Below are 58298 nucleotides of genomic sequence, written 5' to 3' on the forward strand. Positions count from 1 at the left end.
ACTCAAGCCATCAACTCTCCTTACTACAGGTAAAGTGAAGTTCAATGTTCATTTATTTAATTTATTCCATTTATTCATTGTGTTTCTTGTTCGATCTCCAGGGTACCACTTTACCCAAAGAACCAAAGAGTATGGGCCGGGATTACTTTGTTGACGAGGGGGTGTGACGTCACAGGCACATCGAGCGAGACGTCGCACGCGTCACGCCGTCCGCGTCAACGGCGCGCGCGCGGTGACGTCACGACGCGTTAGGGGGCGTGACGTCATCGCGCAAGCCGTGCCGTGAGGGTGGGGGGTGTTTGCGAGGGATCCTCCCACTCGAGTGACGTCACCGGGGAGTGACGTCACGCAGGTGGGCCAAGCCACCTGGGCGCTATGCGACCGCTAGTTCCCGGGGCTCGGTGCGACGCGAATTTATTTTATTTTATTTTTGTGTCTTCTCAAAAAAAGAATCCAGCACCCCCCCCTCTGCCCCTTCACAGGGTTCCTCAACTTTTCTTAAAGTAAATTAAAGTCGCGTCAAGTGAGGGTGGGGTGGGTCGTGAACGGGTGAAAGCAAGGTGAGTTGAGTGTAACACGCGGTTTGTGTCTTTGTGTTGTGTGCACGCTGAACACGTGCGCGAGTTACATTGCCGGCAGGTCGTGGTGTACACGTTGCGTTATACACATGCAGATACACGTGCGCGTTGTGTGTACGTACACAAGTATAATCAATAGCACGTACTATTCACACGCACTCTGTCTCACACACAGCATGTACTATACACACACACTGCACTGTGTGTGTGTACTCTGGTATACGTGTATGTACACATGCCTATATACTATACACATACTACATACACGTGTTGTGTAACATGTGTACAGTACACACGCTGCACAACACGTGTACTCTGGTACAAATGTATATACAGTGTACACCATGCATGTACTGTGCACATTCTACAGTACACGTGCTATAATAGTATGTCTACACAAGTGTATGTATAACACGTCCTGTGTAAGCACTCACGTTTATACCACAGAGTAAATGGTGTACAAACGGAACAGTGTATACGAGTGTTACGGTGTGTGTGTATTCTCGATATGCAGGTACAAGGTACAATCTATGCCAATTCGTAATGTGCCGAATACACGCGCTGTCTCTACGCTTAGGGGCCGTGTACGATGCGTGGCTTGCCCTCGGAATGGTTCACAAGAACAACTTGAGATCGGTGGAAGATCTCTCTTCAAACTTTGATATCACTCGATGCACCCTCAATAATCACTCTCGAATCGCTTTCGGCGTGGCATATCTATAAATAGATCATCACACTGTCCTGCTGTGGTGTTTTTTTTATTATAAATAAACAGCAGTCACCAGTGGGTTTGCGTTCACAAGCGAATTGGTCCCACAACGTCGTCAGAACGTGGAAGTTCCACAACCGGCGGCGGATCGCGATTTGCCAACGGAGATTTACAATTCCGTGGAACATTTTGTGCCTGGGCGAGAGACAACGTCTTCGTCGTCCTCGTCACATCGAGCACACCGGCATGCAGCAGCTGCTGTAACGGTGCACGGTGCACGTGGAGTTGAACTTCTTACGCGCCGTACGTAGTAGCCAACAGCGCTAATCGGATATGCGTTGGAAGTGTGGTCCTCCGTACGTGCATGTAAGTGTTGAGTGTACCCTGTACGTATACGTGTTGAGTGTATCCTGTGTGTTTGTGTTGAGTGTATCCCGTGTGTGCACTTATGGGACCTGTATTTGATCTCCCCCATGCAGTTTACGCACCCAAAGGCACATGGGTGCGGGTTTTCAGTACAGGACCGTACTTGGATTAATGTAATAATCTTGAAATGATAGGTTGTTGACGAGGGAGTTGTAGTTGGGGTAATAAAGTGACCGAATATACTCTTTATTACCTTACTGTATAGGCCGCGGGATGGTATATAATTGCATCGGATGCATTCTCAGCATTCCTGTAATTCCTTTGTTCTAAGTAAAAAATATCACCACTTTGCAACATTCTTTGGTTGGTGCCGATTGATAATTATCGCTGTGAATCGGTGATGGAAATTCCACGTTCCTATAGCAGGGATGGTATTCTCTCTACTGGACAACCGCTGTCAGATTTTTTTTGTCTCGACTAGAATTGTCCCCAATTGTTGGGTTCCAGTGGTCCTAAAATATCTGAAAATCTTAGCTGCATACGAAATTTAGGATGATCCCCCCCTAAAAAGTGCCATCATTGTTCGGATAAATAGGAAGTGGCATCCGCTTACATAGAGTCACTTATGGTATTTTTTCCATGCCATCACTCGTGAATTTGAAGATACGCAACATATTTTTTGCATAAATTGCTAAAATATAAAAACGTTTGCATTCAATTACAGTTTAACAGATGCAAATGTATGTTAATAAATACAATGATTAATTTTTTAAATAATAGAATTACTTTGTGCGTCAATTAACAAAGATGTTACAAGTTAATAGATTAAAATTCCGACATACGATGTAAAATCCAAATTTGAGCCTAAAAAGTAAAAATGCTCAGATGTAATACATAACTAACCCCTCGCATACAACACTGCACATTCTCGAGGAACCTCATAACAGCATTACTCTGAAATCAATCATTTGAAGAGCCCTTTACTGTAGTCCAGTAAATAGCAAGTGAACTTTGAATTCCTCACTTGAGCAACGTAATCGTTTGCATACAATCTTGAGGCAGCTGGTGTAAGGTCACGCCTGTCATTCTGTCGTGTCCTCTGGGGCTTGTCTGGAGGTCAACTTTTCACACCTATCAAGTAATGTCAGTGCTGGGGCACTAATGCTGTAATTAAATACCACTTTGCTTAGTTTCACATTTTTGGTGGAATCCCATCGACAGCTGCAACAATTCTCTACAAATTCCCGTGTATACATTTTGTGTGTGTGTGTATGGTTGTTTTCGGGTGTGTAATGTGTGGACGCGGTGTTGCACGGGTAAGCGTGCTGTGCCGTGATCCCAGCGACCATGCTTTGATTCCTTTTCCATGGTTCTCATCAACATCCAAATGTAGCCTGGGCCGTTCGTCAGTTGACTCAGGGTGCAGTGAACATCAGCACTGGATGGAGAAAGGTAACCATTTGTAGTGCTGGCCTCTCCAATCCCTCGCACGCCTGGCCAGGCCTCATCGATTACAGTATTGCAAAGAGCACCCGTCCCTATAGTCTGTAGGCTGAAGTTGAGGATCTTGGTCTTTGTATATATTTAAGTGGCCGGGTAGCTAATTCATCAATGTTGCTCACAACAATTGTTTCTTATTAAAGTCAACGGGTTTTGATTCCTGTTGCAGCCTGCCACAATTTTTTCAGGGAATAATTAAAGTGTTTGGCTTGCTGTAAAATGGGCAATAGAGGCCCACGTGACATCACTGCCAAGAGAAACTCAGATCCTGAATCGGTAATTGTAAAATGGTAAAACTGTATGAAATGCATAGCTGACCAATTTCGCCATAGTTACTCAAGGGTTCCTTTGCATAAGCTATCATCTCAGTGGCTTCCCATACTAATCAGTGGGCATGTTTTGACCAATCCAACCTCTTTGTGGTGAAACATTTCTGGGTCATGATGGACTATTACATTATGCATCACTTTTGTAGTAAGGGTAAGTGTATGTGGTACATTACTATTGACAATTGTACTTGTATTAATTCAAAAAAGTAGTGTTGTAACTTAAACGTGTATATTGTCTGAGTCTTCAGCCATTAGTACATTTGATACAGAGTGGTGGTACGGTTATTGATCGCGTGATATAATATTTTGTGCATATTTCTTTCTCCTCCAGTTCCTTAACCCCAAAGTGCCTTGCCTTTAATGTGGCACCCAATGACAGCTAGTGAGGTCTAGTTAAATCTCGTGCAGAATCAAGTTACTTACATGAGCACCATTTAAGGAACAGACATTTAGAATGCTATTTCTGCAGCGCATATCATAAGAAAGGGCACAACAGTCTGAAAGTTAATAACATTTGCTCGTAGAATGCACTCATCAATGACTTACATGAGCACCATTTAAGGAACAGACATTTAGAATACTATTTCTGCAGCGCATATCATAAGAAAGGGCACAACAGTCTGAAAGTTAATAACATTTGCTCGTAGAATGCACTCATCAATTAGCAAGCGAAGAAGAAATGCCTTCACTACTTGTGAGCTGAGGAGTTAACGGTCAGCAGGAGCTGAAATCACATACTAAGACATATCTAGAACTTTCAGAATGGTGTCGGCCAAAGATCAAATCGTAAAATGACGGCAACCTGTAGTTCTAAGTGTATCAGAAGTGCCCAGAGTTGAAGCATTTTCTTAATTTTGACATTTCTCTTCTACATATATATCAAGCATTTAATGATATAGTTGTAGACCTTAAATAATGTTATAATTCTGAATACGTATCTGAGGGTGGACATTTTTCCTTCAGGTTTCCTTCTGTTACACCACAGCCCATAAATGATTCCTTATAACCACCGAAATGTATTTTTAATCTCTGGCTTTCAAGCGGAGAAATTTGCCAAAAGAGTTTGGCACAAATTTTCTGAAACGTGTTGCCAAGTCCGCCACTGGGCTTACGCCCAGGAATCAGAAACCGGCGTGAAGGACTGATGTCATATGGCAGAGATACGACTAAAGCAGCAGACTTTGTCGAGGTCACCTATCCACTGTGATACAGCTGCGGAATGGGGTAGAAGAAAGGAAGTGATGACGACGAGGTGTGGGTGGCATTTGTGGCATTGGCCAGGATCACCTCTTTTCATCCCATCAACTTTAAATCTTTACCCAGGCTAGGCCTCATTGTGTTTTGAAGAGTCACGAGTATTTTTGCACGTAGACGGAGGCTGGAGTATTTGGAGAAAACCCACATGCGCAAGATGTAACTACAGCACCACTCCTTTAAGTCAGAGCTTGAATTGCTGTGCTGTTTCGAGAACCACCTAATTGGCCAGGGATATGGTGTCTTACGCTTTAGATGGCTCCATCTCTGCATGAGCCACCAACCCTGCCTCTGAGCTTGGTCACAGGCCATGATTTATACTGAGTGATGAACATTCCTCTAAGCATAAAGGTTGCAAACCTCAAAAGCCAAAACTCTTAATCCCTATTCAAAACCATGTTCGTTTGTAACTTAGTTTCTTCCGTCACGTTTTGTATTGTGTGTGTACACAGCCAAATGCAATATAATCTACTCTCCTTACAGTCAAATGGTGGTGAGTTTATATCTCAGCTGTGGGTCCATTCAGCTGAACAGTCTTTTTGCGGTCAATACATTGAGTCACACTACTGCAAGTCAACCTTATCCTTTGGAGAGACTAACCCTGCACAAAGGAATGTGACATTTCCATCCCTGCATTGGAGACATCATTGGAGATGAGCACTGCCCCGACCTCATTTAAGCAGGGAAAGGCTCAGGCAATGTTTTATTAAATATATATATATAAAATGTTTTTTGCCGTGTAAGCGCGTTTGTACGCGCACTAACCGTGGTAAGCCTGACTTACGGTTATAGCAGGGCTGTACAGACACTACAAGTAAGGGGTGTTTGACCTTGTTGGGGCCACACACCGGTTTGCTTCGGAAAAGACCACAGGTATTGAGAGTCTTGGTGTCCTCATGATGGTATGTGGGTTGCATGTGTACATTTTTTCAGCAGAGTGGTGACATAGTGGTTCATGCATTGCGTTAGTGTCACGTGACCTTGGGTTTGCTCAACAAATGGAAATTTGACTGCTTCGAGGTCTACGCCGGTACCTAGTACTACGGTAGGGTCTTCGGTGGTTACACTTTAACATAATTTTCTGAACTGTACTTAATAGGTGCTCGCTAACAGCACTTGTGTTGACAGCATATTAGGCTGAAATTGTTGTGTTTGTATCATTGTGGCAGTGTGCTTATTATACTGCTTGATACATCTGGAGAAAAAACAAGGGCAAGAAATGTGTTTAAAATTTTAAGTCGTTGATTTAATGGCTTCTCCTAATGCGTGTTTGGAATGCTTTATTGTAGAGGAGTCGGTTTCTTAAACTCAGACGTGATGTGCAGTGTGCACCTGTACAGGTGGCTGGGTGAATCGTCGTGTGCGGGGCTCCTCATCAACGCGTTGATGATTCGATTCTCGTCGTAGGGTATGAGAATTTAAGTGACAGGGAACACTCTGATTGAGGTGAAGTCAGGGTAAGACTTGTAATTGTTTAGAGAAAGTAACTAAAAGCTTTAAAGTTTTTCTTGGCAGCCTATGGAAAATGTGTCTATATGAATGCGATATGTTTTAATCAAACGTATGCTGTCAAATGTATTAGCATATTTTATAGGTACTGTACATATGCAGTGATAAAATATTTTGACTCGATGCCTTGCGTTGCTGAGGGTTGGTCTTGCCGCGGTACAAGCATACATCGCAATACAGCGTACAGATTATTTTTTCACTATGCTTAATGGTTTCATACTTTGTAGTATGTTTGTTTAGTGGCTTCGGTTCTATGCAGATTGATATCCTGGTCAGCCAGCTGCAGATTGATATCCTGGTCAGGAGTTGACTCCGCACCCATCATCTAGCACTACTGTGGCGATATAAAACAACAGCCACTTTGTGGATATTCAACTTCAGATATCATGTGGATAGATTCGCCGCCACTATGTGAATGTGGAATTTCCAGAGATGACTGAAGGTCACCGTCAATGATGAGTGAATTCACTTTAATTCCCACACCAAAGTGAACCCAAGTCTCGATTATCCATGGTTATGGAGGAAAGAAAGAACGGCCCTGATTTATAAAAAAAAATGTATAGTCAGAAAATGCAAAACTCGTATAAATTATGCGATAGCAAAGGATATTTTTTATTTTCCTAAACAGAGTAAGAGTGAAGACGTAGAATTTGTTTCAAGTCTTGTCGTAGTTTTTTTTCACATAATTGGTCACTGAGTCACGAGTTAGGAGCAGCTAATAATTAAAGCAGCGTGTGAAAAAGCACAAATTAACGTGGAATACCCCGTTTTTTATATTCCTTGCTTTGCCAACGGAGTTAATCCGCAGCGCGTCTCATGCGTCCACAGACAACCGAGTTCACGTTGCACGTTTTCTTTTTGCAAGCGTTTTTACTAACTAGTTGTTCTGGTTCCTTAAATACACAATTAGAGAGCAGTAGAAATGCTTTGATTTAATGGTTTGAAAGCTATTTGGCGTATTTACGGAAAGGCTTGAATGTGTTTCCCGTAGCATTCAAAACATATGCAGCCGAGTTGTTGATGAACATAATAATGACATTTATAACGCGTCAGATTTTGCAGACGGGTCAACAACTCAGAGGCGTAGGGCTGCTCGAAAGCCCTGACCCAACCCGAAAGGGGCCTTGAGATGTTTTTTGAAAGTCAGAGTGCATTTGATGTTGCGAACGTGCAAAGGGATAGAGTTGAACACCGAGGGGGCAGCAGCAGAGAACCGACGTGAGGCTGTAACAGTTCGAGACCTTTGGGTGACGCTGCATAGGGTTCTAACATGAGCCTTCAGTGCAAGGCGAGAGCAGTGAGGCGAGGCATGGTGGGGAACTGGTGGTGAAGGCACGGGACTTTCCATAAAATCTCGTTGCGCTCGCCTGGACCGTGACCTCGCGCGTCGTTGTTTAGAGGGACGGAACTCACGATAAACCATTCATACTATTAAGTGTGGACCTGTGTAGTTGATTAACCTAGCCCAAACTGCTATCGAAGAACAATTCGTTTATCGTAGATCCTCGAGTGTATCGTAAGTATGGGTAAATTGTACGCCCAGGTTTAAGTTGGTGAGCTACGTGACGATAGCTTCATGAGTGGCATGACCAGCGCCGTCCATTCCGCTGCAGAGCAGGCGTGGAAGGATACGGTTGTTAGCAATATGGTCAATTGTTTGTTATGGTCCAATATTTGGTTTCTGGTGGCAGCAACCACTGAACCGCGTGGGTCATCTTTATTTTAACCACTCGTGGAAGATGTGTGTGCAGAGACCAGTCGAATAATATTTATTTAAAATGGACGATTGCACATTTACACACTTACAAGCACCCGTACTTTTACCCCAGGGTTCAGTGTCTCATTGGGCTCTCCCACCTTGTAAAATAAAGATCACCGATTGTCGGCTGGTATGTTATGTCTACTTTATTATGTACTCGCAAGCAGCCTATGTCAGAATGAGATAAAATAGCGGTGATGAAAATGACGTATCTCACCTGTGTATTGACAGTTCAATTTTAATGCGCAGTTTTATTGAGGGGGGGGGGGGATGTGTTGTTTTGGTGTGTTCTGGGACTGATTTTGTTGTTGCTTCATCGCTGTCTTGTCCAAGTTTGCATTTGGTATTGAAAAATCGGCAGGAATTTATTTATGCAATTTGGACTGATATACTTACCTTCTAGTTATTTTGCACATCTATAATGTTTTGTATTGTTTGTTGTAACTTGCTGACCTGCCCCTTCTGGAGGAATCCAGTGAGGATCCAGTGAGGATTCCTCCAGTTTAAATAAAGATTTTGATTCTGAGGTACAATAAATCATACATAAATGCTCATAGTTAGCTGATATTTTGTGAACACCTGATGATGTGGGATGTAATCTCCAGCGATATTGTCAAAAATGTTGCTTTTTAACATTCACTATTGACTGAAAAACAAAATCAATTGGTATATTCGCCCAAATAAGGACCACTTTGCGGGGGGGCAGCAGTGGTTATCCCATGGAGAGACCGGCCCTCACCACGGCAAAGTCGACTTTCCACCACTGGCGGCTCGGGACCCACCAACGGAGATGAACCCACCACCACGCGAGGTGCATCTTAAGAAAATGAATTATTTAATCCATGCGGCACCCTCTCTCCTTTTCCCCCGGCAGCGACATGATGCTGACACTAACTCGGGTGGGTGCCGCCTGCCGCACCCGTCTGGCTGCTGCCCCGAGGGCACTGGGGGTTGCCCAGGGACCGCCGCTGGCCATGAGCGTGCGTTCTTTGCAGTTGGAGAATGGCTACGTGCAAGCCATGTACCAGGAGTGGATGCAAGACCCGAGCAGTGTACACCAGGTGACGTGCGTCTGCCAGTGTGTGTGGTGATGGGGTGGGGGGCTGCTGTGGCACATTACACTATCATGCCCGACTTGATTGATACGAGCTGTTTAGCAATGGCCCCAATAGCCTGTACGGCTATAGGAGGATATTTGTCTTTGTGTGTGCACTGGGCAGCGGAAGTGTAGCGGTTAGCACACTGCGCTGCAAACCCGGCGACCCGAGTTCGATTCCCGCTCACGGCTATTATCTGAACTGGTCCTAGGCCTCTCCTAGGTCGACTCGGTCTCAAATGAGTACCTGGTGCAGTGTGTAAACATCGCCACTGTGGAGACAAACGCGGTCGGGCGTGGGGTTGGCCACCCAACTCCTCGTGTGCTTTGCCGGCCTTCATTGGTGTTTGCTAACAGCACTTGCCCCATCAGTCTGTTAAAGGCTATACGGGGAAATTTTGTCTTTTGTGTGCACTGCGTTACGAACCTCGGTTCCATTCTTAGCCATGCTTTACATAAATGTAAAATGGCATCTGAACCGGTCCTGGGTTTTCCGTAGGTCTACAAAGCCCTAAATTCAGCCGCTTGTGATGCGTGTAATCCTCATCACTGCAGACACAAGTGGCTGAGCATAACTTTGACCAAACCAAAATAACGCCTCGGCCACCTTTAGGTGTTCACTAAGGAGCATTTGGTCCAATAGTGTGTGCGCATTTAGGAATGTGATTTGGGTTTCTGGTGAGTTGTTAATTGCAGTGAGCATGTTCGTATTTACGGATATGTACCGTACACTGTGTGATGCATTTGTGGGAACACGTGTGTGTACGTGACAAAAGAATACTCTCTTGCAAAGCTTTTGTATGCAAGAAATAAACTTAGAGGGGGAATTGACCCATACGGCACTCTTGCCACAACCCTAGCATTAACAAGTCGATGCCTGCAGTTGCCTAAGAGTTGAGTGTATTGACGACAGAGCTTTCCTTTCTGTCTCTACAACCTATTGAAGCTTCCTTCTACGTAAAAAAATTAAACTAATTTAACAAATACCCCCCCACGTTCCTATTCAGATCTGCACAAAATAACACCGTCGCATGGCATTGTGCGCTGACCAAGTCAGAATCCAAGTACAGTAAAACCTTGGATTGCGAGTAACATGGTCTGCGAGTGTGTCGTGTTATGAAAGCATTGCAGTAACACCACCCTTGCGGCATTGCACACTAGATCACGGCTCTCGGCCTCGCACGTGATTATTAAAAGGTCTGTTGATTTGTTAAAAGTCAAAGTGTTTTGCATGCGTTATGTTCCCCACGATCGGCCATTTTGTGCCATTACTGAAGCTGGGCCCATAACTGAAGGATGAGTTTCGTAACCAGATACCTCTCGAAGTCGTGCAACTTAATCTTTGTCTGCAACTGTTTTGTCCACTTTTCTGAGGGAGTCATTGCACAACACAGAATCGAAACGGAATTTTCAGACTTGTAACAACCAAATTGTAGTTTGCAAATGTGTCCCGTGGTGATGAAAATACATGGCTGCAAATCGCCACCGAGCAGATGGACACTTGAAAATAGTCCTGTCTTCTGTCAGAAACCAGTTGTGCAACTGGTTGCAGAGACATCCACATTCATGCAATTCAATTGCATACAACTGTGCTGTAAATGTATTTTTTTTCAATGTCCTCTCATTGGACCAGCAAAGAGAAATCTGGCACGGCGGTCAAAGCCCTCGACTTGGTAGGAAAGCAGCGAGTGCAAATCCTGGTCTACAGTCAACTCAGCTGAGAATGTCTACCACTGGCTCAGAACTGCCAAACAATGGCTCCTGCTCATTTGAGCAGGAAGAAAATTCGAACCATGTCATCACCATCCTCCACTAGTAAGGTGGCATACATGGGAACACGTGGTGAGTTGCGCATGAAGGTGGTGGTTATATGTCGGTAATCCTGCTGAATCCAGTGAATGTGAGCACTGGGCTGAAAGTCATCACAGAAATGTATGAAAAAATGAATACAGACTCACTTTGTTTGACGACTAACCGAACGACACCCTTGTCCCCATGTATCCCCGTCTGATCCCAGTCGTGGGATAATTACTTTAGAAGCACGAACCTCGGGAGCCCCTCGCTTCTGAGCAGCGTGCAGACGAGCCCAGTGAACGAGAAGACCGTGTCCGACCACATGAACGTGCACAAACTCATACGCGCGTATCAGGTACATGTGTGCCTTGGCTTGTGTGTGTACGAATGTATACCTGTGTGTGTGTATTTGATTTGGGAGTGTAGCGGTTAGCGCGCTACGCTATTAACCTGGCGACCTGGGCTCGATTCCCGCTCACGGCCAACACCAGTGACGATTATCTTAACCGGTGCTGGGCCTCCCCTAGGTGGACTCAGCCTCAAATGAGTACCTGGTACGATGTGTAAACACTGCCACTAAGGAGACAAAGGCGGCCGGGCATAAAAATACACACAAAACAATTTAAGTAAAATTCCCAGATTTTGCACAAAGTGGCCAAGTGTCCAACGTGTCTCGGGCACCCCTCAGGTTGACTCGGCCTTAATTGGTGTGTAAGTATCAGTACTGGGGAAACAAAGGGATGGAATATTGTGCATGCCAGATTAAATAGGCGCTCGCTAACAGGCACTGGTACCAACGGTCAATCAGGGGAATCTGTCTTGCGTGTTTTTTTTATTGGCGTGTTTTTATATCACAGTGTCTCCCTTCTCAAATATTCACGGGGTTGTGGTTATCTCTCTCCTGGTGGCCCTGAACCATAACCCCATATCCAGACGAATGAACAGGTATGGGTTCATCTGTACGTGTGTGTAGTCACAATTGTGGAGCAGTGACGCATGTGGCTAGTGCACTGCACTATGAACCCAGCAACCCGAGTTGGATTCCCGCTCGGGACCAATAACAGTGGCGAATATTTGAACTGGTTCTGTGTCTCCCGTAGCTCTACTCAGCCTCAAATAAGTACCTGGGGTGATGCGTGAACATTACTACTGGGAAGATAAAGGTGTGATGTTGGCCATCCATTCCCTCGTGTGCCGCGTGGGCCTTCATAGGTGCTCGCCAACAGTACTTAACACAAGAGTGTTAAAGACTATACGGGGGTCTTTGTATTCACAAGTAACCTGTTGTGTTTATCTCGCATCCACACACACACAAACACACACACAAACGCACACACACAAACATACACAAACACACACACACAAACGCACACACACAAACGCACACACACACAAACGCACACACACAAACGCACACACACTAACGCACACACACACACACACGTACAAAACCACTCTTCCACCAGGTACGAGGACACCTAATCGCCAAGCTGGATCCCCTGCAATTGCAGAACCAGGACCACATTGTCGCAAAGGATCTCATCTACGACATGAGCAGCCTGGGTACGTTTCTCCCAACAAGACTGGGCACAAGATGGCCTTGGCCTTTGACAGTGGCTCAGTAAAATGTTTTGCGCAAGCCAACTTCATAACATTCGTCCGATACTTAGTGTTGTTTATTTATAGTAGTCACGGCTGTAGAGGTTTTATTATTTCTTTTAAGGGTGCCGTTAAACGCGTATTGTTGTGTTCAGTAAATACCATGTCTAACCGTTAAAACGTTGGAGGACATTTTAAACTAAATTTATAGTTTCATGGACGTGAAAATACGCAAACAGATTGCTTTGAAACCAAACATTCTATCGATAGTGTTGCCTCATCAGGCGGTGTTCCTTATTCTAACCCTAGAGGCACGATATTAATCATGATTCCTGACAATGGGAACTATAGTGTAACTTCTCATCCTTGGCTGGCATTTGAGCTTACGTCTTAATGTGTAAGGAACCTTAATGCGTGTCTCGCTTAACAAGCATTCATTTTACGAGAATTCGCCAAAACGAGCAATTTGAATTTAGCCCAATTTGTTAGTGAAACGAGCAAATGTTAGCATAACGAGCGGAGAACGATCGATAAAATGTGTCCCATCGCAGGGTGCCACCACGGCATGCTGCTATTTGCTTAGCAGCTGTGCTGTACTGTACTGCGTAAGCACGTGATTTGGGTGGGTGCGGGTGGGGGCCTCGTGGTAGCACCGTATGGGTGGGTAGGTGGGTGGCTGGAGGGGTTTGTGTGTGGGGAGTGGTGGAGCAACGGTTAGCCTGCGGCACTACAAAACCTGACGTCCCGAGTTTCATTCCCGCCAACACCAGTGACGATTATCTGAACCGGTCCTGGGCCTCTCCTAGAATGACATAGACTCAAACAAGTACCTGGTGCAGTGTGTCAATTTCACCACTAGTGAGACAAAGGCGGCCGTGCGTGGTTCTGGCCACCCACCTCTCGTGTGCCCTTCCCAGCCTTCATCGGTGCTCGCTTGCAGCACTTGGCCCAACAGTCTGTTAAGGATATTTGGGGAGCTTTGTCTTTGGGGGGGGCGGTCCGGGAAGTCGGTTTGTTTGCATGTATGAGAGACGGAGAGAGCGCAAGATGGTTGTATGATTTAGTGGAGAGAGTGTGAGCGTGTTGATTTCGAATATGGGGCTATACAGGGGATCTTGCACTAGTTCTTCATGTGTGGTAAGTGTTAAAATTTATGTTGTATTCCCCTTTTTATCGTAATAAGTATTTCTTATGTTAAAACAGTTGTTCAAGAGTGGAACATTTTGGGGCGGAAACCTAATTCGGCTTTTGACATGGGAGCCAATGGGAAAACGATGGTCGTTTCACGAGTGTTCGCTTACCGAGCAATTTTGGCAGAACGTATCTCACTCGTTAAACGGGACATGCCTGTATTTGTTGGCAGCACTATGCCAGTGAGGTTGCTCTGCATCCCTTACAGAGTGTACTGGAATATTCATAAGTCTGTCAATTCATCATTTGGCATTGTCAATAGAAGGCGTGCTAAAGGCCGTGCCTGTTTGCGTCTTCATCTCTCAACGTAGTCTGCGATGCCACAATGCATCTCATTCCTGCACATGAACTTATCTTACCGTTTTGTCTCTGTGGCGTTAGTCCTTTCTGCTGCCATTTTACCATGAGTATCGGTTCTTTAGCCGTCATCCCCGTTGGGCATGGGCCCAACCCTGCTATTATTTATGGTTCACGTGACATTTCTGATTTTACAATAAGAAACGACATTACTTTGTCCATTCACTGCTGGATAAAGGCCCCCCCATGCCTCGTGTCAGCCATGATGGTTATTTTTGCCATACTTCACACTGATCATTGCGAGTTGGTGAACAGGTGTTTATGATTACATGAGTAGTACTGTATTATTACTTTGGGGACGGGGGGGGGCAGTGGGGTACAACATTGGCGAGTGATAGCGAGTTGATCTTTGACCCCGATAGTGAAGCCATGAGGGATGGGAGATGGCATGGGGAGACCTTAATTCAACAGTGGACTGACAATTGACGATGGCTGTTGGCATTTCACAGTGGTATTCATTTTTCTTCCCCAGAGAAATTACAGGGTGATGGGCTACTATAACCTCTGATTATTGCAACTTCGCTGTTATGTTACTTTAACATGGAAAAGCCTTGCTGAATGTCAAGACTCATTTTCAGGACTGTCTTTGTTCTGTGATGCTTGGCCAATTCCTTGGAGGAAAACCAGAGCATTCTGACAACATCACACAATTGTGTCAGAAACCTACTTTCTTAACTATCCGCCAAGTATTTGGATTACAAGCGGGGGGGGGGGGGGGCACCACCAGACAAATTTACACGTAAATGATTAATGGGTGGTGTGCCTTTGCAACTATGACCGGAACTGATGACCTTCACGAAAGAGGTAATATATCTCAGCGGACTTACAGCTGCCGGCTTTATTGACGTCTGCGCTTGAAGAGCAGTGCAGGTTAGGCGGTGTGGGCATGGGGGTGATGTTATGCAGCCCGTATGGTTCAGAGTTGCTTCTATCCAGCGCGCGGCGGTTGTGCCGGTCTCTGGGACCTAGCGAAAAGGAACATTTGTGCACCTTTATCTGGGGTCAAACATTGAGCGTACAGTATTTTCGCTGTTAGTGCTGCATACCCAAGCAGGAGAGCGCTCATCGAGATAACAGGGCAGTGCTTTGTCATCCAGTGTGGTAAGGTAGGAATAGGTATAATAATTCGTAAAGAGTAAATTTTTGCTTAGTTTTGTTCACTCCATAAGCATCAATGTAACCTCCGTTTATCATTTGAATATAGTTTTTAATAACTGTAAACAATTGTCCCACACACGCAATTGCGTGCTGTACTGGAATAATAATTGTGAGCATAAATCCTGTTGGATGATGCTGCTGTTAGAACACTTAGCTTACCATGAACAAAAAAGACTCAACACACTCGTCAACAACACTGCCCTCAAAGAAAAAAAAAGTATAATTAGTGACATTGGCCCTTTTTCAACACACATAAACGGAGGCCAGAAAGATAGAGCTCATAAGGGTTGGAGACTTCCCTAAACATCATGGGGCCTGATGAAAATGATACTTTTAAAAATGATTCCAATGATAAGTTTTAGATGTGCTCATGAATATTTACCTAATAGTAGCTTTTGAGTACCAGAAAAATCCTCCAATTAAACAACAGTGTTTGCAGAATACATGCATTAATATGAGAAGTTTAATTATAAAATGTTGAAACCGTGCATTGTGGGAATGTTTGTTCGTGTGGGGGCTCGGCACAGTCCCCACTAGCAGTGCATCCATAGACCCAGCGACCACTTCAATGGAATGAATTTGACAGCCTTGCATTTCTGAGGCAAATTATTTGGTGATGCAGCAGAGGTGGCAGTGGGTGCACAAGCACGATCGGGAAATAAACTAACAAGAGCAAAACACACTTATGGGAAGATTCTGAATTGAAATCATGGCCGAGGTCGTCTCAAAGTCTACCTCGCCTCCTTGGTTGATTCAGGGAGTACCATTCTGTTACAAGTCACGAGTGAGTGGGTGTCCAATGAATAAACAACCACTTCCTCCCCTGCCATAGGAATGTGGAATGTACACGGCAAGCTTAAAGCAGCATGAGGTGGTGGTACTCTGTTGGCAGCTGTCTAACTCGTGGAGATTCCATATTCTTCTGACAGGGGTTCTGCATATCAAAACTGGGGTAACTTACAGAGACAAAGAACCAACGTTGGGGCAAGTGTTGTTAGCATGGGTGGAAAAAACCCGATTTTTCCAGCGGCAGGCATCGGGTTTTTTCTTTAATACAATTAAAGCCGATTTTGGGGAGTTAAAACCTGGTTTAATGAATACGAAACTCTGATCCAAGGCTTAGGCTGCTTCCTCGTCGGTGCTGCTATCGTACTTGGGGCCGTCGGGCACGGGGTAGTCGTAGAATGCGGCGGGCAGGTTGGTCTTGATGAACACGAGCTTCTCCACAATCATGGGCGCCAGTGAGTTCCTTCGCTTGGAATGGATGAAGCCCATTGCTGAGAAGTTGGCGAAGTGCGGTTCTGCAATTAGAACCAATTAATCCAGATTTCTCCCAGATGATCGGGTTTAATATAAAAAGACAATTAAACCCGATTGTAAAAAACCCGACTGTGCCACCCTTGGTTGTTAGTGAGCGCCTATGAAGGCAGGCATGGCACACGAGGTGGGTGGCCACCATCACACCTGGCCGCCTTTGTTTCCCTAGTGCTGATGTTTACACATCGCACCAGGAACTAATTTGAGGCCGAGGTGACCTATGTATATATGTTTAACTTTCGTACCGTACGTAGCTAACCAGAGGTGCTAACCAGAGGTGCGACCTAGGAGAGACCCGGGACCAGTTCAGATAATCGTCACTGGTGTTGGCTCATGTAAATTGTTTTTAATAATTTGACCCAGTACGCTAACAAAATGAGTGGTTAAAACAGTCGCCATTACACGATCTACAGCCTCAGTCCAGTGTAGTTATACAACACGCGGTTATACAATGGGCCATTAGTGTCACTGTGTCATAACACTGAAGTGCACTCACATCCGCTGGTTTGTTGACCAAATGCACTGTGCTGTTCCATGCGGTGTGGATGTGTTTGTGTGTTGCTAAGTCCCTGCTTACCTTCGCGTATTCTTAGGGTGGGAGGGAGTGGTGGTGCAATGGATCAAATCCTCGTCATTCTTGCTGTGACGCGAGATGTTAACTACCTGCAGGAGGTCGTGGGTTCAATCCCGGGCCCTGATGCCCTGTATATTTGGGGTTTGCGTGTTCTCCCTGTGGTCCGTGTGGTCCGTGTGGATTTTTCTCCAGGTCCTCCGGTTTTTCCCCTCCACATTTAGAAACATGCGTTGAGAGTATTTGGCTGCTATACATTTCCACATGATAAGCCACTTCATTCAGCTATCATTTGTGGCCAGATCGATTCTGAAAAAAAGCTATATAGCTCAGTGGGCCTTGCCTAGTAATATTTACATCAGTTGGGCGTTTGCCACCCCTTGCAGAGGTTCATGGTTCGAATCCAGTAGCCAACCTGATTATCACTGTGTGTAATAACCATAATAATACGTGCTGTCTGATTCACAGTAGACGATAAAGATGCCCTAACGTCATATGCAAGAGTACACCAATGTGGGCCGGTGTCGGGATTCAAATTTGCCAAATTCCAAAATGACACACAAATTACTCAGTTGGGATAAAACACGTAGCAATCATCGCCCGCTATTGGCAGTCTAATGGCCCGTGGTGACTTTTGCAAATGAGGCTATCCTTGTCTCTGGAGTTCTCGCCCATTTAAACAAAATAAACTCAATCGGCACTGAGGAGTTGTGGATAGATGTTGTGCTGACAACATTGTCCCATCTTGTACCAGATCACTCGTAATAGGCTCTTGCAAACAGCACTTATCCTGTGGTCTATAAGAATAACTTTGATCTCTTTAATTGTTGACAAGGGTGTGAATGACAACACGATATTGATTTGAAAGTGCACCTGGGGCAAATTCACACACACTTCCACCCCAGCAGTTTCCTTAATTCCACACAGGTCCAGTCTCAAACTGGAGAAACTTGATTCTCGAGTTATGCTGTCAGCAGATAATTGCTTGGTTCGGTTTTTTTTTAGTCCGGCTCCTCTAGTTTATTCCTGACGAGGCAAAAATTGTGCAGGCATGTCCAGTTTTCACGCATCATGGCAAAACATGAAATTTGCCAAAATAGTCAGTCAATCAGATATTATTAATATCCTTCCCTCAATCTACAAATGGATGAAGGCCTCTTTCTGCATGCCGTGTCGGTCGTAAAGATTGTTTCGACTCTACTTCACACACCAGTTAAGTTCAAACATGCCTTGCAATGGAATGCGGTTGCATAGCTCTTAGCGTGAACCACTGATCTAACGTACCACCGCCCCCAGAAATTAGTGAAAAATATCACAGTCTACCCACCCCCCCACTCAAGTAATAAGGTGACAACTCCTCTCTGCTGACTTGACATTTCAGACTGAAAAGAGTGAAATTGGTTGGTATGATGGTTAAAAGGTAATTGTATAATGACGCATCAGTTGATTACAGTTGATGAAATTGCTCGCGATATGTGCATGTAACAATAGATTCAGATTTATTGAAATTATATGGAAATGTAATAATAATAACTTAAATTTAAAAAGCTCCCTTTAACGATCATTTTCAGGGCGCGATAATGTACGTGTGCTGTGGGAAATTCTCACAGTGCTGTGCATTTTCAAAGTCAATTGCACGTGTGTTTGACCGGCTAGCTGGTGCCAATGTCACACGCCACCTCTCGTACCAAGTGGAAGTTCGTTATTTATTTTCAATATCGCAAGGTTGACCGGACATGAACTCACAGTAGCTCATGCCTTCTCCGCCCCCAGCCAGTTACGGGTTCCTGGAGTCCGACCTGGACCAGGCGTTGAAGCTGCCGAACACGACCTTCATCGGGGGGGACCGCTCTGATCTGACCCTGCGAGACATCCTACAGCGTTTGAAGGCACGCACCCGTGGACACGCACACAAGCTCCGTCGCAAACGCACGTTGATGGTCGTACCGACCTGCTCGTGCACCCTGCTGGCCTTCATGTCTGCTCGTTAACAGCACTTGCCCAAACAGTCCGTGAAAAGTCTATAGGGGGATATTTGTGTTTTGTCTGTGTGCGTGTGTGAATTTAGGATGTTTACTGTGGCTCTATTGGGGTCGAGTTCATGTTCATCAATGACCGGGAGCAGTGCCAGTGGATCCGGCAGCGCTTTGAGATGCCCGGTGCTGGAACGCTCACCCCGGCCGAAAAGAAGCAGCTTCTTATCCGCTTGCTGCGAGCCACCCGGTACATCCCAACACGACCAGGCCCTTGCCTGCCTGGCTTCCTGCCTACTTGGCTACCATACTTCCTACCCATTTAACTACATACCCACCTACTTGCCCACACCTACCAACAACACACATGTCCGTCTATATATGTTTGCACTAACCTACTTGCCCAACTTTCTACCCACAGACTGAGCTTCTGAGCTACTTAGCTACTCACTGATGCTTATAAACTGAGGTTCAAAACTACCTACCCACTAGCCTTCCCATGTACCCACCCATCTGCTTATCTGCTTACCTATATCACTACATATTTTTACCCACCTACCCAACCATATACTCATCAACCCACTCATTGAAATAACTACATAGACACCAACCCATCTACTTTTGCACACACCCACTTACATATATCCACAACCTAACTACCGCTTACCTACGAACATTCCCTCTTAGCGGCTTGCCTACCCACCAACCTACCCTCCAGCTTACCGACCTACCCTCATAACTACGACCCTGCGTGCCTAATAACCACCTTGCCCGCCTGACCACGTGTGTTTATCGTAGCTTCGAGGAATTCCTGGCGAAGAAGTGGTCGTCGGAGAAGCGCTTCGGCGTCGAAGGCTGCGAGATGCTCGTGCCGGCACTCAGGACCATCGTGGATTGCTCCAGCGTCATGGGCGTCGATGCCATCACGCTCGGCATGCCTCACCGGTACCGCACGGCCGGCCCGGCAGAGAGCCACAGCCGCGCACTCGCTCATGGCCCAATGAGGCCTTCTCTCAAAGCCCGCAGTCAGCCTTCACTCAATGGGACGTCACTCCTCCGCTGCTGTTGCCCCGTGCTCTCTGAAACATCTTTCCTCTGACAGTCTGCACTGTGGAGACCCCCTCCCTCAGTTCAAGTTCAGGATAAAAAAAAAATGTCTGTTCTGAATGACCGATTGTCGCTCTGTAAAAAAGTGTCTTCGTACACACTACCATAACCAGTGCTCTCTCTATAGCCTATTTTACCGAAGCCCTGCTTCTTTGCCCTTTCAGTAATACCTTTCCTTGAAAATTGCCGTTTCCAAACGTTGCTTGGCCATTTGTTTCAATAAGTCCAGGGGCGCTGATAGGCCATGCCCTCTACCCTACGCCATGCCCTTTGTACCCTAGACTACGCCCCTCTACCTGAGGCCTCAACAATGGGATGTGACTCATACCGTGCACGTGCATGCCATTTGGCGGGAAGAGCACTATTTGGGTTGTGTTATTGGTGGCCTTACGAGTGGGTGTGGTTGGGAAAGGTGGTGTATATGTATCTTTTTATAAGCAATATATGAGTGGTGTAAAGTGGTTAGCGTGAGTGGCTTCTGTGTGTGTAGGTCACTTACATTCTCTTTGTTAATCCTCTGAGCGTATCAGGACCTACCTCCCCGAGCCATGCAGGTCGTCCTGGGGATTATTTGACCATACTTCACCACGGGAGTTCTGAAAGGGGGGGAGGGTATATAGGTTGAAGCATGGAAGTATGGTACAAAAGTGGATTTTGCTGCAGTGCTAACTCGGCCTAAACATGTGTAAAAGTACACGCTGCAGGAACCCTCAAGATAATTTAGCAACGAGAACTGATGAAGTTGTCTCATTTCTCTGTCTGGCTTTGAGAATTCTACCCCTCATTCGCTGCCCTAACAACCATGTTCAAACACCACACCTTGAAATAAGTTATGTCATTGTACAGCTTGATCAAGAAAGTGAAGCACCCGGAGCCACCTGGCCCTCTTCTACATTGACAGTTATTGTTACCTAGAACACATCACTGTCTGGCCGGGCAGCACCGCATAAGAAGAATGTTCAAATCGCAGTCAGAAGGTCGCGGAGCCGAGCATCTTCACCTTAGCCCAGAGTCCGCAAAAGGGGGTGTGCCGCCATACAACACACAGGTAAAACATCAAAATGAATGAAAATAAAATAAAATAAAAAATCACGACGTTTCGGAGGCAACACAAGTCTCCGTCATCAGGTGGGATCGTCACAGCCAGATTAGCTGCATCAAGTGAGGCAATGATTCAAGATGTAATCCCTTAAAAGCGAGTTGAGGGGGGGAGGAGAGGGAGGGGGGAGCTCATCAGACTATGGTAGCCAATGAATGGAACGTATCGGGAGGGAGGGGGGGCGAGGCCAAAAAGGGTGGGCGACGGCGTGCAAGCGATTGTGCGCAAGCGGATAATTACTGCACACGCCAACACAATGGAGCGATTATGCGCAAGCGGCCAACTGCCGCACACGCCAACACAATGTGTATTAGAGCTTCCCTCCCCCTCTCTACCCATTGTGTTGGCGTGTGCGGCAGTTGGCCGCTTGCGCATAATCGCTCCATTGTGTTGGCGTGTGCAGTAATTAGCCGCTTGCGCACAATCGCTTGCACGCCGTCGCCCACCCTTTTTGGCCTCGCCCCCCCTCCCTCCCGATACGTTCCATTCATTGGCTACCATAGTCTGATGAGCTCCCCCCTCCCTCTCCTCCCCCCCTCAACTCGCTTTTAAGGGATTACATCTTGAATCATTGCCTCACTTGATGCAGCTAATCTGGCTGTGACGGTCCCACCTGATGACGGAGACTTGTGTTGCCTCCGAAACGTCGTGATTTTTTATTTTATTTTATTTTCATTCATTTTGATGTTTTACCTACGTGACTTTACCGAAAAAACCTAAGAAGATGATTCCTTGCAGTCACGAAAGCTTCAAATCTAGAATACAACACACAGCTTATTGTTATCTAAATAATAACACGGGGACCCCCCAAACATCTGCAGGACCCATAAAAAACGAGTAGCTGGCTGGTATAGAGAGTGACTAATTGTCATGTGAATGTGTGCAAACTCCACCGCTGGCTCGGAGCCGCCAGTAGAGGTGGACGTGCGCCACCGCAGTGCTCGTTTAAGCAGCAGACACGCTCACCTGACTTTTAACGCTTTTTTTTTTTCTCGTTGGTTTAGGGGCCGACTCAATGTCCTGGTCAATGTGATCCGCAAGGGCCTGGATGAGGTCTTCTGTCATTTCGACTCGAAGCTTGAACCGCAGGAGGAGGTGAGCACTCAGAAATCGCTTCGGTGTCACCATGGAATTGACGTTTTTGCGGTACGAGGCCGTGTTTTCCAGTTCCCCAGGGCCAACTGGGGTTAAAAAACACAATATAATTAATGCTCAAGCGCATTGGGGGGAAGGTGTGTTGAGGGGGGTGGTGGGGTTCAAAAATAACTAACTCCACTGTCCATAGGCTTGTTATCATAATGCTATAGAAATACGCACTGCAAAAACCACGGATCGTGACTGATGATATCAGCTTTAATTACACCACATAATTACACAACTGCATTCAATATATCTAACTCAGCTTGGCAACATTTATGAGAATATGCAAACTTTATGTGGAAGCGCAACACAACTGTACTTAACACAGTTAACGCAGAAACATCATTATGTGCTTATGCTCTTTTCCACTACAGTAACAGCCTGCTGTGCGCTGTTAATATAAAGATTCACATCTTTCATTATTATAGAACTTTGAATTTTTATCTGCATTTCAATAGAAGAATGCACGTCTAATGTTGAGCAAAGAAATTGCTTTAAAGGGATACATTATCATACAATTAAAATACTTCAATTAATTATCGGCGCTCGCGAGTGTAGAGCATTTCATGAAAATTTGTGCCAAATTGGTCAGCTTTGTGCACACGAAAAAGTGAAGTGGGAAACATTCGCCACGGTCTACGCCTCCACGCTCGGGAGAACCGAGTTGACGCGTCACACTGAGCTCATCATGCCACCGAGGTCACTATGCCACCCAAAGCTCTGTTTAGCTGCAGGCTCCTGAAAACTGGAAAAAGCGGCTTTTTTATTGCACGCAGCTACAGCTGCGGTAGAGAGACACCTTATTTTTTTACGTGATACAAGAGTGTCGCTTGCAACAAATGCATGGCAAACGGCCTGTGCTCAACTTAAGTTCATCGGTTAAGGCCGGATACATACCGGCCAAACATCCCAAACACAATCGACCCTGCAAGTTACTTTTTGCAGAGTAAATGGATACTTTTAATCCTTCAACAAATAGTACAAATGTCGGTGCAAATGTATTTTTTTGAAATCCGTGTTAATTGAATGCAAACATTTAAATGCGAATAATCTATATGTATAAAAGGGAAATTTGTGAATGTGTGTGTCTGTTCGAAATGTTTAGCATACTTCCCAACATGCAACAAACTTGAAATTTGGCATTTGGGTAGCTTCCAGCCTGTACACAATGCAAGAAGTATAAACATAGACTTTTGTATTTTGGGGGGGGGGGGGCGCAATAATGGATATGTTTTGCACGGCAAGTGAGCGGTGACGTCACATCTGTGATGTCACCCGCATGCGGCAGCGTCACACAGTGTGCCTGCTGACGTCACGCATCCCCCCCCCCAACCCTCTGTGTAGGCCGTGTATTAATCCAAGACAAAAATCCAAGTCTCGGGCGAAGTCAGGTAGTTAAGCTAGTTATTATTATTATTATTTCCATCAAGGTAGTGCTGTGGCACAACATTTGATTAAATCTAAATGTATACAATTTTGAGGTAGAATGAGCCTATCATCCATCTCTGGTTGATAAAATCGATACCACTCTGTGGCAAGTCAAAAGGCACAACCGATTGGATTATGAAATTTCTACCACTACTCACGGCCACAGAAAAATAGATGATCGCGGCCCATTGCTCGTTTGAGCATTCGCATACTTTGACTTTTATGAATATATCGTATATCTTTTCACCACTGCTTGTGTCATAATCCATTGCGTCAAATCACCGTAGTGCTTTTGAATGTACGTCACGAGGCAAATAAATGTCCTTTCTGAGCTCCTTCAATCAGCAGAACATCACACCATGTCCAGGGAATGGCCCCTGAACATGAGACAATAAAAACTATTCTCGAGTTACCTCGATAGACGGACCTCTCTAACCCCCAACACTAGACAACGCCCCTTCATTCTTTATAAAGAGTGGATTGCCATATTTCAGTCATTAATTGTCATACGATATTTTTTTAAAGTGCAGCTGGCTGGCGCGTGGGCAGGCCAGAAGTGCGGTGGTGATGTCGCCACGCTCACCTGCGGGGGTTCGTGCGTCGCACTGACGTGTGACGGCTTCCTCTCGCCCTCACCACCCCAGGAGTGTATCCCGCAAAAATGCGTGGACAGTGCTGGTAAAAACATAACAGCTCTCAGAAGTGGACCTGGATAAATAAAGTGAAAATTTAATTCAGACAATGTTACATAGGCCAGATCGGGCAACCGGAATAACACAAAGTATAAACTCGAACAGTTGCAGACTTATGACATGTATTGCGGAGGAGGGAATGAGCATTGAGGGCACTGTAACCACTGAAGATTATGAAGCTGTGGCCTGGCTTGGCCAAATGTTTCCCTAATGCTCATTCGAGCATTAGTGCGGCAGCGTTTATCACAAGTTGTCGTGGCTGTAACCTCGCCCGTCCAACTTCTTCATGCACAACAGGGCTCGGGCGATGTCAAGTACCACCTGGGCATGTCGCATCAGCACATCAACCGGCTGTCGGGCCGCAAGCTGAAGCTGTCGCTCGTCGCCAACCCCTCGCATCTGGAGGCCGTGGGGCCCGTGGTGCAGGGCAAGACGCGCGCCGAGCAGTTTTACCGCGGCGACACCGAGGGCAAGCAGGTGAAGGGCAGCACGCGGGCTCTCACAGGCTTGCACCTTCACAGGCGTTGGCCGGCCATGCTGTGGAATCCAGCACGTGCCCATGGAACTAAACTTGAGAAAATGTTGTTAAATGCCACGGTGTTGATGTTAACTTCCTCGCCTGGTATACAGGAGGTCGTGAGTTCGATCCCGACCCTGACGCCTACATATTTGGAGTTTGCATGTCTCTCTCCCCATGGATTTTTGTCGTGGTCCTCTGGTTTTTCCCTCCACATTTAGAAACATGCATTTTAGAATATGTGGCCACTATAAATCTCCACATGATAAGCCACTTCGTGGAGCTATCATTTGTGGCCACGTCGCTTCTGAAAAAAGAGCTGTATCGCTTAGTGGGCCTTACCTTGAAAAATAAAAATTATTTAGTTTATTTTAGAGTTCATGACCCTGCTTTGGGTAGTGTGTTATCCCCTTGTACGTATCGGTTTTCTCTGGATGCTCTTTAGTTTTCTCCCACATGCATAATACTGCATTGAAACATGAATTGGCCAAGCATCTCTATATGTAGGCCCCTCCGAAATTATTATCTTTGGGAAAATGTGTTACTTTAATTACCGAGTGGCTCTGCATGGCCAGGTTTAATTGGGAAGCTATGCCAGCGCCTGACCAAGGCGAAAGCCAGCTCTGTGACCTGTTTTACCTTGCCATCACTCTCTATTCTCCCTCCGAATCCATCACCTGACTCAAGGTGTGGTTTGTCCTGATGCCTTGCCTCAAACCTCCGCATCACCACACCTCCGATTTTAATGATTGGTTATGTACGGTACGAAAGAAGAAGTTCAACATACATACAAACCGTACTTTGGTTTCTTAAAGAAGCAGCATGTTGTTGCGCTGAATATTATGTTGTATTGTGTTCTGGATAAATTATTTTGTGATGTAATGTATTGTGCTGCATTGTGCCCCACTGTTATGTGTTATGGATTATTGTATGGTATCGTCCTCTTATTCTGCCGTGTTGTATTGTGCTGTGTTGAATGCTGCATTGCAATACATTGAACTGCATTGTAATGTGCATTGTTCCATTGTGCTGTGTCGTTTCGTCTTGTATTGTGCTGTAACATATTGTATTGTGCAGATGTATCACGTGCTGCATTACATTGTCCTGTGTTGTTGCGCTGGAATGTATTGTGTCCAATCGTATTTTTCTGTTTTCATTGTGCTGCTGTGTTGTGCCCCCAGGTGATGTCTGTGCTCATCCACGGGGACGCTGCATTCGCGGGGCAGGGAGTCGTCTACGAGACGTTTCATCTGAGCGACCTGCCGGCGTACACCACCCACGGCACCATACACCTGGTCGTTAACAACCAGGTGTGATGTACTTACGGCTGTGCATGTCTGTGCAGATGTTGCGAAACTGCGGTGGTAGCGTAGTGGTTTAGCGCGCACTGCGCTACGAACCTGGCGACCAGACTTCGATTTCTGCTCGCGGCCGACGTCGGTGATCGATATCTGAACTGGTCCTGGGCCTTCCCGAGGGTGGACTCACCCTTGAATAAATGTCTGGTGCGGTGTGTAAATGTCAGTGCTGGGCAGACAAAGGTGGCTGGGTGTAGTGTTAGCCGCACCACCCCTTTGTGATCTGTGCCGGCCTTCATAGGTGCTCACTAGAGCACTTGGCAAAAACAATATTTATAGGCTACATGTGACAACTTTGTGTAAAAAATTCTTATTTTTATGCGTATGCTTTTTGGTATGTGTGCACATATGCAGTGAACGTGTATAAATTTACACGACGGCTGGCCAAACCACCCCCATATACAGACAGTGTTGGCCACATCACCCCTTTGGGTGCCTAGCCAACCTTCATAGGTGCTTGCTAACAATACTTGCCCCGATATACGTGCATGCGCGTGTATGCACATGTATTTGTTTGTGTTCATGCATGTTCGTGTACACATCGGTTTAATACGTGGGCTCTCGCGACCAATATTATACAAAATAAAGGTTATTTTGGTTAGATCACGTAAATATAAATGTCGTTTACCCACTGCCACTTTAAATATAGACCGAAACAGGAATACTTCTTCACAATTATGGCAAATCGCCTGATGAAGCTGGTTGTAATCACCAGCAAAACATCATTGTTGTGGGTTTACTCTCCAACACACCGGCGTGCTAAAGTAGTCGCTAATTGGCACGTTTTGTTCACGTAACAAACCTTACTAATTGGCCGTGTTGGCTGGTGGTGGTGGGATAACTGCACGTTTATATTTGGTGCACGCGCCTTAGCCCGTGTCTTTTTGTCAATGCGCTCGTACTCTCCTGTCCTCGCTGGCCTGCAATCGCCCTGGCCCGTCACAGATCGGCTTCACGACGGACCCGCGCTCATCGCGCTCGTCCCCGTACTGCACAGACGTGGCGCGCGTCGTCAATGCGCCCATCTTCCACGTGAACGCCGACGACCCCGAGGCCGTGACGCACGTGTGTCGCGTGGCGACCGAGTGGAGGAACACATTCCACAAGGACGTCGTCATCGACCTGGTGGGTCCGAGTGGCTCTGTCCCCCGCCAGTCCGCGGCGTACGTGGGGGGTGGAGCGGTGTTGCCCAGTGGTTTCGCGTGCTGCACTACGAAACCAACCGCCACGGCTAAAATCAATTAAAGAATGGAAGTAGCTGTTTATCTATTACAACTTTGACGAGGTAACGGTCAAAATGTTGGTTCGTGCATATGTGGTGTTTATCGTGGTGTGGGGAGCGCTGGTGTAACGGTTAGCGCAGTGCGCTACGAACCCAGCGACCCGAGTTCAATTCCTGCTCAAGGCCAACACCAGTGACGATTATTTGAACTGGTTATGGGCCTCCCCTAGGTCGACGGAGCCTCAAATGAGTACCTGGTGCAGTGTGTAAACATCGCCACTGGGGAGACAAAGGCGGCCGGGCGTGGTGTTGGCCACCAGGCCTCTCGTGTGCCATGCCGGTCTTCATAGGTGCTCGCTCAAAAGCACTTGCCCCAACAGTCTGTTAAGGCTTTGTCTTTGGTGTCGATCGCAGGTTGGCTACCGCCGGAATGGCCACAATGAAGTTGACGAGCCCATGTTCACGCAGCCGTTCATGTACAAGCGGGTCGCACGGCAGGTGCCTGTGCTCAAGCAATACTCTGACGCCCTCATCAAGGAAGGGGTCATCACGGGCCAGGAGTACAAGGTACCCGGGTTATGAGATCTTTGTTTTTTAGGAGTCACGTCTGGTTATGGGGGAAGATCTCAAATCCTAAGTCATTGCACCTCCCTGCATTTCCGTGAATTGCCACAATCCGGGGTCGCAAATATGATGCAAGACTTGATTATTTTACGTCTTGTGTGTTGTGTCTCATTTTGTAGTGTCTCCTTTGTACATTGTGTCTTGTTCTGTCAATGAACTTGAAGGTATATTTACTTCTAGTTGGCATACATTTCCATGCTAATTTCAAACACTTATATCTGTGCTTCATGAGCATAAGGTGAAAGTGCAGCTCTGCAATTGTTGCTCATGCCACTGCTGATGGAAGGATCCCTACTCATCCTGTTTAGAGCCCTGGGCCAGTGGTGGAAATTCCACATTAGCACGGCAAGGACTGATTTATCCATAAAATGTGGTATTCATTGTATTGTGTCCAGATGTTATGTTCTAAGGCAGTGTTAATGCCGACGGTGGTGAGAAAACTGCTCCTATGAAGTTAATCACCTCTGCTCTGCCTCTCTCCCTCCTCACTGTCTGGCATTGCTCGCCGACAGACAGCGGTGTCCAAATTCGACCAGATATGTGAAGATGCCTACGCCAGCTCCAAGGATGAGAAATTGCAACGGACAAGCCAGTGGATCGACTCTCCCTGGCACGGTATAGGACGCTGCTGAACAACCAGTGGCTTAATTTATTCATTGCTGTGCAGGGCCCTTACTAGAGGTGTCTAAAAATGCCAGTCACCATTACGACTGAAGTTAGCTCTAGTTGGCTGGATGTGATGGCGGACCCGAATAATCCCACTTTGGGGTCAACTCAGCCCTTTGTCTATGCAGAGACTGATCTCCGTCACGTTGATATGAAATTTTCAATGCTATGTCAGGGCTTCCAAAAAAACCTCGGTTCCACCCAAATGCTGCTTGAACTTGACGTGGATACCACATGTCACACACGTAATGGGCCCTATGTGAGTTACTGCATCCTAGCTGTAGAGTGTATAGGAGATGCAACTGTACTCGGGCCACCAAGTGAGAGGATCCCAGGCACTGGGCTACAAAGAGTGGATAGATTAACACCGCTGGCTTTGCCCCCACCCCTCCCCACGGTATGAATCTGCCTTGTAGGGTTTTTCGGGCCGGATGGTCGACCGCAGAGCATGTGGACCCCGCCGTCGGGCGTCCCCGAGGAAATCCTCGCTCACATAGGCAACGCCGCGAGTTCCGTGCCGGCTGCGGACTTCAACATCCACCCAGGTGAGCCAACCACGCCACTCGCCCCACTCACTCACTTGAGTTCGTTTATTCACAAATGCAGCTGCTCCACATGTATTGAACGATCGCCCCAATGCACACCCTGACCACTGAATTTGGTGTAAAGCAGAGCTCATGAAACGTCGTTCCTCAGTCTTGTGGAGTGGAAGTTTATGTGGTTAGGATGAGATGGAAGGGGACTCTGTGTCTGGTCTCCTGAAAGGAAGACGCACACCTGGGCGGCGTGCTCCAGCCTTCGCGTTGAGTGACCTGATTGAATTGAGGAATTTGAACATATGGAAGTGTCATTAGAGATCAATTAGTCACATGCTTGATCATAACCGGAGTGTTTTTTTTTTCATTTGTATGTGAGACACAAACCCAAAGTCACATCTAGAGAAGATCATAGCTGCCTGTCTTGTTTGTGAAACTGTGAAATAGGTAAAGCGGTACCCTTGTGCCCTCTGACCCCTGTCCGTCTCCCCACTCTCCAGGCCTAATGCGCGTGCTGCGTTCCCGCGCCGAGATGGTGAAGAACCGCACGGCCGACTGGGCGCTCGCAGAGTACATGGCGTTCGGCTCGCTGCTCAAGGAGGGCGTTCACGTGCGTCTGAGTGGCCAGGATGTGGAGAGGGGAACCTTCAGGTGAGGTGACCGGTGCCGAGTCCTGACAGATTGCCATCCAGAGGTGTGTTTGTACCCTGCATGATCCTGGAATGATTGCTGGTAGAGTTGTTGCCAACTATCACCCATAATTGCAACTACATCTCTCCTATTCTTAGATCTGTATACTGGCTCCCAGTTGGATCTTGGCTCGATTACTCTCCAAGATTAACCTTACTGTTTATAGGATCCTACATGGCTTTACCTGGCTGTGGTTATTGTGCATGTCTCGCAATCGTCAAGTCACGAGTTTATATCCCGAACAGGGTCTGGGCTCAGCTATTCAGCTCTGTGGGTAAACCTGAGAGAATGGCAGACATTCTACATTCCTATGAAGTGGGCCGGTGTCTCCATCGCATGCCCACTTAATATTCCCATGAAACGGTACATATTTTATTGACCTTGGAGGAATTGTGGGACAGCCTTCTAATTTTTTGTGTGAGGCACCCTGCCACCGTGCCAGTGCTGAATAAGCTAAATATTGTACGAGTAGCTCTTTGCAAAGCACATCCATCGACCCACATGTAACACTGCATAACATGTGTGTCCTCCTACAGCCATCGGCACCATGTGCTGCATGATCAAAACGTGGACAAGAAGACTCTGGTACCCATGAAAAATCTGTGGCCATCGCAAGCTCCCTACACTGTGTGCAACAGCTCCCTGTCCGAGTACGGGGTCCTAGGTATGGTGTGGTGATGCACGCACACACGTGTGCACACCACTACAACTGGTACAGCGAATCCAAATACCACGTTGCAATACTTGTTTGGTACGGATTAACTGCATCAGATTAAAGATGTAATAGTTTTTGAATTTGTTATACACTCAATCGTTTGTTCAGAAGCATGGTGGATCTCGTCCGTTCCTCCTTTAAATCAGTGAAGACAGCAGTGGCGGTTGTTTATAATGTGGTCAATGATTTTTGGGATTCGTGGACGCGGCTCGCAGGCCACACTATCTTTGATATGTCACTTGTGCATTGAAGATCCTCATTGCAATAGATTGCGTGATACGGGAACACAGTAGTTTTGATATCGTAGTTTCCATATGAGAAATTGTAAGAAATTCTCAACCTGCTAACAACTCTCTGGGGGTATGTAAAATGTGGACTACTTTGTGGAAAATCAACTACGGTTGTCATATAGAGAGGTCTGGTGCCCATCATAGAAATGTGGAATTTCCTTCACCGGCTCTGGGATGCCAAAGTAGGTAAACACCGATCCATACTTGTTTGAGTATAGAGTTACCACCTTCCAACTGTGAGTCCGAAAGCAATCGGTTCAAATTGCATTATAGAACATTAGGTTTGAATACTTTTTCAGCCTTAAAGCTTCAATGCTACTTCAGTGTCAATCTTGGTAGCACCCACAAGCCCAAGAGCGGTATATTTTCCGGATATCGACCTGGTGGTGGTACAACTACTCCTGAAATCCACCCCACCCCGACTACACCAATGACAGATGGCAGTGCTCTACCCCCTGCACTTATTTTGTCTGCACTTGGCTGTGGGAGAGGTTGGTGTTCACCAAATAGACATTCGGTGCGGCCAAACTGTCTTGGCGATGGTATTGATGACACGCTGTGATCACTAATGGTGACGGTGTGACGATAAATGATGTTGGATAATGGCGTTGGCAGCAGCCACCCATTAAAACGAACTGTGTTTGTCCAATCACTTGTCTGTGCGTGCACGTACGCACGGTGTCTCGCGCAGGTTTTGAGCTGGGCTTCGCCATGTCCAGCCCCCACGCGCTTGTGTGCTGGGAGGCACAGTTCGGTGACTTCAACAACATGGCGCAGTGCATCATCGACCAGTTCATCTCCTCGGGCCAGGCCAAGTGGCTGCGGCAGAATGGGATTGTCCTGCTACTACCCCATGGCATGGAGGGAATGGTACGGTCTTGGCACCTTGCAACAACTGGCAGAGCCATACCTATCTTTTTTATAGCAATCCCTCGGTGTTATATGCAGCATATGGACAGAAATGTTGAATGGAGTTCATCTCTGCTGGTGGCCCTTAACCGGCAATGGAATTTCCACTTTCCTTTGGTGGAGACTTCTTTATCTCTACCACCACCACTGTTGACTTCTCACAAAGGGGTACTCGGCTTTCATTTCGGATTTGGAACCTGAAATGCAGATTCAAATTCGCCCTGATTTCTCCTAATCCTATTGTAAATTAATAACAGGCATCGCGCATTAACGTCTGCACTGGGGAGACGAAAATGGCAGGGTGTGGAACTCTCCTCACCCCATCTTCTCATGCTCTTTTGGCTTTAATAGGTGCTCACTAACAGCATTTGTTGATTTGAGCTGCTTATAAAAAGGTCATAATTTGAAATAATCGTCGTGTGTTGATTTAGACCTTCTTCTATCCTGGGTCATTGCAATGAACACTTTTGTGGAAAGCCACGAGTGGTTGTTCTATAGACACATTGCTCCTTGGAATAAGAATATAGAATTCTGACCTTTGGCTCAGAGATACAAACTGAAATCAGCCCCACCCCAAGCTTGTTAGAGGATAAAAACACTTTTGACAATGGATTGTCAACAGCACTTGCATCTACAGGTTGTAAAGCTAAATGGAAGCTTGGGTATTGGCGTTTTGTTACTTCAGAAACCAGTGGCCTAAATTAATTTCCCTGGCTAACACAGTTAACAGCAGTAGCGAGTGATATCAGAGCTGGTGCGATGCCTTCCTAAGGCCAACTCAGCCTTCAAATGAGTGCCTGTGAGGTGTGTAAGCATCAGCACTGGGGAGACATACCGTGGCCTGATCATTAACGATCCCATTTTGTCTACAATATGTGCTCACCAACAGCCCTTGACCAACATGGGTTTGTGAAAGGCTGCACTGGAGATCTTTGCCTTTCTCTTGTATGTACATGCACCGTATGTGTTGTGTGTGAGTGTTAAGGGCAATGGTTACATAGTAGCAAACACACTCCATGAGTATTATTAATTTTCCCGTGTATGTGTGTGTGTGTGCCTTACAGGGTCCAGAGCACTCCTCTGCACGGCTGGAGCGGTTCCTCCAGATGTGCACCGACGACCCAGATGTCTTTCCGGTTCGGAATTGCAATCTTATCGTAAAAAAACAAACATTCATAATCCTTATAACCGACCGTGAGTTGAATAACCGTGCTCGAGCAATCGCAGATCGCACGGCGTACACCAGTCTTCATTGCCCGATTAATGTATTCATTAAATAACGTGTATACAAAACGTGAGTAAAATAAGGTGTTTTATAATTCGTAATTGGGGATAATTCGGCATGGCTGCATATGTACGGTTTCTTAATAATTCGCCATGAGCCGAATTGCCGTACCGAATGATCCAATTTCGGCACACACGTGGAGCGACGCCACATGCCACGACCAGAACACCGACTCGGTCCGGTGGCGGCACGCGTGGTGAGCGTGGTGAGCGTGGTGAGCGTGGTGAGCCTGTTGAGCGTGGTGAGCCTGGTGAGAGTGGTGAGAGTGGTGAGAGTGGTGAGAGTGGTGATCGTGGTGAGAGTGCTGAGTGTGGTGAGAGTGGTGAGCGTGGTCAGCGTGGTGAGTGTTAGTGCAGACCCTTCGCTTTGGACTTTACCTTGTTTATGTACTCTGTGCAAGCCAACCCTCTCAGACATGTCGTCTACACCTACATCAAGAAGTAATATAAAGAGACTGAAGTATGAATCCCTTAGTCTGCGAGACAAATCCAAAGTTTAGGATAGAATTCATGCAGGTGTGTGAAGAGTTTGGAAAACCAATTTTGGATAAAACATATTTTGGGGCAGGATAATTCGGCAAGGCCAGAGCCCCATACGTGTCGAATTAAGAAGGGTTTTCTGTTCTGTTAAACGGTGACATTAGCATTACCTGTGTGTGTGCACTTCCATCAACTAATTATTGACAAACTCCTAATAAATGCAACTCTCAACCCCTAACTTCACCCCCTCTGCCACCATCTTTGCACCAACGGTCGCCCAAATGCTCCTACATAGTTTTCCCGCCAAAACTTACTCCTTTTTTCACGCCAAATCTTAGTCTTGAGGGTTTTCTGTAGAAAATTATTGGGTATTTTTATTATTATATATATATATACCTCCTTCAAGGTGGGATGTTCTTTTCCCATGGAGTGTCTTTTGGAGTTGTTACCCATTGGGGTGTGATGCTGTCTGCCTAAAGCTGGCAGGACAATTTGGGATTTAAATATTGCAGAAATGCCAAAGTGTGCTTGTGGTGAACATGCCCGGTGATAAGTCAAATAACAATGTTAGCGAGAACCCATGACTAAGCGTTTAACTGGCGATCTTTTGATTGTGAGTTAAATGCCTCTTTTCGCGAAACAATGTCTGACATTAACTTTCATTATTCACCCAGGAAAGCCCCAGCTGAGTCTCAAAACTCATTTAAAGTGTCCTACTTGGGAAGTACGGTCAATTCTTTACCGAGCCAATTGTTTATTGGATTTGTTTTAATGTGGTTCTAAACCAGAGTAGCTGGAGAAAACCTAGAAAAACGTGAAGATGACACGAAACATTCCACAGAAATAGTTCAGCAGCCCACTTGTTGTGCCGCTGTCAACTTGCCGCATTGAAGTCCAGTAGGTTTGTAAATCTTGACACGTGTTGATCTCTACCCGATTCACAAGCCGTGCGCCACCGTACCCAGGGAAATAATACAGTTAAGTGAGATGGTAAGTGTGCGTCTCCATGCTCCATATCTTCTCGTGTGTGTGTATCTGCATGTGTGTCTCTCGTGTGTGTGTATCTGCACGCATGTTTGTTCCGTGCGCATTCTTGCTCGCAGAAAATTGGTGAGCACTTTGACGTGCGTCAGATCTTCGAGTCGAACTGGACGGTGGCGAACTGCTCGACGCCTGCCAACTACTTCCACATCCTCAGGAGGCAGATCCTCCTTCCCTTCCGCAAGCCGGTTTGTGACCCCAGAATAAATCAGCAGTCACTGCCCCTTCCGCCACTCCCCTCCCTGCTGATTTCGCGCAACTTCTATTCGACTAGCTACTGAACGGCATTTGCCACTTTCTACCTTTGGAGCTGTGTTTACATCACTGACGTAGTGTAACATTCAGCTTTCGCGTGCGCGTTCCCACGCTCTTTGTCATCTCCGCAGCTCATTCTGGCCACGCCCAAGTCGCTCCTGCGGCTGCCCGAGGCGCGTTCCAGTTTCGCCGACATGATGCCTGGTGCGTTCCAAACACCGGCACCGGCATCGCAGTCAAACACGTGCAGGGGGGGGGGGGGTGGTGAACTTGTGAGTGGTGCATGCATAGAATGCGGGTTTTGTTTATTTTTTTTATCCGTCTACAATGGACCATTGTCTGATGGCAAACAGCAATCCGCATCGTATGAAGGTATTACGTGTGAAAATGCAAAAGTTATCACAGGTCAAACTTACTTTAAAGCAGATTGTATTTTTTTTATCCATTGATGGAGCCAATTTTATTATTATTGAAGTCTAAACTCATTAGACTACATGAAAATAAGTATCTAATGTAAATACGAGACTTGTGAAACTAGTTCTTCCATGAAACTGACATAACCCATTAGCTCTGGTTATCATAAAAAAACCTTTTTCCAACTAACCTATGCAAACTATAATGACCAACGTGTTGAGGTATGATCAAGACATCCCCATGGTGACAGTGTGGGGGGACCTTCATCCAGCAGTGGATTAACAAAGGCCTGTACATTACTATTAACCCAGTCTTAAAACAAAACTCATGAAGGGCATAGGAATTGGCCCTGATCAGAACAGAGTTAAGCTTTACTGATATTGGTTGGAGATGGCATGCTACAGTGCGTTACCTTGAAATGCAGGGCACACATACAGAATTACTGTGGTTTGAAAAACGAGTTTCATGAACACAGCATTGCACGATTCCGGAGCAGGAGATGAGACAAATTCACACATAACAACAAGAGAGAGCCCTCCTCATTTACTTGGGCTTTCTGGTTGAAAAGAGATCATCCTCAAGATAACATTTTAAATGTGTAAGTAATACACAAGCACACATCATGCCAGGTCACCATTAACACTGCCATAGGACAGAAAAATATTAAGTAATCTAACATTTCAGACAAAGTCTGCTTGTTAAGCTAAAACCCTGCCAGTGGCCTGTTAAATCAGCAACACCTCATTAAACTTAGACCAGAGGGGGAACGGTGGCACAGTGTAATATAGGTGTTTTGGGTTAGATCGCTTAAGTATAAATGTGTCGTTATTTACACGATCTAACCCAAAAAAACGATATTATGGATGGTTATTGGTTGCGAAAGCCTACGTGTTAAACTGGTGGCACAGTGGTTCGTGCACCGCATTCAACTCGAGGGCCTCGATTCAATTCCTGTCCAAAGTTAACGTTAGTGGCGAGTGGTATCTCAACCGGTTCTGGACGCTCACCACCTTCACCAACCCAAAACTGACTAGCGCGTTCTGAAGCCTCGCCAAGACAACCTTCATCACCTATGCCAGGTATCTAGACTCTCCTTGTGCTGCCCACCCACCACCTCCCCCCGTCCGCCCGGCAGGGACGTCGTTCCGGCGCGTGATCCCGGAGGAGGGCCCCGCGGCAAAGGACCCTGGAGCGGTGCGGCGACTCATCTTCTGCTGCGGCAAGGTTTACTACGACCTGGCGCGCGAGCGAGACGCGCGGGGCATGCAGGGCCTCGTGGCGATCTGCCGCCTGGAGCAGGTGGGTCTCGCCACTCACTCTCTCCTGGCACCTGTGGACATTACCGCTCTGTCTGTGCGGCAAGCTGTCAGACGGTCAAGCAGTGAGAGAGTCTGCCCTGCGAAGCAGCTTTTAGTAGAGCAGCAAGGTTGCCATTCATGAGATAATTTATTTTTACAATTTTATATCCTAGTGGTCTAGATTCAATGAATGACGACAGTAGGCTCGTGTCTGAGATCAGCAGCAATGCTCAAAAGCCAAGTTCAAATGTCCTGCCCAAAGAGCAATGACATGCAATGACAGGGTGTTGAGTTTGCACCCTGAGAAAGTCACCAAGAGGAAGAGCTGAAGTCAGATTGCAGCGTTGCGCCTGTAAGGGTGTAAATGTAGGGGCAGGCGTCAACTTTGCAAGAGTTGCAGGATTCGGCAGAAGAAAGGAAAAGTGGTGGTGGAATGTGGTGAGAGTGGACGGTATTGGCTGTGTTGACAACATCTGCCTGATCTTTCAGCTGAGACTATCAACATTTAGTGTGGCATGCATCACCAATGTTGCATCCTCATGTTGCTGTGTAGTTACATTGTTGATGGGTTTGTACTTCATGTCCGCAGCTGTCTCCGTTCCCACATGACCTGGTGCGCGACGAGGCACTTCGCTACCCGGCGGCCGAACTCGTTTGGTGCCAGGAGGAACACAAGAACCAGGGCTTCTTTGCGCATGTGCACCCACGTGTACGCACGGCCATCTCCCAGTCACGCCCACTCTGGTACGTCGCCCTCTGCCGTGTCCCACGCACTCTCCCTGTGCCCCACGCACTCTCCCTGTGCCCCACGCACTCTCCCTGTGCCCCGACCCCACCCCCCCCACCTCCCACCTAGACGCATTAGGTTGTGTCACTGTCATATTCAGCTATTTGAACTGGTGGTCTAGACAAGGCTGAGAGGATTATACATGCATCGTAATGGCCACAAGCTCTGCTGATAACAGCCCGCGATGGAAATTTCACATTCCTATGGTAGGAACCAGTCTCTCCAGAGGAAAAATTCTCAAACTGATAATGATTACAGAGGGTCAATAACGTTCATGTATGTATGTTGAACTTCTTTCACACCATATGTAGCCAACCGTGCTAATCGGAGGTGCGGGGGAGGACAACAAACCAAACACAAATAGCAGTTCTATGGCTGTGTAACATACAAGTTGAACTCTTCTTCCTTTGCACCACCATTACCGCCACCTAATCTACCACCAACCTTCTCCCGACCTCTTCAAATCCCTCCCCTCCCTAAACCATGACAGGTACGTGGGCCGTGACGCAGCATCTGCCCCGGCCACAGGGAACAAGTACTTGCACAACATGGAGTCGGAGCGCTTCTTGACAAAGGCGTTCCACCTGGACGCCTTCAAGGGCATCTAGGATGCGACTCTACGCCCTTTGCGCATACGCGCACACATGTACACGTGTCCGTGTGTGTGTGAGCAACGATGCAATGTAGCTGTGCTTAGAGAAGCCTAATGATGAGAAGCTTTGTAGAAGAGCTTCCGAGGGGGAAGACCCGTAGAAGAACCTCATTAAGAAGCATCATTTTAACGGGCGTCAAATGACATTTTTACAGGTCCTGTGAGAGAAGAAGCCTCATTTAGACTGTGTATGTGTCGCTTAGAGGAGCCATAGTACAGAGATGCGTCGATGAGCCTCGTTGACATCTCTTGTAAGAACCTCGTGGAATCATAGCCTTTCGAGAAACCCTCTAATGCCTCGTATACAGAAGGCTCTTAGAGAACCTGAGAAGAGCGTTATAGGTGGGCATTAGTCACCATGGTGAGTGCGTGCGTGCGTAGGTACTTTGTTGTGACCCTACCATTAGTTTGATTAACTCGGTCGCTTATTGTGCAAATGTGGCAATTGGGATATGTACCCACTACAGGTCCCGTGAAGGTCAACTCAAGCTGAATGTACTTGCGTGAGCAGATCACCATCTGAATGTAGTGTGCAGTGAAAACTTCAGACGGGTAAATCTCCAACAATAGTAACTTCTATTGAATTTGGGATCACAAAATCCCGTGAATAGTATTTTTGCATAGTGTTCAAACTCGACACTATTTTACTCGTTGTTTAGGCTTTATTGAAAGTGGCATAGCTCACCGCACATTCTTTCTGTGATGCACAATATTTTACTGGCGGACCTCGAACTGAAGACCTCTGGGAGTTTACATGTGAAAAAAAGTTAGCTCCTTGCTTGCCTGAGAAGGAAGACGCTTTGACTTGGAATGTTTATTTGAACAGTGCAATGTAAATTCAGTATGGTAGATGTGATGAGCAATATGTTTAAAATAGTGTGCATTCCTTTAATTGCTGCCTTCATTCGCTAACCCTACGCTTAGAATGAACAGCGTTGGCTCGTGCAATGCGTGTAATAACAACCATCTTTTGCTCGAAGACTAACCCAATCTTTGATTGTAACATAAACCATAGCTCTAATGCACAATAATCTTTATTAATTTATTATGCTATTGTAAATTAATATTAAGTGACATTTTTGAATGTCAAAGTGTGCTTAAGATATAGTAGTTTTAGCTTCAATACTAAACCTTGTCTTTACAAAAACACATTTAATCAATATCTAAACGACATCCTTAAATGCTAACCAGAAACAAGGAGACGAGCAAATACATACAGACAAGGGGACACGGCCACACGGAGACACAAGTGGTTACCTCTGTCGACCCTGTCTTCTGGCGAAATGCTACATAGAGTTTGTGGGGTTGCCAGAGGTTGATCGAGGAGTCTGTGTGTGTCTTCTCGGCCACAGCTGTGCGAGAAGTGGAGCCCTCTAAAGGAACATCTGCACCGGTTTGAAACATTCAGGCTAATCCTGTCCACGATCTATCCTGGGTTTAACCATACTGGATTGTGCGAGGACCTCAGATCCTTGAAAGATCTGGACTGTCCCATCAGGTGAGCTCTAGCATGCGAGGCTGCTTTGGCTGGGTCATGTAATCCACATGCCCAGCCACCGCATGTCCAAGCAGCTTCTGTTTGGCTGGACAGATAGGGCTAAATGGGCGCGGAACGGACTAGAAAGGAGATGGAGTGATGTGATACAGAATGATGTGGAGCTGAATGAACTTGCCGATGACTGGTACCAGCAGTGTCAAGATCGGCCTCTGAGGAGGAGGTTCGTTAAGGACACTGCTGGGGAATTGGAGGCAGTCACCCTCCAGAAAGAACAAAGGGTAGAGGAACGACGCTCATGAGCAGTACTGGGTGGATAAAATACAAAAAGTTGGCAGTGGGGAAGCACGGTGCATCTGCCAGTCATCTCAGTCAACCCATGGCACCTGGGTCTCTTGTGACCTGCCTGCGGGCCTTCGACACTTCACGTGGAACGTGGTGACGTTACCGCCACTCAGTGTGGTGAACAGCGGCTGTGTATGTGTTGTTGAGAGGGGAGCAGCCATTGTTAACCTGTACAGATTCTTTACAAGTTATTTCTCATGTGCGCCATAACCATAATGACATCACCATCATAACATCATCTCATGCATCATCACCACCATACTCTTTGATTGCTTGTGTTGCGATCGAAACATCGTGATTTAATTTATTTTATTTTATACCTACGTGACTTTACCGAAAGAACCAAAGAGTATGGATCCGTGCAGTCACGAAAACTTCAAATCTAGGTTGACATCACCATCATAACAAGAGTTGCCACCTCATGCACAGACTTTTCTCAATCAGCCCAGGTCTAAAAAGACTGATCAGTCGAATACGCTATTAAAGTTCAACATACTACCACCAGATTTCTGCACTCTTCAATTTCTGCCACCCACAATTGCCAATTCGCAGACTTGGTCAACCGCAGACAGACCCTTGTAACATCATCATCCCCATCATAGTCATCATCTTTTAATTACTGTATGTCTCTCATGTTGGAACATATAAAAGTTGTCGCTTGGCTTAATATTATACATGTATTTTGATTGCAAGGTGTTATGGTTCTCGGGACAACACAGATGTCGCTAACATGCAGGTTGTTGAGTCTCACATTTGGGACATATTTGCTTTACAGAATGTACAAAAATTATGCTGTCTTCTAATATATAAAATAACGTATTATATCATTATTTGTGATAAATAACTATCAGGCCTGGTGGCACTGTTGCAAGGTGCCTGACAAAAATCGGTAAAGCTGAAAGTTTAAATTCTAGTCAGGGGTGAACATAGCCCATCATTTGTCTGGTATCCATAAATTAGCTAGAACTTAGTTGTCAAGAGTAGTTGCCTAAGGAAAGACTGACTCTCTACGTATGCGAATGTTGAAATCACACATGGGCCACCTGTATCGCCGAGCACTGCCCCATGCTAGCTTTCACAGGGAGACACTTTGTTTATATTATCTCTTAACATGCAATATGCGATGTCAAACAAATTGGGTGGCTCTGAAGAGCGTGGTCGGTACAGGGAGACAGTCCCTGTTGTCAAGCCTTTTCATGCAGTTGAGACCGCCGTTGTGATTGCCTGAGCTGGGGAAATGAAAGCAGGGCAGGAAGGTGATCGCCAACTGAAGTAGCAGCTTTGGGAATCCTCAGGTAGTTGACCAGAACAACTTTACTGGGAGACATGGTTGTATAATATAAAAAAATATTTTTTTGGTTTATTGAAAGTTGCAAAAATTGCGTGTTATATATGGATTATTTTGACCCGATTGCACCTCAATTGTGTTACCAGCATTGTGAGCAAAGAAAATATCTAAAAGCACGCGGCAGGACAGATGTTGCCACGTTCACAACATGCCTGGAGAGATGACTGTAACCAATTGCAAAGTGTTTTCGATGGCCTGTTGAGGCACGTTATAGACTGTGCACATTAAAGGAGTGATGGGGATCATTCAATATCCGTCTGCCGATTAGGCCGACAGATCGTGATTTGCACTGGAAAGAAGTGCAATTAGAATGGTATTTTGTTTACGATATGATTTGTGCATTCTCTAGTCAATGGGCTGAGACTTTAAAATGCAATACAGGACCCAAACCCAGGATCTGACTGGTGCCTTCCCATTTTCCTGAGCTACTGAGCTACATTAAATATTTATGCGGTAATAGAATTTTAAAAATCCAATGGGAGCTGACTCAACCAATCATTCCACTGTGGTCTGTACATTAGGTACTAGATATGTTTTCCCGAGTTTCGGATTAGTCCCAAAAATCAAGCCTCGTGAAATATTGCTCAATTTTTTATTGTATCCTAAAACTGGAAATGTCACTACTATAACATCACTTGTGTTTTCTCGCCAAAAGAGGGCATTACTAGTCTCACAAAGAAACTTTAGATTTATACAAAATGAAAATTATCTGAAAATATACTCGAATTTTGTGGAAAGTCAATCTCATACAAAGTGCTGGAACATATAAGACCTTGCACAGTTATTAATGGCCCAGTTCTGCTTATATATTAAATGGATAACAGTGCACAGAGCTGTGGTACTAGACAATTTATAAAATTGTTCTTCTGAAGTAGAAAAAAAAATGTCAGCAGTATTTCTGCGTAAGCGAATGGCATCTCTTGAATTTACTTTACAGAAATCTTACGTGAAGGTTACATTGCATATTCTTGGTCGTAAATTTAACCTGTTTGGAATTTTGATTTAAAGCTTAGTAACGCGACAATGTGTTCAGCATCACCTTTAATCACCGAAATAGAAATTCTGCGATTTGATCATGCATTTCACTTTGCGCTTTGAAAAACTACCTTTGTTCGGTTAGTTTTGCAAGGTAGTGATCATGGTTTTATTTGGAAATATATGACATTTATATTGAGCTATTTATGTGGGTATTTTAAGAAGTTAAACAAGCTATGATTACTTTGCCAAAGTATGTTGGGCAACATTGTTTTAAATTTAAATGTATAACCTCATAATCATGGTGACATCTTTTAATCACTTGAAAATTCTGTGACGTTTTGTTTTAAATACATTGTTTTAAATAAACGTATACAGCCTCGTCGTTCATAGTCAATTTTTGTTTCTATTTCTACTTATAAACACAGAGGATTGAGTTCAATGAATTTGTCTTAAGTTTATTTATAATTTTATTCAGAGACTTTTTTAATGAGGACATTTGGAAGTGCATGTTAGAAGAGAAAACATAAGCAGCTGATTTGAAGGGAAGCTAAAACAAGTACTGAAAGTTTACAGTTATTTCACTGGAAGAGAGGAAGGACTACAGCAACCACACGCATCGACATCATCCTCTACGAGGATAGATTATGCAGATGTGAATACTGCAATCCCAGGTGAAGAAAGTAGATCTTGGTGTCTGGCAGGGACGTGCGGGCAGGGGAGGCAGAGCCTCTCACCTGTCGTACTCCAATGAAAATAGCTGTTACGAAAAGTAATAAAAAGAATACTCAAATAAAATAAATATTAAGATTTTTCCACTGATCTGTGTTATAAATGTCATTTCTGTACGATTCCAATAATTTTTATAGTCAAAATCGCCAAATTTGCGGAGCTCCGCTGCAAATACAGGAAGAGACGAGAGGTGAGGCAGCGACGAGCTCAGCCTCCCCTCTGATTGTGCAACCCCTCAGTAACTGGATGGAGTGTGGGCAATAAGCGCGTGCCTGCTACTATCTGTGTGTCACCAATGTAATGTTTGTAGACCCCTTCATTTCATGTCCTCGGCTTCCATACTCCAGGTAACTTATTTCACGTATGTGTATGTAGATATTTAGGTGTGCTGGTCTCGTCATGAAACTGCAATGAAAAAGCACCAGGGGAGGCAGCTATCACATCTGCCTCACTGAGGGGGACGTGTCTAACACGCCCCCCTCAGTAAGGACGCCCCCCTCAGTGAGGCCACGCCCCCCTCTGTGTGAATCTGGCTCTGACACGAGCCAGTGCCTCCCCAGCCATTGACCTCACCGCACGTCACTGGTCTCTGGTGTGTCTTGACTCTGGATGATATTTCATTCTGAATACAGAAATGCCCCAAAGAGTGTCAACATTGGAATGGCCCATTTTGAGAAATTTGAAGCGGTCATTCAAAACCAAATGAGATATTTTGTGCAAATGGTCTATTGGAATGATACACACTTTTTGGTAATACTATTGGGTCTCGAGCTTGACATCGCTTCGGGCCCTAGCAAGTCATAATCCAGCGCTGGTGCAGGGACTCCAGCAGTTGCAGTGCCGTTTATCATGGTCTCCAGATTTGATGGAACTCTTTCAAGAGTTATTCTGTTTCTGATTGCCAACATGGATTATAGCTTTTCCGATACCACATTGGAATGACGTCACGCAATTCTGGACGATTCTTGACCCCCCTCGTCACACGGCGTCACAAAAAGTCAACCCCCCCTCAAATATGACATCACAAAGCTCTGCGCCCCCCCCCCCCCAAAACCATAATTTTATTTTGAAAATAAAACATGCTTCAAATCGCTTTAAACTATTGTCATGGTAGCGCGTTTAATGTTGCGCTGCACTCTGATGTAGGAAAAAACATTAAAAAGTATATTTAATTAGGTACAATGTGTTTATTTAAAAATTGCGCATTTTGATGTGGAGTCTCATTTCTCACCCCCCCCCCGTCACACATCGTCACAAATGTCTGCCCCCCCCCCCCCCCGTAGATGCGTGAAGTCATTTATGGACGACCCCTTGGCTCCATGTTCTGCAATTGGGCTCCGGTTTATTTTTCATGGCCAGGCTAGTTGGCCTTCCGAACGTGTTTCAATGCGGTCATGGTTTTGAGGTTACAAGCGGTTTCAGTATTCAAATATACGTAACTGCTGTTGTGTTGGTTGTTTGGAAAATTGCCAAAAATTGTTAGCGAAGCAGTTCGTGGCTCTGCGTTCTTGTCCTGTGAGATGAAGCATCCGTTGGGGGTTCTAGTCCTTATTCTATCGGGCTGAGTGAAATATTCCCGGCTGTGTTCGTATCGAAGGAACGTGTCTTGTGCAGACGACCATTCCTCGAGCTTCTCTCCGGCTTCCTCATGTTCCGAGCAGCCCTATTATGTGTGGTGCCCATTGAAGTCACCCACGTCTACAGCCAGGCGTGTGGCTGCTGGCAGTGGTGGTGATGGCCATCCTTTATTATTTTGGGGGCTTATACTCATTGTTGACCGTGAAATGACCAACTGGTGATGGTTGTCGCCGATGTGGCAGTGGACTTGAGAGCACATCCTTTAGGCCATGCCTGGTGAAGGTAGTGAGGCCATGTTTAGGGTGGTAGATGGCAGTATCAAGGGTGCAAGCCATTTATCTTGTCATTTCACATCCGCGTGCTCTACTTCGTGTGCGTATTCTCTAAGGCGATTACTTCAATGTCATCTTCCCTTCGGGGCCGTCCTTATATGACGTCACGCGACCCCCCCCCCCACCCCCCTTCGTCACACGGCGTGACAAAAAGTCAGACCCCCCCTCAAATATGACGTCACAAAGCTCTGCCCCCCCCCAAATAAAACATGCTTCAAATCGCTTTAAACTATTGTCCTTGTAGTGCGTATTTAATGTGGCGCTGCACTGATGTTGTCGGAGAAAATATTTATTAAAATGTCTATTTAAGTTGAACGTGTTGTCTATATTTATTTAAAGTTGCGCATTTTGATGTGACGTCACATTTCTGAACCCCCCCCCCTCGTCACACATCGTCACAAATGCCTGACCCCCCCCCCCCCCCCCAGGTGCGTGACGTCATTCATGGACGGACCCTAAATATAGAAACGTTTTACAGTAGGATACCTATTTTAAATAATGTGATTATCTGGCGTTTTTGAAAATCCGAATCCGTCGGATAATTATCGATGATCTAATGTGGTTGTGCTTAATATACAAACACAAACAACATGCAACAGGTGGGCTGTGAAAAGGCTTCCGCCTCCCACTCATTTTCAGCAAAAGTAGGGCACAGAGGAGCAAAGGGGAACCCTCTGCCTCGATGACTCGTGGGTGGAAGGGAAGGGGTCACGTGGCACGCCCGCACTTGCGAGTCTTGAAAGTTGATGGTATGGACGGAGCGTGTCACGTGACGCACGTTTATGGGACTGGACACCTTTATTAATGTATCAATGCATTTATTTGAAAGTAGTTCACATTTAAGATTAATGCATTCATTAAATGCACCCGCGGATTCCTAATGTGAGGGACAAAGCGAATCGCTGCCCTCCCCCCAAATTTAGAAGTCAAAATCTGCCTATGGATATAAGTTAGAGTTGAATGTTCTGTTTAAAATCACGGTATTTAAGATATTAAATATTCGGATTTATGCTATTACTGTTCTTACATAGTAATGTTTATGTATTATATAGTTTTAGCCCATCCGGGTCTTTAAGTTGCGTCCAAGTCCCACTTCTTTAGTTGAATAGAAAAACAATTAAGGTTATCAGCTTTGACTCATGGATTACACTCATGATCAAATCGCAAGTGCACAGAGCACGTTGGCATGCGGAAACATAAATACTCCAAATATTGTTTTCTTTTAAAATAAAAACATAAATACTCCAAATATTGTTTTCTTTTAAAATAAAAAGACGTAATTCCTTCACTATGTGTGTACATATTTAAGGGTTGAAGGTCAGCAGTAGCTGCAAGCCAAACTGACAAACTTAGATTCAATGGAAATACCCATAACCAGAATACTCTAGTCAAATTAAGATAACCTTTCAATGCTTGTAGATTTACAGGTTGAATAGCAGAAGTGTTAAATGGTCGTCATTGATCGAACTTGTTATTATGGACAGGAAATTAATAAAACAGAAGTGTCCAAAGCTTGATTCGGCCAAGCCATTTTAGTATTTTGCATGTGGAAGATAACTATCATTAGTTTTATCATCATGGGACCTCCTTTGCCAGTACCAAAATATGAGAATAGGTTTTCCCCTTTTTCTGGCAACAAAACAGGTGTTAAGATGTTAAAACACCAAACTGAAACCAATTACAAGGAATCATGTCTGCATCAACCACAATACTTGTGGTCAGAATGCAAACAAAAAACATGCTCTGACAATATATGCATTGTCTTTGACACTGATTGGTCCACACCAGAGACAGCTTTCTTTCGAGCCTAGTTTCTTTTTTCTTTCGACCGTAACGAGAGTCCGTTTGTGACTGTGGTGCGACATCTTGGACTGTGCAACATCGTGAACGACTGCCCAATCAGACCACTGAATGGCAATCTGAAACAAATACATGCGGCTACTCCTTCAGCAGTCGAATGGATATCAAATCTCGACATCAATTTGTAATCTGTTGCAAACTCCAAAAATGGCATACGAAAGAATGACCGGGATGGAAACCACGACCTTCCTGTATACCAGGCGAGGGAATTAACACCTCACCACCGTGGTGCCCCCAACAGTACCCTGCTTAAAACCCACGGACACCCCGGTGTAGGATTCGAGTTCGCTTGTTGGGGTTACTTCATCTTCCTTTACTCCGCGTGCCCCCCCCACCCAATCCCATCTGACCGTACGCTGTTCCTTCCCCTGTTTTTTTTTCTTCCCCATAAAAAAAATACTTCTGGGGGAAAGAAAAAAATCCCCACGGATACTCGAGTTAATTAAAGTAACCAGCAGCAAACCCACGTGACTCGGCATCGCTTGTAACAAAGTCTAAAGCTTGAAAATCTCAATGTGAAAGGCGGTTGTAAGGCTTACAAAAAAACACATTTTAATGTTCTATTTATATTCTTCTGTGCACGTTTTGTTTGCTGTGTGACTCTCCAAACAGTCAAATAGTGGTGAGTTTATATCCCAGCTGGCGGGGTCGATTCAGCTGAACATCCCTTTGGACTTAATACAATGAGAGTAGCATTACAGGAAGTCAACGGTTGGGTGGTCTATTGAGACTGACCCAGCACCAAGGAATGTGGAATTTCCCCTGTGGGCTCTGAACCATCACTAAAGATGATAACTGCCTCCGCCCCTGTTTTTAGCGGGGAGATATTTTGGCTTCAAACTTAAAATGTAACTTTTCAAGTGTTGTTTTAGTTGTGTAAGCACATTTGTGCGTGCGCTCACCGTGGTGGCACTACAAGTACTGGGTGTTTACACCTTTTTGGAGCCACACGCCGATTTGGATCGGAAAAAGAGCACAGCTATAAGAGAGTATTCGTGTCCTCGTTGGGGTATGTGGGTTGCGTGTGTCAATGTGTCGGAGGAGTGGTGGCGTTGTCGTTAGCACATTGTGCTACAATCCCGGTGTCCTTCGTGTGATTTTAGGCTGATAAGTTGACCACCTAAATTGAGTAACGACAGTACGGTGGTGTGGCTGTGAACCGACGGTGCGAGGACCTGAGCAGCCTTGCAAACGAGATTCCTGGAACCGTCCCGCTACAGCCCCTTCATTGTCTTAGCTGCATGACTTTCGACGCTTTTAACACCACTCACCTTGACAATCGTACAGGACTAACATTGGGGCTTCTTTAACACATTCCTGCGGAGGGAGCTGGTAGCAACGTTGGGTTGCTTGGTTAATGGCCAGGTTCAACGGCGGCGTGGTGTATTCCGCAAATATGGCCGACTGTGAGGGCGGGCACAAGCCGGCGTGAGTAGGTTAAACGTTGAATTTTATAAGGGCACCACGGGGTGACCAGCCCCTCCCCACCCAGCCCCACCCCTCGCACCCTCCCCACCCAGCCCCTCCCCACCCTCCCCACCCAACCCCTCCCCACCCTCCCCTCTCCACCCAGCCCCACCCCTCCCATTTTTGGATGCACGACGGACAGACACAATAATCCCCTGTGGGCTGGTGTAACTAGAAGGTTCCTACCAGTATTATTATGTCTGTGTGCTGATGTTGTTTGATACGTCTGGCAAAACGAGGACAAAAACGATGAGTTTAAAATCTTAAGTAGTTGATTTAATGGCATATCTGAAGACGTGTTTGGAATGCTTTATTGTGGGAGAGTAGGCTTCTTAAACCCAGACATAATGTGCAGTGTGGTCCTGTCCAGTTGGCCGGGTGAATTGTCATGTTCAGGGCTCTCATCACTGAGTCGGTTTCCATTGCGTTGATGATTCGACTCTCATCGTATGGTAGGAGGAGAATTGCCTCCATTAAAGTGACCCATCGCGGCCTGATTGAGGTGAAGTAAGGGTAAAACTTGTAACTGTCCCAATTTAAATTACAACTCGAAGCTTTTACTGTCTGGCCTTTGGAAATATATACACATTTAACAAAATTCACCCTATCTGGAGGAATCCCATGAGCTATAAACCTCTTTTTTTACAGATGTCCAGCAGTTTTCACAGATGTCCACCATCAGCCATGGGCAATCCACTGCTGGGTGAAGGCCTCTCCAAGCTGATCTCACGATCCTACAATGTAATAATCTCAAACTGCCTATTTCTCTCTCTAAAATTTACCAGGCTCTCATAAGTCCATTCGCTCTTTCTCTCTCCCGGCCGCTTCGGGGTGGATTTCCACACATCTCTCCGTTTGTCAAATTTCACACTTAACTTCTAATTTGAGCAATATTTGGAGATCGTAATCACCCAGGATATGCGTTAACTGTGTGTTAGCCGACTCTCTGTGTTGCATTGCATTACATTTTCAAAAAATGTGCTAAATTTTGCTTTCTCAAACTGCCTATTTCTCTCTATCAAATTTACCAGGCTCTCATAGGTCCATTCGCTCTTTATCTCCCTCGGTTACTTCGGGGTGGATTTCCACACAACTCTCTCTAAAATGTACCAGTCTTGTTGGGTCTTTCATTGACATGTTAATTTCTCTGCTCCAGCAGCTGCTCCAGCAGATCCACCTCTCTCTCTGCCCCCCCCCCTCTCTATTTTTAAGGCCTCGACACAGAGGCCTTGGGTCTCTGTGTTTCTATGTTTGTGTCTCTCTCTGTGTGTCTCTGTGTTGTCTCTCTCTGCTTGTGTCTGTCTGTGTGTTTCCGTGTCTGTGTTTTGTCTCTCTCTCAAATTTAATTCTACCTGATGACGGTTGCTTGTGTTGCAATCGAAACGTCGAATTCTATAATTAAATTTATTTTCTTTCTACGTGACTTTACCGAAAGAACCAAAGAGTAATGTAATAATCCCCCGAAAGCACCGGCCACAGAAGCAGATTTCATCGCTACGTCTCCTCGAATGCCACTTCGTCTTTATGCTCGACCACTTGTCAATATCCATTCTCGCAACACTCCCACTTACTTTTCCTAACAGTCGGAATTTTATCACTAATCTGTATATATTCTCTAGTTCACATTTCCTCTTTCTGTCTCCATTCAATTCAAAGAATGCATATCTCTATGCTTACTACCCAGGAACAAAAAAAAATTGAAAAAACATTTACAGTGTTATTTTTGGTCTTGTTTTTGTATTATCTTATTTGTATTGTCGTTTACATTGTCTTGTTCAGGCAATTCACCTGAAGGTGATGGTATAATTTGAGTACATTTCAACGTAAATTTCAAAACACTATTCAATGGGTTTCACGAGCATAATGTAAAAGTGCAGCTCTGAGTTGCAAATACGCCCTGTATATAGCCAACTCTTTAATACTACTGGCAATCTCAAGGAATCCAATACTACAAACGCCAAAGTTGTTGATCCTCCCTAGAACAAGAATATGACATTGTGCCAAGTTATTTAGAACAGCACGTGCAGCTATAGCCTGGGAAGATACATTTTAACTGTTATGTCTGGCATTACGGTTAGAATGTTGTGCTTTGGACCCAATAACCTGAGTTCAATTCCATAGCTAGCTCAATTAATTTGTGACATTTGAACTGCTCCTGGGCAGTTAAATTTCGATTTAAAGCTTGTTGTTCACGTGAACTGATTGTTGTTCACGTTTACGGTGACTTTCAGACCGCAGTCCACTCACTGGCATTAACTGTGTATCTTGTGTTCTCCACAGGGAATGCATTATTTGCTCCGCTGCGGGTCTCCTGCCACCGCTCTCCCATTCACATGTTTCATTGCTTCTACATACTATTAACATTCCCTCCCTTTGTTAATGCTACCCCCCCCCCCCTCCCTTTGGTGCTGCTGATCCTGCATAATGCATGGGCATAATATGACTTTGAAACCCCCCCGCCCACCTCCTACGCATTTTCCATGAATATGCTAAATTCCTCTTGATATGCACATTCTTTTGTTAAGGCGCTCTTCTTCCACCTCCAACCCAGCTTATATATAAGCTCCTAGCTTGGCAGTGTCTCATTCTTCACCTGAAGACGGCTGCTTGCGTTGTAGCCGAAACGTCGTGAGAATTATTTTATTATTTTTATTTTTATTATTTTATTACTTCCCTTCTATGTGACTTTACCGAAAAAACCAAGAAGATGCTCCTGGGCATTTCCAAGGCCTTAAATGAATGCCTGGTGAGGTGTACAAACATTCGCATTGGGGTAGACAAATAGCATGGACTGACCATTGCTACTCCCATTATTTCCAAAATACGTGCTCGCCAACAGCCTTTGCCACAACGGTTTGTTGAAGGCCACACTGGAGACATTTGCCCTTCCCCTTTGTGTATCTGCTCATCCACGTGTTGTGTGTGTGTGATGAGAAATGGTTGCATAGTAGTTATCGGACTCAATTAATGTGCTAATTACTGCCCACCTGGAATGGATTTGATACCAAGCTGTGGAAAACAGTGGTATCTGAATCTGCTTTTGGACTCTAAGTTGGTTCAGCTTTAAACGAGTAACTGATTTAATGTGTAAATATCAGCATGAGCGAGACAGAGACAGTGGATGATATAAGGCTAAATCATTATCTTTATCCATGTATGTGTGTGAATTACAGGGTCCAGAGCCCTCATCCGCAAGGCCAGAGAGGTTCCTTCAGATGTGCAATGACGACCCAGATATTTTTCTGGCAAGGAATTGCAACCCTATCAAATGATGCTCACGTATGGCCAATGAAGAGCCACTATTAGGAGATTCAGTTTTAAATGATTTAACCATTCAATTGCTTTGTCTGGGAGTTGGTGAATTGCAGATACAGCTCCTTAACATTTATATTTGGGGCAGCACAAGGTTACATGGTCCATGGTGTGGTGCTCACAACCACAGTCTTCCATGGTTTGTGCAGATCCGGCAAAGCGCTACCTATTGCTTCTGCCTCCATGTTCCATGTGGATTATTTTATCTTTGTGTCAGAATGTGTCTCTCATTTGTGTATCTGCACGCGTGTTTGTCCCATACACATTCTTGCTGGCAGACAATTGTTGAGCACTTTGAGGTGCGTCAGATCTTCGATTCGAACTGGACGGTGGCGAACTGCTCGACGCCTGCCAACTACTTCCACATCCTCAGGAGGCAGATCCTCCTTCCCTTCCGCAAACCGGTTTGTGACCCCAGAATAAATTCCTCGACATTTTAAGCTAAACAACACATTGTTTTATTCACAGCATCCCAAAAGTCTGACAGATGTTTGAATCGGAAGTTTTTACACAGCAGGTGTAGCAGCATTATAATTGAAAGGATGCTAAAAGTCATCTATATTCAGAGTTGTTAGAAATAATCACAGGTTTCCATTAACGTGGAAGCGTGGCAACTCTGCCATGGAAACATCACAGGAGACTTGTCCGTTGGCTTGCATGACAATCACTTAATGGTGTAACGGCTCTGCCATTGGATGCCTCCCATTGGTTCGGAGCCAGACAGGTGACAACATAACGGCTTTACCATTGGGACACAGTCCTGGAGGACTACCATTGGTTTAGTGCTGAGCGCATGGCAGCATACACAGCTCAGCCAATAAGCGAGGTGCAAGAAGCTCTAATTGGCTGTTTGTAAAATTGTTCTGAATTGGCGTTTTTTAAAAGCAGCATTCATAAACGGCTTTGACAGCTTGATAAACTAGAATGACAGTTGCTGTTGAACTATATAAGGGGCATGTAATAGAGCAACTCAGGACCATTTGCTTCAACTCTAATAAACCTGTCACAGACTGCCATGTCCATCAAGTGCTTACTGAGCTGCACTGGCTTCTGGTTGCTGAACGGATACATTATAAGGTCGCACTTATTACACAAAAAGTGTTTGCCCCATATGAACGATGGTACCTTGCCAATCTCGTCAATTTACATAAACACAATCACACGAACTCTGGTCATCCTCGCATTGGCTTTTGGCTAGCCATCGAACAAAGACGGTCACTGCATCACGCCCATTCTGATGAATTTCTATGCTAGTCTAGAATTCTCTTCTTTCCGATATTTGGAAACCACTGGAGCTATGCACTTTTAAAATCTAGATTGAAAACTAATGTCTTTACAACTGCCTTTTGCGGTCAGTTTGGTGTCCTTCCTCCGTACCTCCATTTTGCACGGTTGGCTACGTACGGTGCAAAATAAGTTGAACATACACACAAACGTGTGGTGAAACTTCTCCTCAACATGATTAATTACCAGCATGTTGCAGAATGTGCTGTTGGACACAATGTGCTGATGTCACTCACCCCTCAAGGTGTGACGATGTGAGATGCAGGGCAGATCTGCAGTTTCCTGTGCCCATGGTTCCAGGCCACCAAGCCAGTCAGGGCTTGGGATTAAAGGCCACATGGTCATGTAGGGTAGGTAGGTAGGTGGAGCTCCTTAACTCCAGCCCCGCTGAACAAAAAAACACATTCTCGTGTGTGTGTCACCCAAGTAAGCTTCAAAAAAGTAGTATATAGGTGAGCATAAATGCTCCGGTAAGTTTTGGAAATTTATTCTAAATGTTGTTTGTTGCAAAATTGGTGCAATACCATAAGTATCCTTTTTAAAATTGTGTATTTAATGTATTATAACGTATAATAATTAATAATAATACATTATTACTGGGTGTAAAGTTATTTAGATCATGACAAATCTCGAATACAAATTAACTTTAGTTTTTTTTCTTGGTTCTTTCGGTAAAGTCACGTAGAAGGGAAGTAATAAAATAATAAAAATAAAACATAATAAAATCAAATAATTCTCACGACGTTTCGGCTACAACGCAAGCAGCCGTCTTCAGGTGAAGAATGAGACACTGCCAAGCTAGGAGCTTATATATAAGCTGAGTTGGAGGTGGAAGAAGAAGAGAGCCTTAACAAAAGAATGTGCATATCAAGAGGAATTTAGCATATTCATGGGAAATGCGTAGGAGGTGGAAACCCCCCCCGCCCACCTCCTACGCATTTCCCATGAATATGCTAAATTCCTCTTGATATGCACATTCTTTTGTTAAGGCTCTCTTCTTCTTCCACCTCCAACTCAGCTTATATATAAGCTCCTAGCTTGGCAGTGTCTCATTCTTCACCTGAAGACGGCTGCTTGCGTTGTAGCCGAAACGTCGTGAGAATTATTTTATTTTGTTTTATTTTTATTATTTTATTACTTCCCTTCTAGGTGACTTTACCGAAATAACCAAGAAGATGAATCCCTGCAGTCACGAAAGCTTTAAATCGAAATTTAACTTTAGTTTGTGCAGTAATCTTATGAAGGTTGGAAGGGGGAAAAAATAAGGAGAGTTGTTAAATTATAGATTTGAAGTTTTCGTGACTGCAAGGATCCATACTCTTTGTTTTTTTCGGTAAAGTCACGTAGGTTAAAAAAGAAAACAAATACATTAAATCACAACGTTTCGGAGGCAACACAAGCTTGTCTTCAGGTGGAACCGTCACAGCAAAATTACTGTATCAAGTGAAGAGAGCTCTAAGAGACACGACCTTATATACAGTGATACCTCGGTTCACGAACTTAATTCGTGAACTGACTCTGGTCGTGAACCGAATTGGTCGTGAACCGAGGCACATTTTCCCATAGGGTTCAATGTAAATCCGGTTAATTCGTTCTGACCTTTTTTTTTGGTTTTTGAAGCACAAAAATATGAAACAAATGACAATACACATTACTGTAGTACTGTACAGTATAGTAATGTATAAAGAGAGAACACTAACCTTGCTTGAGATGACTTCTGGCATGGAGGAAGGCAGGTGGGAGGCGGGTGGTAGACAGTAAGCACTCAAACGGGTGAACTGTACAATACAGTAAGTTCAGTATTGTACAGTACAGTAGTACAGTACAGTACTGTATGTGCTAAAAAGCACACCAAAAATCAAAAAGTCACTGAAAGTGTCTTCACAGTACTCACAGTACTTCTTTCTGTGTCTCTGCTTCTCTCCACGATCTTCCTACAGGAAGTCACGACCACGTGACAGCCTGGAATTAGCATAAAAATGGCCGCGGCTCCTGTTCGTGAACCGAAGCGGAGTTCGTGAATCGGAGCAGATTTTTATGACATTTTCTGTTCGTGAACCGAGTTGTTCGTGAACCGAAGCGTTCGTGAACCGAGGTATCACTGTACTGGTTAAGGGGAGGGGGGAGGAGCCAGGATGGGCTGTGGGGGGGGTATAAGCTGGTGAGGTGACGACCTGTGCTGCAGATGCGGCTACTCCTGGAGCTTTGTGATGTAGATGACGGAAGTAGATAAGCAAGCTAGGATTAAGCAGCCTTTTGTTATGCTCGCCAGTGGGTTATATTCTAAAGCAGGCAAGCAGTGTGTGAAAAGCTAAAAAACTACTATGGCTGTATAATTATAAGGCAGGTAGAGTTAAATTAAGCAATCATTGGAAAGATGTCATCAACCAAGCCAAACACGACAGGAAGAAAAATCGTGTGGCTAAACCTCACTGGAGGCAGGGAGCACGTAACTTGGGACCCGCAATGGGCCGCTTTGGAGACATGATGGATACAATATGACACGTCTTCTTCTGCGGCAGCATCATTGCGAGCAGTACAGTTACGATGCATGTTGTGTCTTGACCCTCCAGAGCAACCCCGGACTCACTCCTTAATCAGACCAGAGGCAGAGAAGCTTCAACATGAACGAGTGTTTTACTGAACGACTCCAGGAAGTGGCCCCAAACCCCAGGAACCGCGGTCCTTTATAGCTCCGAGCGAAGCTTGACATAACGTTAGGGACCGTGGACAATTATACCCAAACAACATGACAGGATTCTTGTGGTCAACCGCCAATGTTCGAGACAAAGGGGCGTGATCGGCGAACTCTAACTCGATACATTTTGGCACGAAACCGCAAAACCGTGGTTGGCTAAACCCACACGAGGTAAGGGTTCGCTGTATATACAACTTACAGAGATTGTCTTCAATGTACATGTCGTCAATAAGAAAACCTATAATTAATTGAAACTGAACCCCAATAGCAGTGTTGTATGTAGAAACAAATACAGTAGCTAATGGAGTCATTGTGAAAGGGTGATCATATACGTCAGTAGATCTTTGATCTACTTGATGTGGGAAACCAACACCAAAGCACAAGTAGTAATGCCGATAATCATTTGATATGCGTCAGAAAATAATTGAAGCTTTAAGGTGATCGGAGAGTTAAAGTGAGGTTGATTTGATTGGTGCGTGATGATTGTGAACAACTAATGGTGCTCAAATGGAAATTTTTCGAAGAGGGGTGCAGAATTAAACATTGTTGTGTACTAAGCTGAAGCCCTATCCAGAACCGTAATGCATTGTTGTGCACGTACCATCAGATGGAACTGGCTGCATCCGATACACACATTTCCCTGTTGACCACAGGTTTGCATCTGATTCTATGATTTTTGTTGTGTCCTCCTGCCTTTCGTGTTCTGTAAATAATAACAAAAAATTGCGATCATATCTTTAAAATTGAACATACAACGGACTGGCGAGCCAGGCAAGAGTTAAACAGCAACTGCCCCTTCCCCCACTTACCTCCCTGCTGATGTCATGTGACTTCTAGTCAACTAGGTACACGCATTGCCCATCGTCCACCTTGAGAGCTCTGTGCACATCACTGGCCTAGTGTAGCGTTCAGGTGTCGCGTGCGCTCTCCCACGCTCTTTGTCATCTCCGCAGCTCATTCTGGCCACGCCGAAGTCACTCCTTGCGGCTGCTCGAGGCGCTTTCCAGCTTCTCCGACATGATGCCTGGTGCGTGCCAAACACCAGCACAGTCAAACTCAAATATTACAACCAAAAAAACTTCTAGTTGGCTAAAGCCTTCCCAGTGGCCTGTTTTCTAAGTAAAACCTCGTTAAACGAGACCAGAGGTGGAATAGTGGCACAGTAATTTGTGCACCACACGGAGCACGAGGTCCTCAGTTCGATTCCTCTCCAAAGCTAACAATCAGTGGCGACTGGTATCTAAACCGATTTTATATGTTCACCACCTTCACAAACCCACAACTGACCATCGTGGTGAAGTATAGTTAAGACAACACCTTCATCACCTATGCCAGGTATCTCGACTCTCCTTGTGCTGCACTTCCCCGTCATGGCCGACAGGGACGTCGTTCTGGCGCGTGATCCCGGAGGAGGGACCCGTGGCAAAGGACCCTGGAGCGGTGCGGCGATTCATCTTCTGCTGCGGCAAGGTTTACTACGACCTGGCGCGCGAGCGAGACGCGCGGGGCATGCAGGGCCTCGTGGCGATCTGTCGCCTGGAGCAGGTGGGTCTCGCCGCTCGCTCTCAGACGGTCAAGCAGTGTAGTGAGACAATCTCAATTCAATGTCGATGTTTACTTGTTACATAGAAAAATCCCATTGAGCCAGGTACCCAGATAGTTTGCAAGGGAGATCTATGATGTGTCGGCACAGGACAAGAGGGGCAACATCAAAGTGATACTCACGGAGGAAAAGGCAACCTCAAAGCGTAACATGTCAGCGGTACTGGCAAAAATAATGCACATAGAACAAAAAAATAACAATATCAATGTGAACGGGCATCTTTCATCAAAAACTAGGATGAAGAAATTAATGGTTGTAGAGGAGGTAAACGTGAGGTCAAACGAGCATGATCGAATTAATGAAACAACCATTGCGGGAATGCAAAGCCCAGCAAATGGGTTGGGTACAGGTGCGGCCGATCTATGCATTCTGAGCTCGGGGTGATTTTAAATGGTGGAGGGAGGGGAGGGAGTCAAGCGTAATCTGCGGGATAAGAAAATTCATTCCCGTGATGTGGAGCAGCAACATGATGGTTTCCTGGATACAAAAGTATTATCAAACTAGCTTTAAGTACTGCAAGACGGTATAAAATGGCGAACCACGGCAAGGCCTTCAAGGTTTATTATTGGCTGAATGTGGTTATTGATTCGGTAACTGAAATGCAATTGTGAATTGTGGGAAAGATAAGAGTTGTCAGAAAATAGTGTTTTCCACTCTGATTTTTAAATGTATTATTAATAATATTGCAATGTGTGGCAATGGATTAGCGTTCATGTTGCCCCATCTGTCAGTACCTGCTTCACACCAGGGAAACAAATGATCCTTCCAGAGAAGTGAATTCTTCAAACTTCTATTCGAAGAATCCCAGTATCATCGTTTACCGCCCACCCAGGCAATCCTGCGGCTTTCGTGCCATTGGGCCTGTAGTCCGAATATTACCACTCAACGTTGAGGGTCTTTCGGCTACAAAGTGAAGTGTAATCAGTGTTCTCGCTAAAGAGATGCACATCCTGTTCTGCCTGACGGCAGGTGTTTTACTCCATGGCAGGAGTGGGGGTGTGAGTA

At 45.5% G+C, this 58298-nt stretch overlaps 1 protein-coding gene across 1 annotated transcript; it reads left to right on the top strand.

Moving 5' to 3' along the window:
• Nucleotides 1-366: 366 nt before the first annotated feature.
• On the top strand, nt 367-38380 carry LOC144937768 (2-oxoglutarate dehydrogenase complex component E1-like). The gene is made up of 23 exons (XM_078865207.1): nt 367-560; nt 8879-9065; nt 11118-11249; nt 12361-12457; nt 18861-18976; nt 19156-19310; nt 19859-20005; nt 22271-22361; nt 24824-25003; nt 26225-26353; nt 27347-27526; nt 28038-28190; nt 28760-28862; nt 29330-29458; nt 29950-30100; nt 30676-30803; nt 31836-32014; nt 33118-33189; nt 34921-35046; nt 35245-35317; nt 36663-36826; nt 37415-37569; nt 38103-38380. The coding sequence occupies exons 2-23, from the start codon at nt 8883-8885 to the stop codon at nt 38218-38220; spliced, it is 2961 nt and encodes a 986-aa protein (XP_078721333.1). The 5' UTR covers nt 367-560; nt 8879-8882; the 3' UTR covers nt 38221-38380.
• The last annotated feature ends 19918 nt before the right edge of the window (nt 38381-58298 follow it).

The sequence above is a fragment of the Lampetra fluviatilis genome, chromosome 20 (genome assembly GCF_964198595.1).
Source record: "Lampetra fluviatilis chromosome 20, kcLamFluv1.1, whole genome shotgun sequence".
NCBI lineage: Eukaryota > Metazoa > Chordata > Hyperoartia > Petromyzontiformes > Petromyzontidae > Lampetra > Lampetra fluviatilis.

Coding starts and splice junctions, on each gene's coding strand:
- LOC144937768 (XM_078865207.1), top strand. CDS start 8,883: ATGATGCTGACACTAACTCGGGTGGGTGCCGCCTGCCGCACCCGTCTG. Junction 28,191..28,759: donor TCACGGGCCAGGAGTACAAG/GTACCCGGGTTA, acceptor GCTCGCCGACAG/ACAGCGGTGTCCAAATTCGA. Junction 35,047..35,244: donor TCCTTCCCTTCCGCAAGCCG/GTTTGTGACCCC, acceptor TCATCTCCGCAG/CTCATTCTGGCCACGCCCAA.